Source organism: Balaenoptera musculus, chromosome X (genome assembly GCF_009873245.2).
Source record: "Balaenoptera musculus isolate JJ_BM4_2016_0621 chromosome X, mBalMus1.pri.v3, whole genome shotgun sequence".
NCBI classification, from domain to species: domain Eukaryota; kingdom Metazoa; phylum Chordata; class Mammalia; order Artiodactyla; family Balaenopteridae; genus Balaenoptera; species Balaenoptera musculus.
Genome location: NC_045806.1, coordinates 113,172,383 through 113,238,413, shown reverse-complemented (window position 1 = coordinate 113,238,413; position 66,031 = coordinate 113,172,383). Strand labels below are relative to the sequence as shown.

Genomic DNA, 66,031 nt, shown 5'->3' with positions numbered 1-66,031 from the left:
GGGCCAGCCAACCCACTGTACTTTTCTTTAATTCACATTTTTATGGTATCTCTGCACTATGGAGTTTCAACAAACCCACACGCGCATTTTTTTCCTTTCGGGTATATTGGCTGGTCGTGTGTATTTCTTTTTTCGTGAATTGCTCCATTGCCTCATTTTCCTTACCTTTCACTCCGTAGTGATTTCTAAGCACTCCTCTTAGTCTATCTTTGCCCTGGATACCGCACAAGGTCCTCTCGGGTATTCATCTGCTCTCACTCACTGCCTTTTTCTTGCTGTTGGGCTTTAAAGCCTTTTCGTGGTTTCATCTAATCTTTTTCTAAACCACATCCATTCCAAACTCCGTCACGTTTTCAAGACTATTGAAATGCGCATGCTTCATTATAGTCAGGACTTTTAAGAAGCTGTCTGCAAGAAGCTGATTCACGAAGACCTCACCCCAGTTTTCACAAGGAGGGCTGGCCTAAGTTAATACCTTAATAGTCCCTCTCAAAATGCCTGTTCACCATCACACTGAATATCTCTGTAGCCTCTGTATAAGTGTTGAAGGAACCCAGCAGATTCATATACACTGAGCAATTGTCCTACTTGCATGATCAAGGAAGAAAAGTAAGTTTGAGAGGCACTAGGTTATTGGATTGCGTCATGATTTTATCAACAATATAACCATGCATGGATATGAATGCATAAAAAACACCAGGGCAGATATATATCAAATTACAGAACATTGTTTACTCTGGTTAAGGCAGTAGGAAGGAGGATATACTTTTTATTCTCCATGTATATGTACATATATCCATATGTATATCTTTAAGTATTACTTGTATAATGCAATAAAAATTATTTGAAAAAGAAGGGGCACAGGAATATAGACTTAAGCTTTATAGAAACCCTTTGTTCCAGACTGGATCCAGCGTCATTCATTTGCAGAACCTGTTCCCTCCAATCATTTCTGAAACCTCTCCTTGGCCTCATCTCATTCATTTTTAACATTTTATTTTGAAATAATTATAGACTCACAGGAAGTTGCACAAATAGAACAAAAAAGACATTGTGCCTTTCATCCAGCTTCCCCAATGGTGGCATTTTCTATAGACACAGTATAATATCAAAACCAGGAAATTGACACTGATATATTACTCTTGACTAGACTACAGGCCTAATTCAGTTTTCACTATTTTTCTAACCTGCATTAATTTGTGTGTGTGTGTGTGTGTGTGCATGTATAGCTCTAGCAATTTTATCCCATGTCAGGATTCATGTAACCACTACTATAATCACGATACAAAAATATTCCATCACCACAAAAGAACTGCTTTGGGCTACCTCCTTGTACTTACTCAGCAACCCTGTAGATATTTTGTTAGAGTTACATCTATCTCATTTCCTTTAGAGTGGCTGTAAGTGGTACTGTGTGTTTAATTTTGGTTTCCACATGTTCATTGTTAGTATATAGAATTGCAATTGATTTTTAAATTAAACCCTTTCTTTTGAGTTAATTGTAGAATTACATACAGTTGCAAGAAAAAATAGAGAGATCCCATGTACATTTTACCCAGTTTTCCACAGTGGTAGCATCTTTCAAAACTGCAGTACTGTACAATATCAAAATCAGGATATTGACACAAATCTATCTATCTTGTTCAGATTTCCCCAATTTACTTTGTGTGTGTGTGTGTGTGTTTAGTTCTATGCAATTTTATCACGTGTGGATTCATGCATCCACCATCATACTCAAGATATAGAACAGTTTCATAACTGTCAGGATCCCTTGTGTTGCCAATTTTTGGCCACACCCACTTCCTTCCTGCTCTTCCTCCTTAATGCCTGGCAATCACTAATCTGTTATCTATTTCTATAATTTTGTCTTTTTGAGAATGTTATACAAATGGAATCATACAGTATGTAACCTTTTGGGATTGGCTTTTTCACTCAACATCATTCTTTGGAGAGTCATCCAATTTGCTGGGAATGTCAAGTGTCAATAGTTCACTGCTTTTATTGCTGAGTTAGTATTCCTTGGTATGGTTGTACCATAGTTTGTATACCACTTACCCAGGAAGCACACCAGGGTTTCCAGTTTTTGGCTATTAGGAATAAAGCTGCTGTGAATATTTGTTCACGGGTTACTGTGTGAACAAAAATTTCTATTTGTCTGGGATAAATGCCCAAGAGTGCAATTGCTGGGTTGTATGGTAAGTGTGTGTTTAGTTTCATAAGACTCAGCCAAACTTTTCCATCGTGGCTGTAATATTTTACATTCCCATCAACAATTTATGAATAGATCCGGTTTCTCTTCTTACTCATCAACATTTGGTATTATCACTATTTTTTATTCTTGACATTCTGATAGGTGTATAGTGATATCTCATTGTGGTTTTAATTTATATTTCTCTAATGGCTAATAATGGTGAAAATCATTTTATGTGCTTATTTTCTATCTGTATGTCTTCTTTAGTGAAATGTCTTTTGTCATGTTCTAATTGAACCACTTGTTTTTTGGTTTTTGGGTTTTTTTATATAAATTTATTTATTTATTTATTTTTGGCTGCGTTGGGTCTTCGTTGCTGCGCGCGGGCGTTTCTCTAGTTGCGGGGAGTAGGGGCTACTCTTCGTTGCGGTGCTCGGGCTTCTCATTACCATGGCTTCTCTTGTTGCAGGGCACGGGCTCTAGGCGCGTGGGCTTCAGTAGTTGTGGCTAGTGGGCTCAGTAGTTGTGGCACGCGGGCTCAGTAGTTGTGGCTCGTGGGCTCTAGAGCGCAGGCTCAGTAGCTGTAGGCTCACGGGCTTAGTTGCTCTGCGGCATGTGGACCAGGGCTCGAACCCGTGTCCCCTGCATTGGCAGGAGGATTCTTAACCACTGCGCCACCAGGGAAGTCCTGAATAATTGCCTTCTATCAGCATTCATCATCATGCTTGTGGTCAGACATATGATGAAACTTAAACTTATTCCAGTAGTCATCTTCATGCGTCTTTTTTTTTTATTGAAGTATAGTTAATTTACAATGTTTTGTGTTAATTTCTACTGTATAGCAAAGTGATTAAGTTATACATATATACATTATTTTTCATATTCTTTTCCATTATGGTTTATCACAAGATATGGAATATAGTTCCCTGAGCTATACAGTAGGACCTTGTTGTTTTTATGCTTCTTATCACACCTGAATGTTGCCCTTATTCCAACAGGCATCCTCTTGGTAGTTGTGTCACACTGAACCTTAACTTGTTCCATCAGTAATATTCTAGATTGTTGACACTCTTTAAATCTTAATCTTATTCCAGTGGCTATGCTAATGTTTGTTGGTGTCACATTGAACTTTAACTTTTCCACCACTCATCTTGTTTGTGTTGGCTTGGTGAACCTTAACTTTCTCCCAGCAGTCAACTGAATGCTTGATCACACATCATAGCAAGACATGAGTCTACCAGCCATCTTCACGCGTTTTGTCTCATACTGAATCTTAAGTTGGTTCCAGCAGTCATGTCATGCTTGCCATCCCACACTCAACCTTAACCTCATTCAAGCAATCATGTTTCTGACAATGTTTGACACTTAACCTTATGATACTTAACCTTAACCTTATATCAGTGGTCATCTTCAAGTTGGTTGACTCATACTGAACAATAACGGAATAGCAGTGGTCAGCTTCATGCTTGATGTTTCTCAATAAACCTTATCTGTATTCCAGTGGTCTTCCTCATAATTATAGTCTCACACTGAACTGACCTTTATTCCAGAGGCCATCTTCTTGCTTGTTGCCTCACACTGAAGCCTAATTATTTTTATAATCCATCCACTTGCTTATTGTTGCACACGGAACCTTAACCTTATTCCAGCAGCCATCTTCATACACACTGTCACCCTTTGAGTCTTAACCATATTTCCACAGTCATTTTCAGGTTGGTGGTCTCATCCTGAACCTTTATTGTAGCAGTCACCAACATGTTTGTCAGGTCACACTGAACCATATGTACCTTTATTCTAGCAGTCAGCAACAGGCCTGTTTTCTCCCATTGACTCTAAGTTTATTCCAGCACTCATCTTCTAGCTTTTTGTCCCACACTGAAGAATAACCTTCGTCCAGTGGTTATCTTCCTGATTGCATCTCACACTGGGCCTTAACCTTCTCCCAGAAGTCATCTTCACGCTCTTGTCTCACTCTGATCCTTAACCATAATCCATCATTTTCGTGGTGGTTGTGTCACACTGAACGTTATCCTATTGCTGCGGTGACCTTCCAGCTTGTTGTCATCCTCTAAGCCTTTACCTAATTCCAGCATCATGTTCAGGAACGCTGTGGCACACTGAGCTTTATACTTATTTCCCTGGTGATCTTCTTTCTTGTCGCACACCAAACTTACCTCATTCAGCAGTCAGCTGGGTGCTTTTTGTCTCACACTGAAGAATAAATTCTGCCATTCATTGTTATGCTTCCTGCACTAAACTGGAACGTGATCTTATTTGAGCAGTCATCTAATAGCTTGCGTTGCCCAGTGAACCTTGACCTCATTCCAGCAGAATGAAGATTGAAGATTCCAATCCAATCTTCAGGATTGTTTTTCACACTGAACCATAACCTTTTCCCAGTGAAAATTTCCTGTTTTTGTCTCACACTGAACAAATAGCTGTCTCTGTGCTTGTGGTTTCAGCCTGAATCTTAAACTTTATTCCAGCGGTCCCCTTTATGTGTGTTGTTTCATGCTGAACCATAGAAGATCTATATTCCTGTTATCAAATACTGAACCCTAACTTTACTCCAGGTGTCACTTATGCTTGTTGTCTCACTTTGAACCTTAATATAATTCATGTAAGTCATTGAAAAGTAAATGTGACTGTATCTGCTTGGTGCTTAACATTTAAAATAAAATGATCTGTCCAATTGCTATAGTTTTAGAAAGTAGATCATTTTTCCATTCTCTTTTAGGAAAAAACTGCAGCACAAAGTAACTCAGTAGAAAGTAGTGTAAACAGAATTACATTTAAAACATAATTTTGAAATCAAATGTGCTTATTTTAGGTTAGTAGGTATGATATGTATTTGTTGGTAACAAAACCAAGAATGAAATACAGACATTTACATCTTATCATGTTTGCATGCATCATAAAGACAACATAAAACATGTTTAAAACTTTCATGAGAGGTAGATATAACATATAAATAGGAAAAACTGTCCCTTGTTTATTTTTACCCCCAGTTTTCTTCTATATTCAGTAATAATTTTTTTTTTTTTTTTACTTTTCAAAAGTATATGACAGCTACCAGTGCAAATGTCTCACTTTAACATTCACTTTTAGTTTTATATACACAGGTTAGGTATTAATGATACCTAACCTAACACTGTATCTTACACACTGTATTGCGCTGGCTAGTCTGATATATGCTAGTTGGTACTGCCATGGTAGTCAGGTTAGGGGACATTCCTTGGTCCTCTGCATTTTATTCCTCAATCTTGGGAATACTAGGCACATCAGAGAAAAGTTCATTCAGTATTTTTCTATCCAGGGTCTTCGTGAAAGGATTTCTCTACGAGATTCAATCACACCTTCTGATTCTGCAGACTCATCTGTCTCTGCAATCGCTGCTGTCTGAACGGTTTGTATTCGTGGTGACTGAATAACCAATGGCTGTGGTGTCTCAATTATTATTCCCTGGGCATGTACAGTTTGGCCAGAAGGTGATAGCACTAGAGTGACAGCTGGGGAGCCTCTTCTGGTGCCTGATGCAGCTACAGAAACCTGAGCTAAACCAGGGATTGAATTTTGACCAGTCTGAGTCTGCATATGAGCAGATTCACTCTCTGCCACAGAATCTGTTACACCTGTTACAGAATCTGTCACACAGAATCTGTTCTATCCTGCTGGGATTCAACTGTTTCCACGGTCAGTTGTCTTCTATTTTTTTTTTCCTGCCACATTTGCTCATTATTAAGACATTTGCCATTTGCAATCAATGCTTTGCCCCCTCCCCGTTTCCTTCTTCATTTATCCTGCCGCGATGTGATTTCTGCAGTGGCCCTGGTCACTGATTACGGACGGGAGGGTGTGGAGATGAGGAGCCCACTGCCCCTTGGGAGGCGCAAATGTGAACTTAGGCCATGCTAGACCTCTTCCCAGCAACCCAGTGAAGGCGGCCCTTTGTCGGCCGCACTCAGCTCTCATGTGCAACCGCGCTTCCCCGCTGAGCCAGGACCCGGAGCAGTCATTTTTATGCTGTTGTCACACATGACATTAACATTATTCGAATCTTTGTCTTAATGTTTTTTGTCTCCTGACCAGTAACCGTTCCAGGTATTATCATCATTCTCGTTGTCTCCCAATAAACCTTAAAGTTACTCCACTGAACATCCTTATACGTATCTCATTTTTAACTTGAACTTATCCCAAGGCCAGCTTCATGCTGTCTTACTGTGAACCTTACCCTTTTTCAGGATGGTCGACTTTGAGTCCTAATGGGCATTTGTAGATGAAACTGGATGCCTGGCTCTCTCCCAGATCAGGTCTCCAGACTGGCTGCTAAACCCCTACTATTCCTCAGTGCCTAAGAGGGCACATACCCCTGGGCTGCCTCAAAGGCAGGAAAAGGTTAGGTTACAAAGATGGCACAGGCAACTATACTCCAATTAAAGAAAAACAAAACAAAACAAAGATGGCACAGGCTTGGGATCAGGACAAGTACTAAACCCCTGAATCACGTGGAGCTCCCATCAAATATAATTATCCCAGGAACCATAAGCTATGACTCAGAAGCAGACCACCTCTGTACAAGTTTATTTGATGTAGTTTCAAATCAAAAGAAAGACACTCAAATCCTACAAGTCCACTTTAAAGCACATATTGTTTACTCCTTAGGGGAGCAACGTCATCACACTATAAGGTGCGGAGAAGGGGAAACCCTGCAATTCATTTTGTAGAGTGGAATGCAGACTGGTAAACAAGGCCCCTCTGAGGCAATGCTGGTGCCCCTCCAAGAAGGTCAAACTGACAACTGTGTTCAGACGACCAACAGCCAATGGCTTTTAGCAGAGAAGAAAGGAGAGTGAGCCATTTTCTTGAGGGTAAATCAACTTCTCCATATTAAAGCTGTTAGGCAGCTAAATCTAGTAGCGACGTGCACCTCTACTATGAACAAATGACTTCTACTAAGAGGCTTCCTGGGGGGCTTCCCTGGTGGTGCAGTGGTTGAGAATCTGCCTGCCAATGCAGGGGACACGGGTTCGAGCCCTGGTCTGGGAAGATCCCACATGCCGCGGAGCAGCTGGGCCCGTGAGCCACAACTACTGAGCCTGCGCGTCTGGAGCCTGTGCTCCGCAACAAGAGAGGCCACGACAGTGAGAGGCCCGCGCACCGCGATGAAGAGTGGCCCCCGCTCGCCACCAACTAGAGACAGCTCTCGCACAGAAACGAAAACCCAACACAGCCAAAAACAAATTAATTAATTAATTAATTAAAAAAAAAAGAAGAGGCTTCCTGGCGTCGCATAGAAGAATTGAACTTTCAGTCCCACCTTTACCAATATGGGTGACCTCTCCCCTTGTATATGGGTCTTGGTACAGCTGCATATATTAATCCAAGGGCTAGTTGATGCTCTTAATCTTGGTGGCCTTTAGAGAGGTGAATCGGAATGTAGTGGTGTGGGAAAGTTAAGATAATGCTAAGTGGAAAACCAGACTCCAAAGCTTGGAAATTCTTTTCTTTTTCTTTTATTTTCCGGCCACACCCCACAGCTTGCGGGATCTTAGTCCCCCAACCAGGGATAGAACCTGTGACCCCTGCAGTGGAAGCGCTGAGTCCTAACCACCGGATTGCCAGGGAATTCCAGAAGCTTGGAGAGTCTATTGTTCAAAGCTCAGTGTGTGAAGAAAGACGTCTGAATGGAACCCGAAGCTTGCTGAGCTGGACATGGGAGCAGCTTGGCTTGACTTCATCGCTCTCAAAGAAGGTGCTGCACACACAACACAGGGAGATTTCTTTAACTTCTATAGCTTTTCAGCAGCTGGAGTAGTTGAAGGATAAGCGTGAAGTTGCATGAAGAAGGGTGGTCCGGCTTCTCTATTTCATGCTTTTGACTTCTCTAGGGGCGTCCAATCTGGGTCAGTGTATGTAGGAGTCAGAGCAGGGGCTTTGGTAAGACTGAGCCGAAAGGTATTGTGTTTTGAAAGAGAGTATGAAGAAGCAAGTGGTTTAAGGGATATAAAGTGTGGTGTGAAGTACAGAATATTATTCATCCTGCACAATCTTCCTGTAAGCAGCTCTTTTGCCCTTTTTCTGTTTGTCCATCTCTGTTTCCCTTAGTTATAAAAATGAGATCACTAGGTAACATTTAATCTAACTAACTCCTGACTTATGCTCTTCTGAATGTACACAATGCCTTCCCTAACGTGTTGAGTCATTTCCCAGATTCTAAGGAGTAAGAACGAAGAATTAAATAGTTGAAGAATGACTGACCCCCTACCCCTAGTTTCCCCATTAGCAAATTTGCAGGCGAACCATGTGGACAAGATAGCATCCAAAGGAAGATCACGAGTCAGCAGATCTGCACGCAACAGAAAAATGACGAAGAATCTGACCCTCTACCTTAATGATTAACTGAGATTATTTCCCCTTTTTCCCTTTAAAAACTTTCATGACTGAGCAGAACCTTTGGTTGTTGGTTTTGGGATTCCACCTTCTCCCTGGGTAGCCGGTTTCATGATTAAAGCAACTTTTCCTTTCCAACCAACTCTTGTCTCTTTACTATTGACTTTTCAAGTGGTGAACAGCCCAACCTGAGTTTGGTAACATTCCCTTTAGCACTAAGCACTTCAAAATGCAGGCCACAATGAAAGGTTAAGACACTAGGAGTATCCAGGAGAGGGAAGACCACAGACGAACTCATCATTGTTGTGTTGAAAGGAAACTCTGAGGGCAGCAGTAAGTGGTTGCATACAATCAACCTGGACTACTAACATTGCTTATTTCTAATAAATATCTAGAGGAATTCTTCAGTGACTCCGGAGTTATATATATTTTGAATGTAAACTGGTTCTCTAATATATGAATCAGGTTTCCAGGTAATCCTTGGAGATAAAATTTTGTTTTTGAAAATCAGTGTATCATGTTGGGGATTGTGATGGGCTTCACTCGCTCAGAGGAAAGATATGACATTTTAATATCTTCTGATCCTTAAAAAATGTGAACTTAGGCCATGCTAGACCTCTGAGAAGTCCTGTTTGACAATGCAAGCTGAAAAAGACTAGATAGTGACTAACTTACGCATCACTCTGGTGAGGAAAGGACTTAACCCCCTCGCCCCCAATCCCAGGAGTTAAATTTCCAGAAATGGGGGACTAAGCTGATTATTAATGCTGAAGAAAGACTGAGATGAGCTCTCTTCCCGTCTGTTCCATATCTGTTACAGAGGACTCGAAAAGAAGCAGGAGCTGCTCAAGGCTGAAGTGTAAGCTTTGGTTCTTTCTAAGAATGTTCAGTTTATACACTGGGCTAGAAATGAAAGAGGGTTGCAGAAAGAAAGAGCATGCAGTTTCCTGGAAGTGCCTAAGACTGTTTCTTTTCAGAATGTTACGGTGATGCAGGTGCAAGAGGGCAAAGCTTCATGTCTCTGTTCCCCCACCTGATGGTGAGCCAGTTGGGCACTGATCCACCTGTCTGTTCCCTAGACAACCTCGCCAGCACACTGGGAAGCAATCCCTGCTGACTCAGGAGGGCCACTGTCGCAGAAACCTCAAAGTGCCCATTGCAGGTCCTCGCTGCTTTCAGGACAGACCACTGTGGAATCCCGAGGGAGAGTTTTCTCAGTCTGGCTGGGAAAGAGTAAGTCTCTCCGAGGTCTCTTAGCCTCCTGCTTTTAGGGCCAGCCTTGATAGCTGGACAGCTGTTAGCAATCGCCATATAACATCCATAAAATGGACCCAATAAAACTCTTACCAAGGGAATGGGGAGTACAAAATTGCAGGGGGGCCAAATGGGGAGGAAGGCAATCTCCTCTAAGTTACTGCCTCTTCACAAACACCAAGGGCATTGCCAAAGACATTAAAGTAATTTAGAGGTCCAAGACTGTATTCTAAATTTGTGCCTTACAAATAGAATCCTGATTCTCTAGGGTTTTTAGGACACTTAGCAAATTTTGTCAAATATGTGTCTTTTTCAAAAACCTAAATGAACTTTAAATGTAGAAATAGAGTGAACCTCATTTTCTAATCACAGCGCAGGAGAACCAAAACTTAAGAGGAAAATGGCAATATTGTACAGTTCGTGGGTCAAAGAGGAATTATAATGAAAACTGTGATAATAAATAATTTTGAAGTCATCAATAATAACATTGTGACGGTTAATTTTATGTGCCAACTTGACTGGGCTAAAGGATTCCCAGATAGCTGGTAAAACATTATTTCTGGGCCTGTCTGTGAGAATGTTTTCAGAAGAGATGTGCATTCATTCAGTGACTGAGTAAAGAGTTCAGCCCTCACCAATGTGGGTAGGCATCACCCAATCTGTTGAGAGCCTGAATAGAAGAAAAAGGCAGAGGAAGGGCGAATTCCCTCGTTCTCTTCTTCAGCTGGGATGTCCATCTTTTCCTGCCCTTGAACACTGGAGCTCCTGGTTCTCTGGCTTTTATTTATTTTTTAAATTTTTATTGGAGTAGAGTTGCTTTACAATGTTGTTAGTTTCTGCTGTACAGCAAAGTGAATCAGTTATACATATACATATATGCCCTCTTTTTTGGATTTTCTTCCCATTTAGGTCACCACAGAGCCTTGAGTAGAGTTCCCTGTGCTATACAGTAGGTTCTCATTAGTTATCTATCTCTGGCTTTTAGACTCAGGGACCTACACCTGCAGCTCTCCCCCCACCCCCCATTCTCAGGCTTTTGGCCTTGGACTGGGAGTTAAACCATTGGCTCCCCTGGTTCTTACATCTTCGGACCTGGACTGAATTACACCACCAGCTTTCCTGGTCCTCCAGCTTGCAGACGGCAGATTATGGGATGTGTCAATCTTCATAACTGTATGAGTGAAGTTCTATAATAAATCTAATTTTATATATATATAAATACATACACATATGTATATGTATATGTGTATATATATAAATACATACACATATGTATATGTATGTGTGTGTATATATATATCCATCTACCCATCCTACCTGTTTCTCTGAGGATCCTGGCTAATAGAAGCATTATATATAAAAAGTATGGAATGTGACTAAAGACATATTTAGAGGAAAATCCATAGCCTTAAATGCTTTTATCACTAAACAACAAATACTTAAGATACGATATGCTGGATATTTATTGAAAGTGTACACTGTGCAGGGCCTGAAAAAAATATATTTCATTTAATCTTCATAGTACTTACGAGGTGGGTACTGTGTTTTGCCATTCGTAATACTTAGGAGGTACGTACTGTATTTTGCCCTTATCTTTTTGAAATGCTCAGAAGTATAATTAGGCACATCCACACAATGTTTTAACTATGATATGTTTCCAAGGACTATTTCACATAATTCTTGATTCAATGCCACAAATATTTATTAGTGCTTATTATATACAAGACACTATGACAAAGAAATGGATAATAGATGTTCTCTACCCTGTAAAATCCAGTCATGTGTGTTTATGATATAGATGATACAGCTCATATTATGATTGCAACTAACACTACTAGCTAAATTGATTGTATTAAATGCTGAAACTGATACATAAACCCAGCGCCATGGTTGCAGGGAGTAAAGTGATTCCAACTGAGGTTGGGGGCAGGAGTCCATCGTGGGGCTTGTTGCCACTGCTCAGGGAAGCATCTCTAAGTTGTTCAAACAATTAGTTAATGTGATTGAAGCAGGAAGGGCACATACATTTCCACTTTATTAAAATATTGCATAGATACAGAGCAGTTGGGCACATCCATTCTAAGGCACTGTCCTGGATTGAATGCAATTACACAAGAGAGAAAAGAGAAGCCATTACATTCGGTATTATTCACCTCTACATTCAGACTCCTCCCATGTTCCATGTTTATTGCTACTGGGATCTCAATTTTAACCCCAAACTTATAGCAGCATCATACTGGGACCTAGATGACAAAAATGAAAGACACATCCTGGCTCTAGCACTTGATATGATTTGGCACTTAACTACAAACTCTCTTGCATTGCTCTCCATTTGTTTCCCAACTCTTGTTTTACTAAAGATATTATAAACTCTTTATGAATTAATTTCTTTACTAGTTTTCATTAAGCCTAGAACAGGACTAGTTAGGCACATAGTAGATACCCCCAAAATGCTTATATTAAATATCACTTCCAAGAACTTCAATGGAATAGAAAAAAATATTCTTTCCGTAATTCTAGTTTAAGGAAAGGATGACTGGTATCCTCATAAAGGGGAAATACTTGAATGTCCTCTTTCTTGTATTTTACAACAAGGAACTAGGCTGAATGAATATTTTCATGTATTAACAGCTTTACCTGACAAAGAGAGTTCTTCCCTTGCTACAGGAACTTGAGTCATTACCACTATTATATGAGAACATTTATATAAGTAGCAATGTGTGTGTGTGTGAGATTATAAGTAAAATTCAAAGAGGCTGTGAATCACTGAGCAACGTATAAATATCTGAATTAGTGACCTTCACCTCCTTAAATAATGTGTGTGTGTGTTACATAAAAAACATATAAGTTTAAAGAGTTTTTCATAACACCCTTGAGACAACTGGAGATAACGAGGCTTGGGAACAATCAGACTATACAGATAGCTATAGAAATATCTGTTAAAGGCAGTGTGTTCCAAAGAATATTTGCAGAATACTAGCTCTGTGGGTCATTACTGGGTATACATGAAAAAGGGTTCTGGGCTCAAACAGGACTGTAAAACACTGAGCCAAAAGAGGTGCTTTTTCTGCCTTTACCAGAGGACCTCTCAGAATTCTTACATGCTGATGTGCGCTGTGAATCTACAAAGCAGAAACAGCAGGAAGTGATGCCCAAACTTATTTGCAGACTATCTTGTAGAACTAGGTGTTCTATGACACACACTTAGGGAGACACTGAATTAAAGGATGGGTAAAATTCAAAAGCACTGAGAGATACATAGTTGGATAGCAAAGGAGAGTGAAAAGCAATGGACACTGGTTCCTCAGTCAATCTAAATTAAATTAGATTCCACTTGTATAACTTCAACTGTCAAATGGGTTCTTCCACAAAGAGCTGACTTATTCTGGGAACAAAATAAATCATCAAATCAATACTCAGCTCTAAGCGGCATCACCCCAGGCTGCAACTAAGCAGACTAGCCAACTTTGAAAATTCAAAAGTAAAGATTAAAATTCTAATTTCCTCAAAAATAAAATTTTCAATGGAAAGAACCCAGTTCATACCAGGCAAATGAAATCGTCTTCATCCATGTGTTCCTAACACATTTTCATTATTTCATAAAATACACTGTTTCCTTTCTTGCCACTTGGGACACATATAAAGCTTTAAACTAATATAATCACCTTTAATAATGACAGCAGAATAATTATGGTGCTGCTATAATAGATATGTCAGATAAATATGATTATCCATTAGTTGACCCTACCCTGAAAAGGACTGCCATTATTTTTATGCTTACATCTATGATACAGTTGGCTTGGTTCACAAAATTTTTCAATGTAATAAAAAAATAAGAGTTGTAGAGACAGAATAAATCAAATCTAGGAAAACTGCAAGAGTAGATGGATACTCTAGAATTCATATGACTTGGAAGATGGGTTTTTAAAGTAGAAAAAAAAAGCTGTTCTTATAAGCTCAAACAAAAAAATTCTTCCAAGACAAACAGGATGCTGCAGGTTTAAGATTTTGTTTTTTGAGTTACTGTCAATCTCTGTAGGACTTGTTTCCTTTAACAATCCTTAAAGAAGACCTCTAAAGTGAGTGACTTGGTGCATAATAAGGCCTGCTCTCTGTCTGAAGCTTTTAGAACAATGACTACACTTGTATGGCTTCTCCCCTGTATGAATTCTTAAATGAATAACAAGGCTTGGTCTCTGTCTAAAGCTTTTCCCACAGTAATTACATTTAAATGGTCTCTCTTCAGTGTGAGTTCTCTGGTGCAAAGTAAGAGCTGTCAGCCTACTAAAACTTTTCCCACAATTATGACATCTATGAGGTTTCTCACCTGAATGAGTTTTCAGATGTCTTTTAAGACTTGATCCATGACAAAAGCTTTTCCCACACTCAAGGCATTTATATGTTTCTTCTTCAGAATGGGTTCTCTGGTGCCCTATAAGGTGTGACCGCCGAGTGAATCGCTTTTTACACACCGTGCATTCATAGGGTCTCTCCCCCGTATGAAGTCGTTGGTGTCTGTAAAGGTCTGAACTACGAAGGAATCTTTTTCCACATTCAGGGCACTTATGAGGTTCCTCTCCTGAATGAATTCTCTGGTGCCCTGTAAGCTGTGACTTCCGAGCAAAACATTTCCCACACTGAGAACATCGGTGAGGTTTGTCTCCTGGACTCTTTTTCTTATGGGGTCTAGGGTTGAGGGGTTCTTCCAAGTTGGAGCTCTCAGGTTTCTCTCCTGCTGAGGGGTTCTGATGCTCTACAAGTTTTGTTAAATCTCTCTGTAAATCCTCTGGGGGGGTTTCCCATTGATTTTCTAACTGTACATAGTCTTTTTGCAAGATGGGGCCATGAAGAGCATTCCCCTCTAAAGTAACAATAAATGGATACATATTCTCCATTTTCTTCTGTTTTTCTGAAGTAGCTTCTTCATTTTCTATCCCGATCTCAAAACCTGAGAGAAGAAACAGAATGCAGATGTCACTGTGTCCCACATTGAAAAGAACATGAGGGAAAATGAAGAGTTATATTAAACCACCAGTAGAAATAGAGACATTCTTAAGTACAATAGAATCCAAAACTCTTTACCTTGTTCAAAGTTGATTTTTTTTCTTTTCTTTCTTCTGTGTTACCAACGAATGATTACTTACCTAACTTGGAATCGAGTAATTGCTTAATTTCTTTGGAATCTTGTAGTTCCTTCACCCATGCCTCTTCTCTATGCTCCAATGGAAAGCTCACGTCGAGTTTTGGTATTGGATATCCTGGCCAGAAGAAAGATGAGAAGCATAATAGTTTAGGTCATCAAAGATTTTTCCAGAGTTCAGGCTGATATCTTGGACATATGGCCCTTAATATCTACTTCCTCCTCAACTACTATTATGTCATCTGGAATCTCTTGCAAGAGTCTTTTTTTTCTTTAAGATAAGAACAAAACAAGCCTATTCTCTTCTAACCTATGGAAAGGGAGTAAATCAATTCTGTGCAGAAATCAATACAATAAATTGCTACTGTATCTATTTTGATAATAGATTTATTTAGGTTAGAGCCAAAATATGAAGTAAATCTTCATAAAGTTTTGGCACATTAAAACTGAGAAATGCTGTTATTGAGTACTACGTAAAGAGAGAGAGGTAAAGCCAGAAGTTATACAACTGCTTACTGGAATAATTTCAGTTGAGATTTTCAAATTATAATGGAAACTGACTGGGTTAGCAACCAGAAAAGCAGTCTTTATGCTTGTTTCAGCTGAAGACTAGAAGTGGATCCTCTTGAAATTAACCCAAGTAACCATCAAAGAGTGTTTCTCACTGTCAAGCTAAGGACAACCAGAGAAGTTTCTACACTCAGTGCTCTGCTGTGTCCTACCACCCTCTCCTCACTGAGGAGAGCCACTCTGACTCCCATCCTCTCTCCACACCCCTTCCTCGCCTTCCTCTGCTCTGGCCAAGTTAACCGGTCTGCCATCAAGTTTGGGTTGGAAGTGGCTCATCTGAGATCGAAATGCAGCATGATGTTTAAATATTAGCATCATTAAAATAATGTCAGCAAGTTAATTTGATGAAACTTTAAAATTTAAAACATATCAAAACATAGGAAGTGGACTAAAATACCTTATTTTATATTTTCGTGGAAAAAAGGACCTTTTAAGATTAAGAAACAAAAATGCGTTGCAAATAAAATTCTGTTTAAATTCACTATATTGTTTTTGTTTGGGTTTCAAAGCTAAGAATAGGATGAGAGGGTAATGAGACCGAGGTCAAATAAAAATGGAGGTCATAGATCAAAGGAAAGCTGCGATTACATAAAAGTAGGAGCAAACTGAAACTTGAAATAAGCAGAGAGAGTAGCAAAGGCCTAGGTGTGAAACACTAATTTATAATCTAAATGCAGGGAGGGAGACAGACTTCCAACACGATACCATGAGGAGCTTTGCAGACCTATTTCCTAATGAAACTGGTGAAAATTACTAAAAATAACAAAGAAACATTCAAAGTCTAGAAAATTAGGAAACATCTATTGGGTTGGCCAAAAAGTTCATTTGGGTTTTCCATACGCTGTTACAGAAGAACCTGAATGAACTTCTTGGCCAGTCCAATATTTTAAAAACTCTGCTAAAATTTATAGAGAACAGCAAGAGTCTTACGTATTTAAACCAAAACTGTTCTCTTTAGTCCCTCTCCCAGCTCCACTGCAGATTGGCATAGCCAAGAGCCTGGGGCTCTCTTTCCCCCAGCTCCCATTCAGAGGGATATCTTCCTGGGAGGGGCAGGACCCCAGCATTTGTCACCCTACCCTTAGCTATCTACTGTTGAGTCTAAATTCCAGGCCACTGTGGCTGAGAGGTGAGGGCTCCTTTCATCTACCCAGTCTCCACTGGTGGGATAGAGGATCTATCTACCTTGGGTGTAGTATTGCTGAGAATACTAGGGCCCTGATTGCCCTTGCAAGGCAGTTGTGGTTTTGTAAGGCAACTGTGATTGTAAGGCAGTGGTTTCTTGCCTGGAGAGGCAAGTCAAGAAGACCTGAGGCTCAGACTTAGTGCTCAGCTCCTAAAGTGGCAATGTGACTCAGAGATAAGCACATTATTGTCCCCACCTCCAGCTCCAGAGCCACGCATCAGAGATTTGGCCTGGGAGGACAAGCAGGCCTTAAAAGAGGTAGCTCCTAAAGTCTTCTCAAAGAAACTGACTTCATTTCCAAGAGAGAGAGGAGATGTTCAAGCCTAAGGATACGCTCAAAAAGAGTGGAGGCTGTAATGAAAGGCAATTGGAAAGAGTGATAGATTTATTGCATATACACACTAAACTGTAGGCTGACTAGTTTGCAGAAGAGAACTGGGGAAAGAGACAGCTGGGAGGAGCCCTCCTGGGATCAGAACAAATCTCAAAAACTGACCTCAGGAACTAGCCCATCTAAGGTGTCTGAATTTGATTGAATTAGTCTACAGAGCAATTTATGCTCCAGGGCATTGTTGAATGCAATAGAGCAATTAGCTGGCAATTAGTAGCTGGGTCTGGTCAGGGCAAGAGACAGCCAAAGAAAGCCCTGCAAAAACTACTGTCATTCCAGGGTGACTATGTGCACACCCAAGGCTGTGCTCCATGAGGGCAATATCAAATGCTTAATATTGCAGGGTGAACTAGAGTTCACTAAAATAATCCAGCCACTCACCAAACAAATAAATAAACTCTGGAGAGTGAGAAGAAGGACACACAGTTGCTACAGTATGTAATCTAAAATGTCCAGTTTCCAACAAAAAACAAGACATGTATGTGGACAGGAAAGTATGACCCCTACACTGGAAAAAAAAAAAGAGCAGGCAACAGAATCTGCCTATGAAAGTGACTAGATATCTAATTTAACAGACTTCAAAGTAGCCATTATGAATATGTTTCAAGGACTAAAGGAAACCATGATTAAAGAAGTACAGTAAATTATGATGACATTACATCACATCAAATAGAGAATATTGATAAATAGGGACTTCCCTGGTGGCGCAGTAGTTAAGAATCCGCCTGCCAATGCAGCGGACACGGGTTCAAGCCCTGGTCCAGGAAGATCCCACATGCTGTGGAGCAACTAAGCCCGTGCGCCACAACTACTGAGCCTGTGCTCTAGAGCCCGTGAGCCACAACTACTGAGCCCGCATGCCACAACTACTGAAGCCCGTGCGCCTAGAGCCCGTGCTCCGCAACAAGAGAAGCCAGTGCAATGAGAAGCCTGCACACCGCAACAAAGAGTAGGCCCTGCTCACTACAACTAGAGAAAGCCTGTGCGCAGCAATGAAGACCCAATGCAGCCCAAAAATAAATAAATAATTAAATTTAAAAAATATCGATAAATAGATAGAAATTATTTTAAAAAATAATTGAAACAGAGTCCCCCTAAAACTGAGTTCCTCTGCTGAGTTTATGATTAACCTCTCTATCCCAAATTTTATTCCCTTTCTTGTCTGGCACCTGTTCCCCCTCAGGATTGAGGAGTATCAATGCAAAGGGGGGATTGAAACCAAGCAGGACTCTCTGTGTCCTCCATTTCTTGTTTGTAGAAAAAGGCTTTAGTCTCCTAGGCCTTCCCTGACTTCCAAAGAGCAAATTCAAGCAGTTACTAATTAGGGAAGTGAGGGAATGCAGAAACAAAGGAAAAGCAGTCAAGAAACAATAGTTCAGTAAACAGAGTCCTAGTTCCTCCTCAAGGGAGATATACATATGTGTGTGTGTGTGTGTGTGTGTGTGTGTGTGTGTGTGTGTGTATAAAATAATCTGATACATATCTTTGAGTTGTTCTGCAGGAGCTAAGGTTCCCCACCCAGGTGGAGGATGGTAACTACCTTCTGAGACCCCAGACTGGTCAGAAAGTTGATGACTGAGATTCCTGAAACATCACTCTGCTACCTCACTACCAACCAATCAGAAGAAAGTCATGCACCCTGCAGTCCTCACTCCAAATGCTGCCTTTAAAAACTCTTCCCTGAAACCCATCAGGGAGTTCAGGTCTTTTAGGTATGAGCCACCTGTTCTCCTTGCTTGGCCCTGCAATAAACCTTTCTTTGCTCCAAACTCCAACATTTCTGTTTGTTTGGCCTCACTGTGTGCCAGGCACAAAAACTTGGGTTTGACAACAGAATCAAGTGGTAATTCTGGAGCTGAAAAGTACAATGACTGAAACGAAAAATTCACTACAGTGGCTTAAGAGTACATCTGAACTGTCAGAAGAATTGCTGAACTCGAAGACAGATCAATAGAGGTTATGCTATGAAAAGAACAGAGGCAGAAAAGAATGAAGAAACATGAATGGAGTCTCAGAGAAAAGTGGGGCACCATTAAGTGCACCAACAGATATATAATGAGAGAACCAGAAGGAGAGGAGTGAGAGAAAGGAGCAGAAAAAATATTCGAAGAAATAATGGCCCCGAACTCCCCAAATGTATTTAAAAATGTCAATATACACATCTAGGAAGCTCAATAAATTCCATGTACAATAACTACAAAGAGATCTACAAACAGACATATCAGAGTAAAAATCCTAAAAGCCAAATAAGAAGAAAAAACCTTGAAAGACAGCAAATGAAAAATGACTTGCCACTTACAAGGGAACCCTAGCAAGATTAAAAGCTGAGTTCTCATCAGAAACAACAAAGGCCAGAAGACAGTGGGATAATATATTCAAAGTGTTCAAAGAAAAATAAAAACTGTCAACCAAGAATCTTATATCCAGAAATACTATCTTTCGAAAATGAATATGACATAATATTTCTGATAAACAAAAACTGATGAGAGTTCATTGGTAGCAGACTTGCCTAACATGAAACACTAAAGGAAGTTCCTTAGTCTGAAAGCAAGTGATCCCAAACAGTACCTGAATCCACATGGAAAAACAAAGGGCACAAGTAAGGGTAACTATTTAATTATAAAAGATAGTACAAATACAAATTTCTGTTTCTTGTCTTAAAAGATTTTAAAAGCAATTATATAAAACAGTATGTATGTAGTATATTGTTGGGCAAATAACATATAGAAATGTATTATATTTGCCAATAACAGCACAAATGAAGTGGGTAGGAGAAAGCTGTACTGGGCTAAAGAAATGACTCCAGTTAGTAACTTGAATCCACAGGAAGAATGAAGAAAATCAGAAATGATAAATAATGTTAATATAACAAAAGCTATAACATATAGTTGTTTTCCTTTCTTCTCCCAGCTCCTTTAAAAGTCTTAAAATTATATAAAGTAATAACTATAACAAGATATTGTTGAGTTTGTAACATTTTTGATATAATATGTATGATAGTAACACCCCAAAAGGGGAAAAAGGGAATAGAGTTACATAGGAGAAATATTTCTATAGCTCACTGACATTGTTAGTATAAATCCAAAGCTGATTATGATAAGTTAAGGTATACATAATAAATCCTAGAGTAACCACTAAGGAAATAACTTTAAAAATAGTGAAAATTCATTAAAGTACATAAGTGTTAGATTCAAAATATTAGTGTCAAAGAAAGCAGTAAGTGAGGGATAGAGGAGCAAAAAAGATATGAGACACATACAAAAACAAAAAGTAAAATAGCAGATATAAATCCAACCATATCAAAAATAAGATTAAATGGTATGAATTAAACAACTCGATCAAAAGGCAGAGATTGTCAGACTGGATTTTTAAAAGTCCAACTATATGCTGTCTAAGGAGACACACTTCAGATTCAAAGATACAAATAGATTGAATGTAAAAGAATGGAAAAAGATATATCATGCAAGTAGTAACCACAAGACAGCTAGAATGACTATATTAATATCAGACAAAATAGACATTAAAACAAAAAAGTTATTAGAGATAAAGAGAATCATTTTATAATGATAAAAGAATCAATCCATCAGGAAGATGTAACAATTATAATCATACGTGCACTTAATAACAGAATACCAAAATACATGAAGAAAAAATGGACAGAAATAGTAAAAGAAATAGGCAATTGAATAGTAATAGTTGGAGACTTCAATATCTCCTTGCACTATTGGATAGGAAATTTAGGCAGAAGATCAACAACAGAAGACTTAAAAATTACCATAAACCAACTAAACATCACAGACATTTATAGAACACTCCAACCAACAACAACAGCAGAATATACATGCTTCTCAAATGCACAGAGAAAATTCTACAGGACAGTTGAGATACTATACCATAAAACAAATGTTCAAAAATGTTAAAGGGGACTTCTCTGGTGGTGCAGTGGTTAAGAATCCGCCTGCCAATGCAGGGGACACAGGTTCAAGCCCTGGTCCGGGTAGACCGCACATGCCGCGGAGCAACTAAGCCTGTGCACCACAACTACTGAGCCTGCGCTCTAGAGCCTGCATGCCACAACTACTGAAGCCCACGTGCCACAACTACTGAAGCCCATGCACCTAGAGCCCGTGCTCCCCAACAAGAGAAGCCACCGCAATAAGTCCGCACACCGCAATGAAGAGTTGCCCCCGCTTGCCGCAACTAGAAAAAGCCCACGCGCAGCAAAGACCCAATGCAGCCCAAAAATAAAAATAAATAAATGAATAAAAATTTATAAAAAATGTTAAAGGATCACAATTACAAAGTATATTCTCCCACCAAAATGGAATGAAATTATAAATAAATAACAGAAAGAAAACTGGGAACTTCACAAATATTTCAAAATTGAACAACATACTCCTAAGTAACCAATTAGTCAAAGAAGAAATCAAAAGGGAAATCAGAAGTATTTTGAGGTAAATGGAAACGAAATGAAAATGAAAACTTAGGACTGTAAAACCAGTGCTTAGAGGGAAATTTATAGCTATGAATGCCTATATTAGAAAGGAAGAAAAATCTCAATAACCTAACTTTGCACCTTACACCATCTCTGGATACAGAGAACATGTGCTCATACTTGAGCTTCTTCTTGGATGAACTTCTTAATTATCTACCAACCTTGCCCCCCACTCACCTTGTCGTCCTACATCCTACATAACATGCAGATCCTTGTGCCTCTGGTGCACTCAGCCTCCACTTCCTGGACTCTCAGAGCCCTGCTCCTGACACTATAACCAGTTTGCATTTCCCAACCTATGCTCACGACCCATGTCAGTGGAGGCCACTGACCATTCCTTGACCCATCTTCCACCCTTCTGACGTTAGTTCCTATCCTCTACTCTTACACACTCCATAGCATACCATCACAGATGCTGAATGAATTGGACGCTTATTGAAAAGGTTTTCACAGATATCAGCCCTCCTTCTATCTGCTAACATGGTGATAACAGTTATGACTTTTATACAGCAAAGATCAAACACTTTGATGATACAGAATAAGTGAAGGCAAGGAGAATTTGGCACTCTCATATGCTGTGGTGGGAGAATAAATTGGTACAACAATTTTGGAGGACAATTTGACAATATCTATTAAAGTTTTAAATACCCATTAACCAATCAACCCCACTTCTAGAAATTTATCCTATCGACACCTGCATATACACAAGGATGCTCACTGTATATTTTATAGCTTGGCTCCAGGGCTTTGAATCAATGTTGAATGGCAGTCAGAAAGCAGGCTCTAATTTCTACTTCTGTCAGGGGGCTCTTCTCTTCACCCTCAATGCAGACTAGTCTGTGTAGCTACTATTACCATTGGATGAGTGGTTTTACAGCAATAGAAGAAACATCAATTGCTAGTCAGTTGGTATAAAATAAGAGGGTCCTACAAATAGAAACCAAAGCCTATTACCTTAAATTCAACCATTGCTTCCGTCTTTTATAGTCTAGAACCTTAGTTTCCAAGTGATGATAATGTGTTGTCCAGGATGCTAAACTCACCTCATGGTTATAGCCAAGAGACTCATCATGGGTATATTTTATTTGACCTAATTAACTGAAGAAATTTACTCAAGAAAAATTGACTGCAGAAAAAGAAAAAAAAAGATACAAGGATATAATGTACAGCACAGGGAATATAGCCAATATTTTATAATAACTTTAAATGGAGTATAGTCTATAAAAATACTGAATCACTAGGTTGTACACCTGAAACTAATACAATATTGTAAGTCAACTATACTTCAATTTAAAAACTACTTTCTGACCTAAAAAAACTGAAGTATAAAGTAAAAGGTTAGTAGGGACAGGGAAGCATAGGTGCACAGTAGTTTTAAAATATAGCTCCAAATTCTTTGATATTTTTCCCTTCAAGTGGTGGAATTTAATTTTCTTCCCCTTAAGTGTGGGTTGGATTTAGTGACTCTCTTCTAATGAACAGAATATGGTAGAAGTGATGGTGTGTGACTAGTTCATCAAAAACATTGTGGCATCCCCCTTGCTTTCTCTTGATTCGTTTGTTCTGGGGGAAATCTGCTGCCCTGTTGTGAGGACACTCAGGCAGCCTATGGAGAAGACTACTTAGCAGGGAACTGAGGTCTCCTGCCAGCCCCTGCTGACATCTTGACAGCAACTACATGAGCAGCTCTGAGCCAGAAACACCCTGTCAACCACTCCCAAATTCCTGACTCTCAGAAACTGTGAAGTGATAAGTGCTTTTTCTTTTAAGCTACTAAATTTTGGGGGGGTAATTTGTTATTCAGCAAAAGCTATCTAATACAAAGAGGGAAAAAGCAACTTGAGGTTAACAAAGAAGGTGCTTGATTGATGAATGTTCCCCCCATCCCAGGCTCAGGGAATGACTTCATTAAGCCCCATTATCAAACACTGTGTCACAAAGTCTCCACTGTACCAAGAAATATCATTACTATTGTTAGGGCTGGATATTAGCTAATGATACATCATTTAGTATAATAGAATAATCTGAAGAAATTTAAGTTACAAGACTCTTTTGTTGCTTTGCGGACAGCATTTTTTGCCCTAATTTTACTTTAAATTTTCATCTCTCATATCCTGCATCACCAAAAAGATGTGACCTTTGACATTTTGCATACAATTTCCCAGTGTAAGCTCATGCAGTTAAATTTTAAAAACCCGAGGCTTTGGCAAATGAAAATTGTTCCAAATTTGGTGTACTAATTTTGAACTCCAGACTTTCAAAGATAAGCATGGTATACTTTATATTTTTAGGACCAGCACATCTTTTCTTTCTTATTGCAGACATTCTAATATTTTTGCCTATCTCTAACATCTGGTGTGTCTGGCTTGAATTCAAATAAGGGATTTTTTAAAGCTTATGTATTTCTTAGATCTCTTTATATTTTCTACTTAAGTTCTTCCCTCTTTCTCTCTTATTCTCTCTTCCCATGCCCCTCTGTATTCACATTGAATGAATATCATTAGGTGAATATATGCATGTATATACATATATTTTTTTCCATTTTATATATACCCAACAACTTAATGTTTTGCTAACAGGGAATACATTCCAAACTTTAATATAAAATCAACTGACCTCTTCCATTACTTTAAAAGTTCTTCTATTCTGCCAGCATCCTGTGCTTTTCACTCAGCCTACAATATGATGTGCTTCATGTAATATACCGAAGATGTTTTCATTTAAAAAAAAACCAGTAAAAGTATAAGCAACCTTTAAATTATGGAACAATAAGTCTTGCATCATTTTGCAAAGCATAATATATCACTTCAACAGTGATGAAAAAGGGGTAGTTTCCTCTCCTCCAAACTGGTATATTTTACTTGTTTAATTCATTCTATCTCTTCCTTGTTGAATACACTGGACATTTCCGTGCTTTAAAGAGTAAAGTATTACAATCAAGAGCAACATTGCTGTTTGGCATCATCTGTGATCTTTGTACCTGGGACTGTTGCTAAGAGGAGCAAATTAACATGGGGAATGAGAGTGCATGTGCAAAAACATTTATCATTAAATATTTCTAGCTAAGTTTTACTACTTGTTGCTGGCATAAATACAAAATTACAGATTTTTTAGAACTTTTAAACAGACTATAAACTATAGGTAATGTAAAGATTGGAAGGTAAATGACAATATTATATAGTTCTGCTTTGACCATAATATACATACATATGTAGTTGTCGGTTTTTCTTTGTTGTCACCTTTATTTTAAAATATTATAGAGACCCACAAACACCTCAGACTCCACATGGTCAACATGGTCAAATCTAAACTCACGTTGACCCACCAAATCTGATCCTCTTCTTCTGTTCTCTGTGTCAGTGAATAATATTATCTATCTTCCCAGTTCACTGGCCAGAATCCTGGATACCATCCTTAACCTCTTTTTCTTCCTCATCCAACACCCAGTCAATCACCAAGTCCCATAATTTCTATTTCCTACCTATCTTTCAAATTGGTCTTTTTCTCTCTACCACCACCGACACAATCTTAGTCCAGAAAATCATCCTCTCTAAGGTGGATGATTGCAGGATAGCTGTTTCTAGTCTTCCCTCTCTTATTGTAGCCAGAGTGACCTTCTAAATGCAAATCTGTGTATATCCCTGCCTTACTTAAGAACATCCAGTGGTTCCCCACTGCCCTGGTAATAAAGCATATCTTCTCAACAAGGCTGACAAAGTTCTTCAAGATCCAGGACCCTGCTTCTCTCTCCAGCCTCTTCAATGCAACTCTGGCTCCTCTGCTTCTCCTCTGCGCCCTCACACTGCAGCAGGAAGTCTTCAAATATGCCATGCTCTCTACCCCTCTGAGCCTTTGCATAAGCTGCCCATTCTGTCCAAAGCCCTCTCCCCTCCCCACTTCCACCACTCAGCAGGCTTACTCCAATCCATCTTGTAGGTGTCTACCCAGATCCCCCTTCCTCAAGGATGCCTTCCCTCTCTGCCAAAGCTGGTTAGGTGGCAATCCTACGAGCTCCCATAGCATCCTACTCCCTCCAATACATCATTTTACAGTCCTATTTTCATATCTGAATCATCCATAGGAGCTGAAGCTCCAAGGTGCCTGGGACTGATTTTCTGTCTTGTGTACTAGAGACCCCAGGATGGCAACCCACTGAATGGGGAAAATATTTGCAAATCATATACCTGATAAAGGATGGATATCCAGCATATAGAGAGAACTCTAAAATTCAACAACACCAAAAAAAGAATCAAAAATGTGCAAAGGACCTGATTAGACATTCTCCAAGGAAGATTTACAAATGGTAAATAAGCACATGAAAAGATGTTCAACATCACTAATCATTTGGGAAATGCAAATCAAAACTACAATGAGATACCACCTCAAACGCATTAGGAATGCTACTATCAAAAAAAAAATAACAGGTGTTGGTGAAGATGTGGAGAAATTGGAAACCTTGTGCACAGTTGGTGGGAACGTAAAACGGTACAGTCTCTGTGGAAAACAGAATGGAAGTGCCTCAAAAAATTAAAACTAGAAATGCCGTATGATCCAGCAATTTCACTTCTGGTTATATACCCAAAAGAACTAAAAGCAGGGTCTCAAACAGATATTTTTACACCCATGTTCACAGAAGCATTATTCACAATAGCTAAGATGTAGAAGCAACCCAAGTATACGTTTATGGAAAATGGATAAGCTAAATGTGATATATACATACAAAGGATTATTATTCAGCTATTAAAAGGATGGAAATTCTGAACCCTGAGGACATTATGCTAAGTGAAATAAGCCAGTCACAAAACGATAAATACTGTATGATTTCATTTATATGAGGTACACAGAGTAGTCAAATTCATTGAAACAGAAAGGTGAATGGTGGTTGCCGGGGGCGGGGGGCGGTGGTGGAATGTAAAAATGGGGAGTTATTGTTTAAATGGGTATAGAGTTTCAGTTTTACAAGATGGAAATAGTTATGGAGATGGATATTGGTAATGTCTCCACAAAATTATAAATGTATTCAATACCACTGAACTGTACACATAAAAATGGTTAAGGTGGCAAATCTTAGGTCGTGGGTATTTTACCACAATAAAAAAAAATTGAAAAGAGAAAAATTGGCTTCCTGAGCAGGGTCATTAGCTTAAGGGGTTTTCAATCCCATTCGATCGAAGGTGCTTTGTGCCCAGCTATTCCCAGAGAGATACTTCCTCCTTCAACTCTTTTTTTTTGATTTTTTTGATGTGGACCATTTTTAAAGTCTTTACTGAATTTGTTACAATGTTGCTTCTGTTTTATGTTTTGGTTTTTTTGTCCGCGGGGCCGGTGGGATCTTAGCTCCCTGACCAGGGATCGAACCCATACTCCCTGCATTTGGAAGGCAAAGTCTTAACCACTGGACCGCCAGGGAAGTCCCTCCTCCTTCTACTCTTGATCAGAGTGGCCTGTTTCCATCAGGTAATCGGTATTCTAAGCAACCTCAACCCTGGAGAGCTCTTGAGCTCTCAAAATGGAAACCAAAGAAAGGAAATAAAACCCTTGCCTTACCAGGGTCCAGAAAGGGCTGGCCTTCCCCAGCAGCACCGAAGCTCAGCTCCTGCGGCCCTGCCTGTGGGATCCACGCCTCTGCCACTGGGACCTCCGGGGCAGGTCCCATTACTTGGAGTGGGGGTGACTCCAGGTGGATGTTTGGCGGTATGTGTGCCATTCCCACTGGTGCCAGTTCTTCCAAGAGCATTTCCTGCCTATCGAGCTGGGGGAAATGCCAGAACCGTCACTGAAGTCCAGACCAGCCCTGCCCAGTAGCAATATAATGCAAGCCACCCATGTCCTTTTAAATGTACCGGAAGCCATATGAACCAAAAAATGAAATGGGTAAAGTTGATCTTAATAACACACAGTATTTAACCCAATATATCTAAAATATCATAATTTCAGAATGTAATCAATATAAACAATTGTTACGAGATATTACACCGACTTTTGTTTCATACTAAGTTTTTGGAACGTGCTGTGCATGTTATACTTACAGCACATCTCGATTTGGACTAGCCACGTTGCAAGTGCTTAAGAGCTACACCTGGCTAGTGGCTACCGTTCTGGGTGGTGCACGACTAGACCATACAAAGATAAAATATATTTGGTAAGCTAAACCAAGAAGATGGAGAAAGGAAGGGAAACCATAAATTCATTCTATCCTAGGGGGACAGGGAACCTTGGATGACTCCAAGGAGAGTTGACCCCATCAACACACCAGGCAGAAGTGCCCCTAATGCCCACCAACAAACACTTTCTTCTCCCAAAGATTCTGCCCGTGCTCAGCTATGGGTTTCACTCGATGGTTCTGAACAGAGACCAGCGCCACTGCCCACATGGGGCATTTTGCCTATGATGGCAGGTGGTGGCTATCAGAATGTAACGAGCCAGAGGTGGGAGTCTATATATCCGGCTGGCCAAAATGTTCGTTCGGGTTTTGCTGTAACATGGAAAAACCAGAACGAACTTTTTGGCCAACCCAATAATTCACAGGGCAGAATTGTTCCACCCCCCAAACAATTTAGGAATGTTCCCTCAAACATTCATGTAGATAAAAAGAACCTGTCAAGGACCTCACCCTGTTGGTTGTATAAACACAAAATATTTTTGCATATTTTAGCATGACTTGAATGCTCTAGGAAAGCATTACTTTGGAAATCAAATGAAGACTATACTACTTATTGTTTGGACTGACCAAGAGTTGTCTGCCACTCTGAGAAATCATATGACCAACAGCAACACCGCTCACAGTGTTTGAGCTGTATCACATCAGTCAGAAGTTCTGCCTGTCGCCTTCCCAGTGTATCTGTGCATAGATTCAAGCAAATGACAACCTCCTGAAGTTTTGGTGCAGTCAGGCCCAAATATGTGCACGCTCACATGCTTATTAGTTCATAAGAAATCACATTCCTTTTCCTTTATATTCCTTCTAGACTCTACTTGACTCAGGGTTGGCAAAATTTTCTTGTAAAGAGACAGACAGTAAATATTCTAGGCTTTGTGGGTAGTATTGGTCTGTTGTCTCTTCTTTTTTTTTAAACCACTCTTCAAAAAGGTAATAACCATTACTAGCTCATGGGTTGTATAAAAACAGGCTTTGTCCAATATTTGGCCCATAGAGCACTTATTATATTGATTTTTTTTCTAATTCGGTGTATGTAAGGAGGTTACATTATCTATAAATTTCATTTTAGCACAGTAAAGGGGACATTACCAAATATCTGTTATAGAAGTGGAGTTGGGTTTAATAGTTGAGAATCACTGAAACATATGACAATTCCAGCAGAAGGAAAAAATGGAAAGCCCTGCAGGGAAATCCTGAGGCACCAGACAGAATGTCTGATCCAGTCCCAACTGCCTCTGCTACTTCTTTTGGTCTAATTCCCAAGATCCCAACCTCTTTTCTCACCTGCTGCTCTGGTATCTCAAGTTCTCTCTGTAAGTCTTCTATCAGTGACACAACTCTTTCTCTGTTCTCTGGGCAATGTTCCCTCACCCAGGTCTCTATCTCTGTGGGCAGAATCGTTAGGAATTGCTCCAACACCAGCAGCTCCAAGATTTGCTCCTTAGAACGCATCTTTGGCTTCAGCCATTGACAGCAGAGCTCCCAGAGTTTGTTGAAAGCTTCATGAGGCCCAGCTGCTTCTTTGTACTGGAACTGCCGGAAGCGCTGGCGGAAGACCTCACAGTCGGTATCATACTCTTGAAATACCGAGCCCTGATTCAAGGAGGCCTGGATTGCACAACCCAGGGCCACAGCCATCGCCACCTTCCAGCACTGTACAATTTATCTGGGTCCCGAAGCGGCAGATTCCAATTTCTTTCTTTGTGTTATCCTCCGGGCAGAGCCACCTACAAGCTGAGGATGGGACAAAATGAGATAGGAGAAACAGCAGTGGTTACCATAGGGCAGACTTACCTCCCTTAACTTGCTTACTTTTCTCCAAAGCCCTAAAGAAGCAGATCATAATCTTTTGGGCGGTTTTGAGAATCTGATGAAAGTCATGGACAATTTCTAGAAAGATACATATCACAGCAAATTCTGCATTCAATTTCAAAAAGTTTACAAAATCTTCAAGACCATCCACGGATTCTCTAGAACTGTGCTATCCAATACGGTATTCAATAGTCCCATGTGGGTCGGGGGAGAGATAAATTAGGAGTTTGGGATTAACAGATACACATTACTATACATAAAATAAGTAAACAACAAGGACCTACTGTACAGCACAGGGAACTATACTCAATATCTTATAATAACCTACAATGGAAAAAGAATCTGAAAAAGAACATATATATATATATATATATATATACACATATGTGTATGTGTGTGTGTATATATATATATATATATATATACACATACATATATGTACATATTGGGTTGGCCAAAAAGTTCGTTTGGTTAGTGAATACGTTGTTCCATAAGGTTTCTCGTGAAAATGAAAAATGTGTCTTTTATTTTCACTTAAAACCGAACAAACTTTTTGGCCGACCAAATACATATGTATCTGAACCACTTTGCTGTATATTTGAAACTGATACAACATTGTAAATTAACTACACCTCAGTAAAAACAAAATAGTCCCATGTGGAAGTTTAAATTAATTAAAACTAAAAATTCAATTTCTCATTCATACTAGCCACATTTCAAGTGCTCAAGAGACATCTTTGTGTGGTACATATATACAATGGAATATTACTCAGCTATTAAAAAAAGGATGAAATAATGCCATTTGCAGCAACACTGATGGACCTAGAGGTTGTCATACTTAGTGAAGTAAGTCAGACAAACACAAATATATGGTATCGCTTATATGTGGAATCTAAAAAAAGGTTACAAATGAACTTATGGACAAAACAGAAATATAGTTACAGATGTAGAAAATAAACTTATGGCTACCGGGGGGTAAGGGGTGGGGGAGGGATAAACTGGAAGATTGGGATTGACACATACACACTACTATATATAAAATAGATAACTAATACTGAGTACAGCACAGAGAACTCTACTCAGTACTCTGTAATGACCTATGTGGGAAAAGAATCTAAAGAAAGAGTGGATATATGTATATGTATAACAGATTCACTTTGCTGTACACATGAAACTAACACAACATGGTTAATCGACTATACCCCAATAAAAATTTTAAAAAAGAGACATCTTTGCAGAAAGTTCTATTGGACAGCTCTGCTCTAGAATTCCATGGACCCAATGAACCCCTACAGATTTAGTGGCCTTTAAACCCACTCCCAGCCTAATTTCAAATGTCTTGTGTTTCTGAATGTAGCTAGGCCACAGAAGAAATGGAGGAGCAATGCTTACAATGGTGAAGAACCATGAAAGTCCATCTACCTTTGAGTAACCTTTAGTCACCTTCAACCATGGGCATCTTAGCTAGGGCCATGCCTTGCAAAGACAGCAAACCACCAATCAGTCCCTCATTCCTCTCCACTGGAGGTTCTGCGTAGTTCAGGCAACATCACCGTGACCCTCATCCTGAAACAGCATTCTAAGTGACTTTCTCATGAGCAAAACACATGGCAACAGGGCAGGCCAGCAGGAATCGGGTCTACATTAATAACCAAGAACATCTGTCACATTCATCACGCCTCGTGCCAGCTACTGTTCTAAGCCTCCCACATGTATTGGTTCATTTAGCCCTCACCCAACGTTAGGAGGTGGGCTCTGGTACTGTGCCCTGAATACAGACGAGGGGACTGAGCTGAGGCTGAGGGGGACTGCATAACTTTGTCCCAAGTCACACAGTAAACGCCAGAGGGAAGTGGGGAGGAGGTTGGAATCTACAGACTCCTGCACTGCTCACGTCCCAAACATCCACATGTTCTCTGAGTGCAGCCTCTGAGGTCACAGAGGCCGTCACGTACATGTCCCCACAGGTCTCAACACCGGTGCCCGCTCCCCCCACCGCCCCGTGTGCTGTGGCTCCTCTCTGTCTGCATTTGCCAGGACGCCTCACGTACCTGTCCTCTTCCTTGGAGTGGTGGGACAAGGAAAAATATGCTCATGATCCCACCCAGTCATCCCAGATGGACACTGCCCCCATAGCACTGTTATCTTGATGGCAGCCTGGGCTTCAGCGGCAGACCCATCTCGTGATAACATGCTAGCTCTGAGGCCCTGACGCCCAGGGCTTCTGTCGCTAACACGAGATAATCACAGCATCTCTTTCACAGAAGTTCCTGAGGCGGATCCCAGCGCAGGGAAAGGAACAGCAGTGTGCCTGGCACAGAGGAAGCGCTCAGAAAGCTCATTTCCTAGGAAGCTTCTATTTCCTCCCACCCCACCCCGCCAAGGCACCTAACCGTCGCTGGAGGGCATCCAGGGACCGTGCTGGTTTGGGCTACGGACCCGCCTTGAGTGCGCTCCAGCCTCACAGCTGGGCAGCCCTCCGCGGACGGTCCCCAACCTTCCACCACGCCGACCAGGGACTTGACCCTCTGGCTTTCTCCCCGTCGGCCCTTCCGGAGGAAAACTTCACTCCACCCCGGGGCTGATGGCTTCTCCTCAAAGCCTCCTGAATGAAGCCGGCCCACAGGGCCCGTGGATGAAGAAGGGTGTAAAGAGAGGGCACTCGGGGAAAGGATAGGGGGACAAGCCTAAAAGCCGGATCAAAATCGGGTGGCCGCGGCGCGGCCCGAGCGTGCTCCCCGGGGAGAATGTCCCGCCGCCCGGAGGGGCGCTCCCCGCCCCGGAGAAGCCCGGGAAGGCCCGGCCGGGTCGCAGGGAGCGGCGGCGGGGACCCGGGCCGGACAGGGGCCCGCCGCCCGTCGCTCCTTCCCGTGCCCGCACCCGCATCGGGGCTGGAAGCGGCCGGTTAGCGCAGCCCGAGCGGGAAGGGAGCCCCGCTCCCCGCGCCCGCGCCCCAGGGACGGCCACGCCCTCTGACCGCTCCGGGACTCACCGCCTCAGCGCCCACGGCTCTCCCAGGCTCACCGGGTGCAGCTGCCCAGGGCGCAGGCGCGCGGCCGCGCTGCGGACTACAACCCCCGGCAGGCTACACGCCACTCGCCTAAAGATCGCGGCCCCTAAGGATGCTGACGCGGGAGAGGCTGGGAGTTTCCTTGGTCTCCCCTCGGCCTGAGGCCGCTTTTGGAAGCCATCCCATTTCCGGTCTTAAGCGACTCTAGATTCCCGGGGACTGGGTGGGGCGTGCTTCAGTTCTAGATCCTAGCGAGGGCTTCTCTCCCGTCAGCCCTAGAGTAACCGGAGCGACTGGGGACATCCTTAAATCTGTTATGACTGTATCAGTGATTCTCAAACCTCTCTTTTTAGGAAGAATGTTTTTGCGAGAATCTTAAAAATTCAGATTTCTGCGCTCTACCCCGACACCCGTACTCATTGGATCTCGCATGAACTCGAGAATTTGCATTTTAATAAACTTTTCTGGGTATAATGACTCTGATCTTCCGCTCCCGGGTCACAGTGGCCTAGCTACCTTTGTATTTTCTTCTCGTAAAGAACCGAGCTTCGACGAAACTACCCGGTGCATTCCTCTCTGCTTTCGGCCGCCACCAGAGGGCTCTTGGGTCTTTAGGTTAGCCCAAATGGCCCCGCCTCTTGTCTTCCAATTGGTTGTCCGCAGGTCCCGCCCCCGGAGTCAAATTTTCCCTTCTGGGTGGTCAGCCGTGAGTTGTGTCCAGGCCAGAGGCGATGATGTCATTCTGCAGATGTAGTCCTCACATTCGTCCCGAGCTAGTTTGTGAGTGTGTGTGTCTTTGGACGCCAAAGTTTAGTGTTGGTCCAAGACAGAGAAGAAAGAGCTGCCTGCGATTGTGCCTCCCAGAGGCTCTGGTGGAAGCGAAACCTGGGGCAGGCGCCCCACTGTCGCGAGCCTATAGAGGCCAAGGCACTTGAATCTGCTCCGCCTGGGCTGGAGTTGGGCTCATGGACGGGGTGGCCCCAGGGGTACGCCGACTCCTGCGGATTCTGTGTATCGTTGGAGGAGGCGCCAGGCGCCTTCGCCAGCTGTCGCAGCTGGTTTCTGGGCCAAGGTGGTCTGCGTTTGACCCCAACTCCCAGGAGCAAAAAGTAGTCCTCATTGTGATAGCAGAGTAGTTTCTGCGCCTGGAGCCATGCGAGGCCCAGCTTGGAAGCATGTCATCTGCGCTTCTATGTGTTCTGCCGCTGGTCCCCCAGAAACCCTCAGGCGGCTTCTGGAGCTTTGCCACGGCTGGGTGGCTTTGGCTTGAGATGCGCACCATGGAGCAGGTCCTGGCGCTGCTGGTGTTGGAGCAGCTGCCGACCATCCCGTCCCAGGAGATCCACAACAGCGTGCAGAAGCTGCACCCGCACAGCTTGCCAAGAAGCTGTGAGTCTTTTAAAATACATGCAGACAGAGGTTGCGAGACTGAGGGAATAGGTGAGTGAGTGAGACAGAGATGTTTTATGTGCGGTTTGGTGGCCGCGACTGGGACATCACGGTGTCGGACTTCCCCACCCGGAGTCTCTTGATTGCCCTGAGTAGACCTACACGGGCAAGTGACTTTGTAGTTTAGTCTGGAACTTCCATCCTCCAGATTTCCCCCCAAGCGCACAGAGGGAACAGTGAAGAGTGCCTGTTTCCACAGGGAGGCAGGTCACTGCTGCAATAGCCAGTGTCAGCTTGGATCGAAGGGGTTTGAATCTTGGCTCTGCCCTCTGCCCACTGGCTCCGTGCCTTGGGACAAGTTACTTTCCTCTTTGTGCCTCAGTTTCCCCTTTGGTAAAATGGCTTCTGGTATTGTTTTGAGGATTAAAGGGAGAGCAGCGCGTACATTTTGATCACACTGCTGGCACGTAGTCAGTGCTTAGAACTGTGAGCTGGCCGGGCACGGTGGCACACGCTAGCGGTCCCAGCTACTCCGGTGGTTGAGGCGGGAGAACCGCTTGAGCCCTGGACTTCCGGGCTGTAGGGCGCTCTGTGATCGCGTGTCTGCACTAAGTTCAGCTTCAATCTGGGAACCTCCCGGAAGTGGGGGACCACCAGCTTTCCTATGGAGAGGTGAACAGGCCCAGGTGTGAAATGGAGCAGGTCAAACCTGCCCTGCTGATCAGTACCACATGGCGCCTGTGACCAGCCACTGCCCTCCAGCCTGGGCAACAGAGCAAGACCCCCGCCCTGGCAAACAAACAAAACTCTTAGGCGTAGAATTCCCTGGCAGTCCAGTGGTTAGGACTCTGCGCTCTCACTGCCGAGGGCCCGGCTTCGGTCCCTGGTCAGGGAACCAAAATCCCACAAGCTGCATGGCCAAATCTGTTAGCTGTATATTAGGGTGAGCAGTCAGGGCTGTGGAATGACCTCGCTGACACCGAGAGGGTGGAGCGTGGATACTAACAAGAAAGAGTTTCTGAAGTCAAGGTTCCTCAGTGTGGAGTGAAAGACCTCAGAAAGGGTGGTTTGGGGTTTTTCTGGAAGGGGGCTGGGGAATATCTCTTAGTAGAGTCCCTCTTTTAAATTAAGCTTTTAATCTTGACATGATTGTAGAGTGGCAGGCAGTTGAAAGAAATAGAGAGGTCTCCTTTCCCCTCTCCCTCCTTTCCCCAGTGGTAGGTAACATCTTGCAAAACTATAGCACAAGGTACAACCAGGATATTGACATGAATCCAGTCTGGGTACAGAACAGTTCATCACTGCAAGGGGCCCTCCGGCTGCTCCTTTGTAGACTCACCCACACCTTGTCCTTCCCATCCACCCCTCTCCTGCCCATTCCCAGACCCCTCTCCCCTGGCAACCACGAATCTGTTCTCCTTTGCTAGAAGTTTGTCATTTCAAGAATGTTTTGTAAATGGAATCATATAGTCTGTAACCTTTTGAGATTGGCTTTTTTTTTCTTCCCCCACTCAGCATAATTCACTGGAGATTTATCCACGTCCTTCTGTGTAACAATTATTTGTTCCTTTTTATTGCTGGGCAGCATCCCATGGTATGGACGTAGCACCGTTTGTTGAACCAGTCACGCACTGAAGGACCTGGGGGTGGTTTCCAGCTTTTGGCTATTAGAAGTAAGCCCGTGTGAACATTTAATTGTTTGCTGAATTATTATGATCGATGCTTTACAATCATGGTCAGATAATTCTGACACCTAATTCATTTTGGAGTTAGTGTCACTTGATTGTCTTTTCTCACTCAGGTTGTGAATTTCCTGGTTCTTTGTATGAAGGATGATTTTCCATTGTGTCCTGGACATTTTGGTGTCGTGTTAGGAGACACTGGCTTCTGTTGCAGCTGGGTACTGTAGCACAGGGGTCCCCAAACCCCGGGACGAGGACCGATGCTGGTCGGAGGCCTGTTGGGAACCGGGCCGCGCAGCAGGAGGTGAGGGGCGGGCGAGTGAGCGAAGCTTTGTCTGCTGCTACCCATCGCTCACGTTACCGCCTGGACCACCCCCGCCCCCACCCCCGTCCGTGGGAAAATTGTCTTCCATGGAAACCGGACCCTGGTGCCAAGAAGGTTGGGGACCGCTGCTCTAGCTTGCAGTCCCCCTGTTGAGGTTTGGCGAGCAGGCCCTGGCCGCCTGCCGTGGGCTGTGCTTGGGAGGACAGCATGATTTTCCAAGCGTCTGCGGTGCTGTTCTGGTTTGCTTGGTTTACCGCAGGCTGCTGGGGATGCTGCCTGGGGAAATGGAAGGCACTTCCCCAGGCCGGGCCACCTTGGGATTCTAGGCGGGGGATGGGATTCCACCTGCTGCCTCCGAGAAAGGGATGCTTGCTGTGTGGGGGGCTTCTGGAGGCAGGAGCCCCTGCCAGTGCGCAACGGGGAATGTTTCCTGGGCCTGGGCTCTTTGTGGCCGGTGCCTCCCAGCAGTAGAGTGTCTCTCGGGGGCGGGGAGGGCAGTTTCAGGGCCAGCAGAGAAGCAGTGTGCTTGCTTGGCAGTGGATGTCTTTCCAAAACGCCTAGGGGACAGGAGACTTGGGTCCTTGAGTGACCTAGAACTACATAACTATTCCAATTTTTTTTCAGATTAAAGATGGAAGAAATCTGACATGCAGTGTGATCTCACCATCTCCGCTGTGTCTGAGAGCCCCTGCATAGACTGTTAGGATGAATAGAATCCCCTCTCCAGTGTAACCCAGGAAAACTGTTTTGACATACAAACATATCAAATGAAAAGGAGAGAGAGGCACCTTTTATTTTAACAGGTGAAACAAGGGAGGAGTTTGTTATTCTACAATTATTTATTTATTTATTGGCTGTGTTGGGTCTTCGTTGCTGCACACGGCTTTCTCTAGTTGCGGCGAGCGGGGGCTACTCTTCATTGCGGTGCGCGGGCTTCTCATTGCGGTGGCTTCTCTTGTTGCAGAGCACGGGCTTCAGTAGTTGTGGCACGTGGGCTCAGCAGTTGTGGCTTGCGGGCTCTAGAGCTCAGGCTCAGTAGTTGTGGTGCACGGGCTTAGTTGCTCCACAGTATGTGGGATCTTCCTGGACCAGGGCTCGAACCCGTGTCCCCTGCATCGGCAGGCGGATTCTCAACCACTGCGCCACCAGGGAAGTCGTCTACATTTTTTTTCATTTTCCAAAATTACAGATAGGCATAAGCAGGTAGGTTATATGACTTTTTGGCAATGGCCAACTCCACCCTGGTGCAGCTCGTGTCAGCATCCATAGCCATTTGGACAAATCCACATCATTTCTGTGCCTCCCCAGTTGCCTACTGAGTAAAAAACTCATTATGTTTTTGGAGGCCAGGGAGGGTTTTAGGTATTCATCTGCCATCCTTCTGACGATGAGTGGGGCTTCCTGGGACTGACTTCAGAGGCTCCTTTATCCATGACTGGTTGACGCCAGAGGCGGCTTCGGGAAGAGAGCACGACCGAGGTGGCCTGAAAGAGATGATGAAACCCACTTAATCCAGTGGACCCTGGGGCCTCTTGCCCCGCCCCCCGGCCACCTCCCCACCACACACGCTTGTTTCCAGCAGTGGTCATAAGACCTTGCTTTGGGGCATAGTCTGATTTGAAGTGTCAACCTTATCATTTCCTTCATTCTGTCATATACATGGGTCTGTGTCGAGAATCTCTGTTCTGTTCCATTGACAAATATTTGATTCCTGTTTTAATTGCTAAATCTATAAGGTAGATTGTCATATCTTGAAACAGCTCACTATCATGGCTGTTTCCACATAGAGTCTCTTCAGTCGGCTCATTTCATGGCAAAATCCTGTTGAGATTCATGACTATGTTTACACTGAATTCACAGATGTATTTTAGGAAGAATTGATAGGATGACAATAATTAGTTTTCCTATCCTGCAAGAAATGGTATTTTTAGTCTCAAAACAGGAAACATAAAAATGTTTCAAGCATATTTCCCTCTAGTTTTAAAAATGATATTCACATGTGTTTTGTGGCCAGTGTGAAATGGACATATCATTTCTGTTATTTCATATTTTATTCTTCGAGTATATAATATCTTCTGTGTTTAACTTGTATCCAATCTTACTTTTTTGTAAAATATCTGGTTGAATGACTTGTTATTCTAAAGAGACACTCACTTAAGAAGACAAAGGCAATTTTTTCAATTTCCTTATGTAAATAAATTATAGTATATCAATAATATGATATAAATTACAGCTACTGAAAATGATAAAGGGGTCCTCTACGTACTGACCTGGAAAGATCTCCAAGAAATGGTAGTTGAAGAAAGAAACTCGAAAAACAATGTGTCTTATCATCCCATTTGTCTTTCTTCAGAGTCGTCTATATCAATAAAAGTAAATGCAAAGAATAGGATCTGAAAATTTTACAGCAAACTGCTAATGGCAGTTCTTCTGGTGTAGGTGTGTAAGATGGGGGAATATAAGAAAGGAGTGGGGAGATGGATTCTTAGTTGATCTCTATAAATGTAATTCTTACTTGTATTTTCTATAGGAATGTAAAAATATAAGTCAATTCTGTAAAATTATTTAAATAAAACAAGATTCCTCAGAAGCATACATTTGAGACGCAGACAGGTGCAAACACCAAGGCAGACTGACCCAGATTCAGCCTGTTTTCTCCATGGGAAGGGCACTGGGGCTCAGAAGAAAGACATCAAAACCCCCAAACAAACAGTGAACCAACCTGTAACTGGAGTTGAAGGCAAGAGCACAGACTTAGCCAGGGAAGACTCTCTACCTGTCTGTGGCTTTAAGAGGTTCTCATTCAGGAGGGAAAGTGGAGGTGATGACACCCATTCTCCAGCCTCTTAGGCTTCCTAGTCCCCCCCCCGCATTTTACCAGGAATACATTCATGATAAGAATAGCAACACCAGCAGCAGCAGACATCTGCTCAGGAAGTCTGCCTGCCAGGCACTTCTCCAAAGGGCTTAACATACACTGGCTCATTTCATGTCTTAACAGGTTTGGTGAGTGCCACTGTCATGCCCATTTACCCAGAGCAGGGCACTGAGGTACGGGAAAGGCATGTAATTGGCCCAAGGTCATATAGCTAGTGCGTGGCAGAACCAGGGTGTAAACCCAATTTGTTTGGCTTCAGAGCCCCAGCCTTCCACCCCTTCAGTGTGCCTCCTCTTGATCCGTGTGGAAGACAAGGAAATGATTCCCATCCTTCTATTCGTTTTGAACACTGAAAAGAGTATCTTAGTGCCTTTACATGGTTCTACGTGGGTGAGAAGAAACCTGGATGACTAAGCCTTCCCTGCACTCTAGGAAGGGGGTGTGTGACCTGGATCCCTCTTCCACATATGCGTCTCAATTTCCTCAGTTGTTATGTGAGACTGAGTAGGACAGCCAATATGGGGGCAAGGCGCATTTCGTCATCATAGTCATTTTAGTGCCTTAAACAGCAGCACTGTAAGAAACACAAAGCCCTGTCCTCACTGTTAGTAAAAAACATCCTGTAAAAATCCATGTCCTACTTCTAGACAATATCCACGTGGGTCACGCACTTTAATGTTAACTATATACTTGTTCTATATCAGACACTCACAGGGTAATATGGCGTGAGAAGTCTGACCACTCACAACCATATTTTCTACAATTAAACACCCCATTTATGTGAATCGGTATTTAACAAAAAAGCAGTCATTTGAGAGTCATTGCCAAGGCTGGATCCAGAGATCAAGGAAGTGTAGAGAATCCTACCTGGGACTGAATTGCCTTGCAGCTTTCACTGGGTAATTGGATCTTGAGACCACAATCGCTGACATTACCCAGTGGACCTGGTGAAATGCAATGAACACTGTTAGGACACTTTTTGTAATTCCTCCCATGGGAGAAGTTTTAATGGAGAGATTTTGCTCAGGTCAAGGAAAAGCCTGAGAGAAGAGAGTTGAGTGTCCAGGCAACAGATACACAGGTGGTACCCAAACATAGGTAATGTCTGCCCTGCCCTTCCAGCACCTCTAATTCAGTGTATTCAGCCCTGAACATGGAGTAACTCAGGTGGTGGCAGCCACTGTCAGATCTTGCCATTGCATGTGGCCACAGTGTTCGGAGCCATTGTGCGTCACCATGACTCCTCTTGGTGCCTAACGAATCAGGTCCTGGGACTTAGAGAAAGGTAGTGGGAGAAGGGGAAAAAGAATTTTTCTCCCCTTGTTTGCTCTCTCTTCCAGACCAATTGTTACTGCTGTGAGAAATGTGGCTTATCAGAACAACCCCTGGGATAAAACACTCAGATACATCTAGCTAACGTAGCATCTTTATCTGCCACCACAAAATGAATTGGCTTGCTAAACTCCAGTCCCGGTTCTGTGGGATCTCGGGCAAGTCCCTTAAACTCTCTGATCCACAAGTTCCCCCTCTGTAAAAGGGAGAGGACAACAACACTTCCTTCCTTAAGAGTTTGTGAGGATTGAATGAGATGATACTACTAAGGTGCTCAGAACAGCGTCTAGCATGCAGGGAGTGCTCAGATGACCTTAGCATTCATCATTGTGGTCATCTCAGCCAACCTCTTTGATTTGGCTCAGTCTTGGTTGGATCTACTGTATATTCAATCCCTTCAAAGTTCACTTCCCCAGTGGCACTGTTCCCCTCCTCTCCATCCCATTTCCAAAGAAGAGGTCTTGGGGTGAGGCAAAGCTCATGCTCCTCACAGTATCAGAAGGGGTGGGGCTCCTGAGTCTTGAGCTGGTCTCCACAACACGCTGATGGTCAGGTCCTTGGCTATGCAATTAGTTGTATTCTCTCAAGAGAGAACATTCCATTTGTATCCCTGAAAGTTCTGCTAGCATCTGCTGTTGAGAAGCATTGCTGGAATAACTCGGCATGTGCCATATTCCCAGAGAGCTAGGACAGCTACTCTTGCAGCCATGCGTGAGCTCAATTCCAGTTCTCACTGGGGCTGGGGATCCCGAGGTCTGCCTGTGACCCAGATGGGTGCCAGTCTGGGCATCTAGGCCGGAAGCACTGCTGCTGGTGATACTAATGGTGCTCAGGGAGTCATTGCCCCAAGTCAGGCACAAGACTGTGAAGTTCCACAGCCTACAGACACACCAACCTACAGCCTCTGTCTACAGCATTGCTGGTGGCAGAGAGGGACATGTGTGTCCTCAGGCCAGAACATTTTCATTAATGCAGTACAAGGCACTGATGTAAAGGTGAACTTCATGTCCAACTGGAATAAGGATTCATATACCAGCAGTAACATCCTGAAATTTAAAGGGTAATTGTACACTGTACATAATTGGTGCAACATTTGTCATTAAGTTACAGGAATCCAGACATAATAAGGACACTCTGCTCACTTGCTTTGGAAATCAACTTGTTGTTAGTGCAAATGTTCCCCACTTTACCTTATTTCAGTTAAAGACACAAGCACTGACTGATGTAAAATAAGTGTGTGTTCAAATCCCATCACTGTGAGAATATGATTTATCTAAGCCACATTTCTTCATCTGTAAAGTGAAGGTCATAATTGCTCCTACCCCAGAGTTTGTCAAGGAGACGCCTGTAGTAACGTGTTTTACTTTGGTTTTAATGTTTGCTGAGAGATTTTAAGCCCTACTACTACCCCTTCCCCTTCTCCCCTACGTGTGGGCAAGCTGATAAGAAAGCCTGAGTATTCCCTCCTCTTTTTATATGTCTCTGTTTTTTCTTAGTTTTTATTTAGCATTTTGTGTACATGGATTATGCATTCATTGTGGAATACATTTCCCAATTTCTCCCTCTTATTACAACTTTTTCTTTACATGTATCTATTCTTTTTCAAATTCTTTTCCCACTTAGGTTGTTACATAATATTGAGCAGAGTTTCCTGTGCTATACAGCAGGTCCTTGTTGGTTATCTATTTTAAATATAGCAGTGTGTACATCCCAAACTCCCAGCCTATCCCTCCCCCCACCCTTTCCCCCTGGTAACCATAAGTTCAGTTCTCTAAGTCTATGAGTCTGTTTCTGTTTTGTAAGTAAGTTCATTTGTATCATTTTTTTTAGATTCCACATATAAGTGGTATCATACGATATTTGTCTTTCTCTGTCTGACTTACTTCACTCAGTATGACAATCTCTAGGTCCATCCACGTTGCTGCAAATGGCATTATTTCATTCTTTTTAATGGCTGAGTAATATTCCATTGTATATACGGACCACATCATTTTAAAGAAGATGTGGTACATATATTCCCTCCTTTGATGCAAGCCAGAAGTTCAAACCATGCCAGCCCCACCCAGTGGAAGCAAAATCCCTCACCCCAGCTCCATCTCCTAAGCACAATAAAGCCCCAAAGTCTATTTCCTTTCCCTGTTCACTCAAGCCATTTTCAGACCTACTTGGGGAGGCTGCCCTGGTCTCCCAAGAAAGCCTCAATATGTGAGTAGTAATCCTGTTACTAGTGCTTTAATGCATGTGAGGCATAACCTGTCTTGATATCTAAACCAAATTTGGGGTTAAGCAGAACAGAGAGGACCCTGGAAGTATCCAGCAACTATTCAAAAAGCAAAACATTGGATGGTGAGGGGGACAAAAAACTAAAATAGAGGTTCATAGTTTTACCCAATTGGAAATCCAAAATTTACTAAAAGAATTTATGCAACAAAAGATTAAGTTATGCTAATTGGCTTTTGTACTTCTACAAGAGAGGTTCTGAATTACTTTAGCATCTGGTGATATGCACCAATTGGCAAAGCTTCATAGCCTTAATCAGCATCAGACTTAGGAAACGAATACAGTTATACCTGGAGATCTTCACTAAATCTTAAAAAGGTACCAATTATACTTTTAGGAGAGAGTTATCAAACACAAAATAAAGGACAAAAATATGCCTCACCCTAACCATCAGAACTGTTGCCTTGCATAAATTCCCCCATAGTCAAATGCCCATTACCCAAAAATATGCTCTGATTCAATGAAAGATAAAGTCTTTGGCACAATTGGTTTTACAAAATGGAAGCCCTTGGACCTTCAATCCCACATAAAATAGTTAATTCAGCCCAATATAAATTAAAACAGGGTGTTATGGGTTGAATTCCCCCCCCCAGATATGTGGAAGTACTAACCCACTGTGTCTGTGTTTTTCTGCCAGCTGAGTATAGTCAGGTGCAAATTATAAGTCAACTGTACAAGGACGTAAGTGTACCTTGCCCTGGAATCATCCTCACACACAATTACCAGCCATGAGACATTATGCAGACCCAGAGGTTCTGGAACACCAGGGCAGCCTGAGGAAAGGACCTCCTGTAGCTCTTGTGAGGCCTCCTACTGGTCTTCCCCCAAATTCCCCTGAACGCATTGACTCCGGCAACCGTGCAATGAAAAGGAGGACAGAAGCAAAAGTTTCAGAGACTGATTGGATACTAGGTAGTAGGTATGAATCAACAGTGATGGCTGGAATTAATCTTTCTTTCTTTTTTTTTTTGCAGCGTGGCATGAGGAATCATAGTTCCCCGACCGCGGATAGAACCCGCGTCCCCTGCAGTGGAAGTGTGGAGTCTTAACCACTGGACCTCCAGGGAAGTCCCGGGAGTTAATCATTTTGATCACATTAATTCCTTTTTAGGTAAAAGACTAAATCCATATTTAACACAAAGGGAAAAAATTAACGTTCCTCAAACGTATGGACACTGAGAGGGGAAAGCGGCGGGGGGGGGTGGGGTGGTGGTGGGATGAATTGGGAGATTGGGATTGACATGTATACGCTAATATGTATAAAATGGATGACTAATGAGAACCTGCTGTATAAAAAAATAAAATTCAAAAAAAAATTATAAAAAAAAATTAATGTTCCTCTGGTAAGTATAATCAAGTATAATATTTAAAAAACATTACTTATACCTTAAAATTTTAGAACAGGCTTATCTTATTTAGTATTGGAGATATGCTCTTGCAAATGAAAGCACTAACCAAATCACTATTATTCAGTCATTACAGAATAAATCGTTTGGAGGTGCTTTCCAGGCATAGTAAATATTACATATGATCAACATGTAATTAATATGCAATTAGAAGTTTATTACCTAATGTCTTTTTCTTCTCTGCCTTTTTTACAATTTGTCTAATAGTGGATTTTGCCAGACTTGGAATATGGCCCACCCAGATCTACCTGATGTTTACCTACTTAAAATCTGCATTTTTAAACAGCCTTTAATCATCAAGGTAATTCCTTCTTTGACTATGCAAACTATTTGCTGTGAAGCAGAATATGATAATGAGAAAATAAAATATTAGTGGCCAAAAGACCTTCACAGAGTAAACAAAACAAACTTATTATGGACTGAATGTTTGCGTTCCTCCTCTTCCCAATTCAGATGTTGAAATCCTAACCCCCAGTGTGATGGTATTTAGAGGTGAGGCCTTTGGGATGTGACTGGGTCATGAGGATAGAGCCCTCATGAATGGGATTAGTGCCCATATAAGGAGCTGAAGAGACCAGAGTTCTCTTCTGCCATGTGAGGACACTGCAAGAAGACCTCTGTGTAAGAATCAGGAAGTGAGCATTCACCAGACACCTAATCTGTCAGCATCTTGATCTTGGACTTCCCAACCTCCAGAACTATGAGAAATAAATTTCTGTTGTTTATAAGACACCCAGTTTATGATATTCTGTTAGAGCAGCCTGAACAGACTAAAACAAAACCTATTGGCAAGTGCCTGTCAAACTGGGCAAAGTGACCCCGTTTCTGCTGGTTTGCATTCACAGAGACTTGTTTCTATCTGTGCCTACGTGTTTTTGCACTCCTGCTGTCCATTGTGTTTAAAATATATCTGTAAGAATAATTTGAGACCTAGAATGCTAGCAGCTTACTCCAGAGAGGATCTTCATTTGCTTCTGCCACATGCCTGGGGTCATTCTAGATGGGGTCCAAGAAAACCAAGTGCAAAACTTGAGGCCCCTACACAAACCAGGTTATTTGAAACTAGTCTATAATTCCACCCAATATTAAGTCCACTTCCTGTTCTTACCAGCCGTTAGATCATAGCAACTTGGGGGCCCAGATCATTTCTGGCAGAGTTAGAATTCCCATGTTGTGTGCCTCTGGTTTCTTTCACCTTGTCAGTTAAGGATGTCAAACCTCACCAGGCTGACAATTCCCTTAGGGAAATAGTCACTTCCATGCTCCTCCACATGATTAGATTCCTATTTTCCTTTTGATTTTTAAATTCAAAATTATATGTAAAAGTTTAAATATACAGAGAAATTGAAAGAATAGCACCATGAACACCCAAATGTTCACCATCTAAACTCAACTATCATTAACATTCTTGCCATGAACACTGTGCACATAGGAGAGCAAAATTTGCCCCTCCAAAATGTCTCTTAGGCCCAAAAGACTCAAGAAGAAACTTTGACTTTCCCCCTAGCCACCTAAAGAATTTAGATACAGGGCTTGTTCTCAGAATAGAACTATCACCAGAGACATCTGTAAGAATATGGGCTGGGTCTTGGGGGGGGCAACTCTCAGACATCAGACTCCACCCCGTGTCCCATTGTCTCTGCAGGGCCCAGCAAACATCTGTTTACCAAACATTTGCTTTTCCATCTTCATGTGAAATGCCTTCCTCCCCTTTTACGTTCCAAACCCCTACCCCCAACATCCTTTTCTATCTTTAGCTGAAGTTGGTATTTAAGATGAAGGTTTTGTCCATTTGGGGGAGTTACTCAGTTCTCCTGGGGTCTCTCCCATGTATACATATTACTAAACTTTTGTGTGATTTTCTCCTGTTAATCAGTCTCATGTCAATTTAAGTCTTATTACTTCTGAAACTAACACAACATTGTAAATCAACTATACTCCAATAAAATTAAAATTTTAAGAAGTTTAATTCTTAGACCAGCCAGAAAAAGCTAGAAGGGTAGAGGAAAATCTCTTCCTCCCCAACATGCTGAACTTTTTCAAAGACATTTTCTAACCTCATGACACCTCATTCCTAAATTTTTTTAGCATGTATCTCCTAAAAACCAGAACATTCTCGGACATAAAAATAAAACCAGGTTTCCTGCCCAGCAAGTAAGGAGCTTGGAAGTCATGACTCTCATCCTCATAACAAGAAAAAAGATGAACAAATTGAAAATCAACAACTCTTTTCAGATACATCAGATGTTAAAGGAAAACCACTGCCCCTAAAGTTGGAGCGAGAAGCAAATACACCGACTCACAGCTTACAAGGACCAGAAAGCCAGGGAAAGATGTTAGCACACACTCCCGACCTCCTCCTGATCTGTCAACCAGCCCCTCTCCCCGGGGTCTTTACCACTCTCTTGGGGAGTGTTTCCGGAATGAAGGGGGAAGGAGTAGAAGGATGGGTGTCTCCAGGCTCTGGCCGCTGAGCGTGACCCTGTGCTCATGGGCACCAATGATGGAACCAGACTGCTCAGGCCCACATCCCACTTCCCCCTGGCTGGCACCCTCAGGCAAGTTGTTCCACTTCCTTTAGCCTCAGGACCCTCATCTGTAAAGTGGGGATAATAATAATAACACCTACCATGAAAAACTTTGCGGATGAAATCAGTTGCTGCACATCAAGTGCTCAGCGCAGTACCAGCACAGAGCACACACTCTAAAGGCTCAACCATGACTAGTGCGTTCAGGAAAAACCTTGCCTTCATTCTTCCCCCTCTCTCTCATTTTTTTTCATGCTGACACTTGCTGAAAGGACAGACCACACTCTCTCTTCTCCCCTTGTGACTTGTTGCTGCCCAAATCCATCCCACAACCACTGGTGATCACCTAAGCCCAGCAGACATTTTTAGCCCCCTGCACTCAACACCCATGTCCCCCACTCCCTACAGACCTCCCCTTGTTGTCCCAACACTGCTCTCACCTGGTTCTCGGGCCTCTCCCTTTCCTTCTCCTCCATCAGATGATCCTCTTTGCGGCTCTTCTGCCGTTTCCCTCCGCAGGGCATGAAGGGCACACAGTTCCAGTCACAGTGCCCAGGCATGAAGCAGTACCTTTCTAACTGGCCTTCCTGCTTCACTCTTCAGCCCATTATAACCTGTTCACAGTCAAGCAGCCACAGGCATCCTTCCAAAACATAAGACAGAATCCTCTCTAAGGATCCAAACCCTCCAGGGACTTCAGATCTCATGTGCAGTAGAAGCCTGAATCCTTATTCTCTTTCCGATCACATTTCCTACTATTCTATCTCTCACTTACTCTGCTCCAAGCACTTGGCTTTTCCTGGAACACATCAGGCACACTCTGGCCTCAGAAGCTTGGCACAGGCTGCTCCTGCATCTGGATAGCTCCAGAGAGTGGCCACAGGAGCCCGCCAGCTGCACCCTCATTGGCTGGACGGCCACAGGGGTGGGCCTTGCATGTGATGAACCCACAGACTGGAGCATGGGGCCCGTGTCACCTCCTAGGGTGGCAGCAGGGTCCCTTGGGGGCACCGAGGCTGAGGACAGACAGCAGGAGGCTCAGGCCCTGAGAGGTCACTGTGACCAGAGGCCCTGAGAGGTCGCTGTGACCAGAGGGCATCCGCGAGGCAGCGGCGTCAGCCTCGTGCATCATCTCGTGTGGCGCGTGCCCAGGCCGCGGTGACCACGCTCAGGCCTCTGACCAGGGCGGTGCCCGTCTCCCGGAGGAGGGGGACCCCGCGGAGGGGGAGTGCCCCGGGCAGCCAGGGCTCCCACCAGGTACCCTCTCAGTCCCCTTGTCCCCCACACAGCACCCTCGCAGAGAAGGCCCACAGGGGCGCTTCCCGGCCCTGCATTTCCCCAGCTGCTCCTGCAGCAGATGCCTTTCCAGATTTCCCCTACGGTGCATCGGCCCGATCTGAGGGTGACTCTGATTTTACTTCACAAACGCGCGCGTATTTGAAGCCACGTGGAGGAATCATATATCTGTCCCCGGTCGGAGGGCAGGGGCCGTGTTTAACTTGCTCACCTTTGTGCCCTAGAAACCTGCCCCAGAGTCTGGCACTGAAGGCATGACTCGGGGGACACTGAGGAGGCGTCATTTTCTTGGTGGGCATCCGTTAAATTGAGGTTTGCTGGGGAGGGTGGCGTCCGTGCTCTGGTTGCATTGATTCCGTGGGTGCTGAGCGACGTCTGTGCCAACCACTGGGCTCAGGGCCCGAGAGGCGTCCGCGTCCTTTAACCCTCAAGCAACTCCCGGAGACAAGTCGCAGTGTTTCCGAGTCCATCTGACGGCGGGTCGGGGAGACGCAGGCAGGGAAGGGCAGGCACAGGCCAGTCTCACGCGGCCCCGAAGCCCCGCGGCCACTTCCTGACCTCTGCGCTCCGCCCCGGGCGCCTGCTGCGCGGGAGTCCGTGCGCTGTGCGTTCGCTCGGGATGGCAGTTTGCCAGAGACGGCTTTTGCGCAGCATTATTCCCTCAGCAGCGCCCCGGCTTCCAGGTGCCAGAATCTCCCTGCAGCTCCTCTGCCAGCAGAGCTCGAGGAGTCTGAGCCCCGCAGAGGTGGCTGGGTCTTAGTGAAGTTTGCGACGCGAGGCTGCTGCGGAGCTGTGAGCTGCCATCTCTCACTGCAGCGTCCACGAATTGCCACCCTCCCTGCTACCAACGGAGCGACACAGGAGAGTCTTTGACAATTTGGAGGTAGGTCTGTGCTCTGTTTACTTCCATATAGGCTCAAAGTCACTTATTTGACTTTGAGACGCAGTTGCATCCTAGTTTGAAAACTTCACAAATTTGTTTCTCAGTGGGCACTGTCTGCTTTTCACAATCACTTTCTGAATCCTCTGCATCCCAGTGCAACAAATATCTCAGTTAATGAGATTTTAACAAGTTAAGGCTATATGAGCTACAGAGAAAAACTTCAAAGGTCCCCTCTGACATTTAGCTGGCTATATTTTTTGGTTTACACTGAATATATGTATATTCATGGGCTATGTTTAGCATGACATAAAACTTTCAGTAGCTCTGAAAAATATCAAACGTGTAGCGAACACAGAGTGAAAAGTACAAGCTGAACCCCACCCCCTCCAATTCTACTCTCTAGAGGGGCCCTTTTTATATCTTGGGTATCTATCCAGATATTTCAACATAAAAATATTTTTCCAGTATAACAAAAATGGTATTATTTTATGTATATTGTCTTCCAAACTTGCTTTCTCATTCATTAATATATATGGCCATCTTTGCACATTAGTGCACAGAAATCCATCACATTGTTTTCAGTGTCTTCAGCATAGTCTGTGGAATGGATTCACTCTGGTTTATTCAGGCAGGCCTCTGTCAATATTCATTTAAGTGTTTCCGATTTGTAACACATTGGCCAGTGCGGTGGGCAGCTGCATGCTCTAGCAGGATGAGTGATCTGAGAGAAATAGCGCCAGTGAGACTGCCATTAGGCCATTGAAAACGTGCAGGTGAACACAATCTTTTTTTTTAACAGAAGAAAGTAAAGAGAGAAAATATCTTGCTGCGTAGGAGTTTCACAAATGGAATGTTGGAACTATAAGTAGAGACGGACCATCTAGGTGGGTATTTCTAAACTACTTTTTGGATGGGTAAAGGCTGCAGTTCACTTGGGTCAAAGAAATCTCTCTTGAAGGTATAGTATATGAAGACAGTTAAAAAGCAGAGGCCCCAGGGCTTCCCTGGTGGCGCAGTGGTTGGGAGTCTGCCTGCCGGTGCAGGGGTCGCGGGTTTGGGCCCTGGTCTGGGAGGATCCCACGTGCCGCGGAGCAGCTGGGCCCGTGAGCCACAATTACTGAGCCTGCGCGTCTGGAGCCTGTGCTCCGCAACAAGAGAGGCCGCAACAGTGAGAGGCCCACACACCGCGATGAAGAGTGGCCCCTGCTCGCCACAACTAGAGAAAAGCCCTCGCACAGAAACGAAGACCCAACACAGCCACAAATAAAAATAAATAATTAAAAAAAAAAAAAGCAGAGGCCCCTAACGATTCCCCCACAAAACAGTTATAACAAATAACTGAGTTCACCAAGTTGCAGGATACAAAACCAAAAGTCTATTGTGTTTCTATACACTAACAATGGACAGTCCAGAAAGGAAATCAGGAAAACAGCTCCATTTACAACATCATCAGAAAGAATAAAATACTTAGGAATAAACTGAACCAAGAAGGCAAAAGACTTGTACACAGAAAGCTATAAAACATTGCTGAAATTAAAGAAATAACTGGAAAGACATTCCATGTAAATGGGCTGGATGACTTAATATTGTTCAGATGTCAATACTCCCCAAAGTGATCTATACGTTCAAGGCATTCCCTATCAAAACCCTAAATACATTTTTTTTTTGGCAGAAATAGAAAAAGTCATCCTAAGATTCCTATAGAATCTCAAGGGACCCTGAATAGCCAAAACAATCTTGAAAAGAAGAAAAGTTGGAGGGCTCACACTTTCTGATTTCAGAACTTACTATGAAGCTACAGTAATCAAAACAGTGTGGTTCTACCTCCAAGGTAAATATAAACACACAGATTAAGAACAGGCATTAAGTTAATGTAGCCACAGACTCTTTAATTGAGGCACAAAATATCTCCACTGTATACCTAGTGAAAAATAAAATGGACACTCCATGGTCTTACATGACCTCACCTTGGAATTCATAACACATCACTTCTGCTGTGCTCTGAGGGTCTGTTCATTTTTCTTCACCCTTTCTTCTTTCCATTCCTCAAACCGGATAGTCTCCATTAGGCTGTCTTCACACTTGCTGATTCTCTCTTCAGCCTGCAAAAATCTGCTTTTGAGATTCTCTAGGGACTTTTCATTTCCAATATTGTATTGTTCAACTTCAGAATTTTCACTCGGTTCATTTTTTTTTAATAATTTCCCCGTCTTTATTAATATTCTCTGTTTGGTGAGACATTGTTCTCCTACTTTCCTTTCATTTTTAAGCATGTTTTCCTTTATACCTTTGGACACGTTCAATACAGCTCTTGAAAGGCTTTATCTAGTAAGGCAACATCTGGGCCTTGTCAGGGACAGTTCCCACGAACTGCTTTGTTCCCCTCTGTATTGGTTATACATTTCTGCTTCTTTGCACGCCTCGATCATTTTGTTTAAATTATACATCTCAAATACTATAATGTGCCAACTCTGGAAGTCACATTTTCCCCTTCTTCCAGGTTTGTTGTTGTTGGGAGTTTGTTTGTTTGTTTTTTAGTTTTTGTTGTTGCTGTTTGTTTAGTGACTTTCCTGAATGAATTTTTACTGTTTGTATTCTTTGTCACTTGCGGTCACTGAAGTTTCTGCTCAGTTACCTTTGTGGTGAACCGACGACTGGAAATAGATTTTATTAAACATCTTGAATCAATAAGTCTCCCAACTTTTGTTAAGGGGTTTTGTGTTCATGTTAGGTCATACCTTCAATGCACATGTAGACAGTTTACAAGTCTACTTTAGTCTCAATTCTTGCTTACACAGAAACTCAAGATCAGCCAGAGCAAAAGCATCAGCCTTCTCAAGTGTACCATAGCTTCAGGCAGCCATAAAATTAGCCAGTTGCCAGTAACTTTCTTTTCGACAAATGGCCTCAGGAAAGGCTTTTCACCCTGGGTTAACTCCAAGTCAGGACAAATAAAATCAGGTTTGCAAATGGAACCTTCCAGGGAACATCCCAGTCTCGTCAAATAATAATGCTATGAATACTAGACCCTTGCCTCTATTAATAGATATATGATTTGCAAATATATTCTCTCATTCTGTGGGTTGCTCTTTCACTTTCTTGATAATGCCCTTTATTCATTCACGTTTACCTCAAATATTTATTGAAAGTCTCCTATGTACCCCTCACACTGCCAGTTGTACGTTCCATGAGTTTAACAGTGAACATGATAGGCAAGACCCCTGCTCCAGTGAGCTTAACACACAGGCTAGGGGGAGGGGGGCCACACACCATACATAAAGAAACAGTAATTTCCAATTACAGCAAGAGCTATGAACGAAATAAGCCATTCAACCCAAATGCAAGCATTATTAGCCTTCTAATTTATAAATGGGTAGAGATTTGGACTAGAGTATTGGTTTTCAAAATATGCCCCTTGAACCCCTAGAGAACAGATCCTTAAACTTTAGCGTATCAGTGTTCCTTGTTAAAATCAAATGAAAATTATGGGCCATGGGGATTATGGATTTCCTTAGTGAAAAAGCACATGAACCAATAACTTCCTATCTCTCTCTTAGGTTTCATAGATTACCTGAAGTCTATCTGCAGGAAGCTGGTAGGGGTGGCTCTAAGCTTAGTCCATCCTTCTGCCAGAGCAGCTCCTATTGTCAACTATTTTTGCATATTGGACCTTCAAGAAAGATTTTATTTGATCCAAGTGTGTTGTGGGCCCCACTCTCCCAGAAAATAGTTTAGAAACACCAAGTTAGAGGATCTCTCTGTGTTATCTCTTTCAACAAAACATTAGTAAGAATTCTACCCTTCGAGACGCTTTTTCCTTGTTTACTTTCTTCAATGAAAAAACTAGACTGTGTTCACTTTCTCTTTTTTCATTCCTGCCATCCTCCTGGAACCTGCCTGTCCCTCTTGCCAGCGAGTTATAAATTGCGATTAATACAATGTCTCTCGATAGGGGCCTGTCTGAATGAGCCACAGTGAGTTCATTCCATGGACTACACTGCAGCCATTGAAAACAAGGTGGTTGATTTCTGTGCACTAATATGCACAGTCTGATTTCTTAGACTGAAAGCATGGAGTTCTGATTAAGATAAGGTCCACTACATTAATCTAGACAGAAAATAGAGTGAAAGCCTGAATTAAAATAGTGCTACAGCAGATGAAGAGGGAAAAGAGATAAGGAAAAAATAAGGAAGCAGAATCCATAGGATCTGGTGATTGATAACATAATACTTCGCTTCTCCCCACATAATGACACCACAGTAACAGGCTCTAGAATAATAACAGGGGATTATTATACTGTTACACTGCAGTGGAAAAGGCTGCAAGGTCCAGACTCTAAGAAGGAGTTTTTAGGGACAACCAAACCAACAAGGGAGATAAAAATAAGGATGCTAGAGGAAATTGATGCGTCTGACACTTACAGCTAGAGCAAGCACTAAACAAAGCCCAACTCCTAGGCAGATTAACATAAAACCTCACTCTAAAGGCCTATTTACCTTAGTTCCTGTTATCTAATATATCATTACAGCTTTCAACAAAGAATTACAATCCATGTTAGAAGGAAATAATATTCAGAGTCTGAAGAGACAAAGCAAACATCAGAACAACATTCAGATATGGCACAGAGTTTAGAATGGTCAAACAGGGAATTAAAAATGGCTATGATTAATACGTTAAGGGCTATAATGGAAAAAAAAATAGATAACAGGCAAGAATAGATAGGTAGAATACAGAGGAGTGACATCAACAAAAGTAGTAGAGTAAGGAATTTGGAGGGCCTGTCCTTCCACAGAAACACCAAAATGAGCAAAAACTGTCAGAACTAACTTGGTCAGACTCTAGGAAATAAAGGTTTGAAGCAACCAAATGAATGCTGAATCAACAAAAAGAAGCCTTCGACAGGAGGGCTTTGTGGTGTTTTAACTGAGCCTTGCCCCCTTCCCCTCCCCTCCACGGTGATAGTCTTGAAGACAGTAGCCCTCATTCCTGATGTAGGTATCTTGTTCTGGAGGAACAGAGTAGACCTTGTTCCCAAGGAATTGTATTTGTCTATTTTGACCTGTCTAGGGTTTCCCTGAGGACAGATACAAGGTGCAAACTTTTTTTCACCCAACTCAGAACTCTCTCACGGTGACACAGTGGCTGTAAAAAGACAAAGATAAAGAGAGAATCTTGAAAGCAGCAAGAAAGAAGTGACTCAAGTAAAAGGAATCTTCAATAAGATTAGCAGTCAATTTCTCAGAAGAAACCATGGAGGCCAGAAGGTAATGGGATAACATATTTAAAGTGCTGACAGAAAAAAAAAATCTGTCAATCTCTCAACCAAGAATTCTATATCTGGCAAAACTATGCTTCAAAATGGAAAGAGAAATTAAGACATCCCCATATTTTAAAAAAGCTGAGAAAAGTCATCGCTAGTAGACCTGCCCTAGAAGAAATGCTAAAGTTAATTCTTCCAGCTGAAATGAAAGGATACTAGGCAGTAAATGTAAGTCATATGAAGAAATAAAGAACAGTGGTAAAGATAACAATACAGGTAAATATAAAAGCCACTTTTATCATATTTACAGTTTGTAATACCTCTGTTTCTTCTACATTATTTAAGATGCAAACACGTAAAACAATACTTACAAATCTATGTTAATGGAAACAATAAATAGAAACTTGTAATAATAACTACAAGAGTGGGGACTGAGCTGTATAGGAGCAAAGCTTTTGTATACTATTGAGACTAGGTTGTTATTAATTCAAACTAGATTGTTAAAAGTTTAATATGTCAAGTGTAGTCCCCAGGGTAAACACTTAGAAAATAACTTTAAAAAATACAGGGCTTCCCTGGTGGCTCAGTGGTTAAGAATCCGCCTGCCAATGCAGGGGACACAGGTTCGAGCCCTGGTCCGGGAAGATCCCACATGCCACAGAGCAACTAAGCCCATGCATCACAACTACTGGGCCCACGCACGACAACTACTGAAGGCCGCGCACCTAGAGCCTGTGCTCCTCAACAAGAGAAGCCACCACAATGAGAAGCCCGCGCACTGCAACGAAGAGTAGCCCTTGCTCGCTGCAACTAGAGAAAGCCCATGCACAGCAACGAAGACCCAGTGCAGCCAAAAATAAATAAATAAAAATAAATAGATTTATAAAAAAAATAAATAAAGCGCAGATTAAGATCACATTTAACCCTAGAGTGGTCAGGCCCATATGTTCAGGGAGTTTCGATTGCTATGCAGCCCTGGGCCAGCCTCTGATAGAGTTACTAAGCTTCTAAGACAACCTCTGCCCTCAGGAGAAAGTACATGAGACAGGTTCTAAGGCAGAGGTTCTCAAAGTGGGGTTGCTGGCACATCAGCATTACGGGGGAACTTGCTGGAAATGCCAGTTTTCTGGCCCTACCCCTGGCTACCTGGAGTATAAACTCTGGGGGTGAGGCCCAGCAATCAGTGTTTTAGCAAAATCTGGGTTTTAAATACTGTTCTAGTAGAAAGGACAGTCAGTATGGAGTGAGTTTGGGGCGGGGGTAGAAGGAGGAAGGGGAGGATGCGATGTCGAAAGAAGGATTTGGACAGGCCCGGAGGCAACACTGGGGGCTAAACACAAAGAATAATTGAAGACAAACAGCCTGGTTCGGCAGCAACAGTCTGTGAGCTGGGAGAGAGGAGAGAGGGCTGGCGATCATGTGGAGCCACGTGATCTATTGAGCCAAAGCAGGGAGCGGGACTTAAATGATATGGGAGCTGTTGAAAATTGAGTGGAAGAGTGACTTGGTGACCACGGTGCTGGAGGACAATTAATGAATATGTAGCACAGAAACGAGGAGATGGGGGACTTCCCTGGCGGTCCAGTGGTTAATACTCCACACTTCCATTGCAGGGGGCACGGGTTCGATCCCTGGTCGGGGAGCTAAGATCCCACATGCCGCGTGGCACAGCCAAAAAAAAAAAAAACAAGAAATGAGGAGGGGGTATTTGGAGGAGAGTCTGCCTCTCCAGGGACATGCCCCTCTTGTCCAGCTTTTCCTGTGACTCTCCCACAAGTCCCAGACCCCTTTGGGCGTAAGAATGGGGATGATTATCTGGTCACAGTCTGTGTACAGGGACAAGGAGTACTTTTGAAGGACACAGTATCCCGTTCACAGGGAAGCCCTTTCTTACAGAGCTCAGGAGTGGAATCCCTGCCTGAGTGGTTATCCTGAAAGAAGAATAGAGTTTGGAGCCCTCCTAGAACAGAACAGACCATCGCTAAAAAGGAATTCCTAGCCCCTGGGAGACAGCCAAGAGATCACAATTTGAGAGTGATAACATTTCCTGAGATGCCACTGCCAGGAGGTGAAGGTATTGTGATGTGTAGAAAGAGGGACCTTAGTCTCCAGGCCTGGGGCTTGGGAGACTCTATTCCAGTACCCCTCTGCCTCAAGGTCCTGGAAAGGAAACCCCCTAAGCTCCAGTTGCCTCTTCTGTAAAACCAGGGGCATGGTCTCCACGGCTTCTCCAAGGGCTCTTTCAGCCCTAATGCACTACAAGACTTGAGGGAGTCGGGGATACAGCTTTAAGTAATTGCAGCTGTAATTGTGCCTAAGTGCTTGGGGGTCACGAAGACTTTTGATAACCCCAAAAAGGTACGGGCTAGCTTCTTGGACAATTGCCCACATACTCAAAACTTTGAAGGCCCTTTGAAGTCATCCATGGGCCCCCAGATGAGGAAGCCTTGCTTCCCAGGTTTGTCAAAGACCATTGAAGGAAAGATATTGATATATTGGGTTGGCCAAAAAGTTCGTTCGGGTTTTCCATAGGATGTGAGGAAAAACCCGAACGAACTTTTTGGCCGATCCAATGTTTTTTTGTGTGCTGATCTATCCCGTGGGTATGCCCAGCTCCCAGAGGGGCCCTTGCCAGCAAAACGGGTGGAAAGGCTTTGGATCCCTTTGGCAGGGGAGGGGGAGAGTCTTTGCACAAGGACCATTAGGAGCCTGGTCCTGGGTAGGCCTATGTCCACTGAGCCTGAAGACTTGAGAATTTTCTCCATTCTTGAGAATTTTCAGGAAGGTTTCACCCACTGTGTCAGGATCTGTGGGAGTGGGGACTGGACAAAGCAGAGTATAATCCATAGAGACTGCCCTATGCTGCTGTATTTTTCTCAGCTCACATTCCCGCTTACCTGTTGTAGCAAGGATTTTAAAAGCAAACGATGTATAGAGTTGAGATGATTATTTTTCAATCTTGGCAGGGGGTTACATTTATCCCTTTAGGTTTATTTCTCTCACACACAAAAATCTGCAGACAGCTTACGCCCATACTACCTCTACTCTATGTGAGATCCTGCACCAGCTCCAACAGGGGGAATGCCCAAAAAATAAGGTGCTGACACTCCAGTGAATGGGGCACGAGGTGAAGAAGAAAACCCAGAATAACACCCTTTAGGGAAGCTGAGAGCCTCCCCAAGGGAGGCCTGGGGATGGCAGATATATGGGTACCACCTGAAGAGAGAACGCTCTCAGCCATGAGATTTTCTGCTACCAAACTCGAGTTCCTCTGAGGTGTCTGCAGCCCTTGGGTCGGAGTCAGTTCCTTCTTGTCACCCCAAGTCGCACACGGCCATACCAGAGCCTAAGGAGGGACGAGGGAAATGTTTCTTGGTGTTTCCTGGCTCTTCCTCTCTACTTCCCCCCTAAATCCCAACCCTGGAGCAGAGCTCCCTCCTGAAGCTGGCCTGGCCACCTCCCTCCCTCCTTCCCCCGGGTTGTCCAGATCTGAGGGTGACGGGGTGCTCACCACCACTCCTCTCACCTCGCCTCCCGCCCTCTCCCCCTCATACGCTCATGATCTTTGATCCTCGGGAGGGCTTCCCTGACTCCCTGTCACTTTGTCCACAGCTGCGTCCCTTGCCTGGCGCCACGATGGTAGTAAGGAGCAGGGGGCACAGAGGGAGGGAAGAAAGGCAAAGACGGTCACGGGAGTGGAAGGGCTTAGAAGCGACTGTGTCTGGCTGCCGAGCCTGGGACAGACTTTGGCAGGGAGTCCCTTCCTTTACGTGACCGACAACCTAATATTTAATGATTTTCAAAGCACAGAGAGAGAAGGTAGCAAGGAGAGCATTTATATCTCCTGACAAAGATGAGACCATGATTCCTTTTTTCTTCTTCTCTCCCCGGCCCTGCCTGCCCGTTCTCAGTCACCGTGGCCGTTCCTCTGGGAACAGTGGGACAGTTTACACTCACTATTGGCAGTGGCCATGGCCAAGAGAGCCAGGCAGTGAAGGAGGACGAAGCCTGGGGTGGGGGAAGGGCTGGAAGGGACCCCCCCCCCCCACAGGCTCTTGAGTAGCAGTCACCTCGCTGTTTTCTGGGAGAAGCTGAAGAGCCAGGCCCTGCACGCGGCTGGACAGATCCGGCCTGGACACGCGGACACGCCCTGGCGTCTCGGCCACAGCGGGCAGCAGCCCCTGCTCCCCGACCCCTGACTGCCAACCTCGGGCATCACAATGCAGACCGATCAGAGTGCAAGAGGACCGCTGGCCTCTGCTCTCCCGGCTCCTTTCTCATCCTCTTTGCTCAGCCCATCTTTTCCCTGATGTCCCTCACTTGCTGAGGGCCGGAGCACAGGGGTGGGGATAGGCGCCCACACCCCTCGCACCTGGCTCAGGTCAGCTTTCGCCTCCTCAGTGCCGTCTCCGCCTGTGGGATCTGAAGTTGGAGTGTTCTGCCTCTCCATTCTGTCCCCTGAGTGAATATCCAGCCTGTGTCTCCAGCCCCTGGGCTTTTGTGTGATGTCTTCCTGTTGTGTCCTCAGAAAAGCATCAGAGTTCTCGTCTTTCAGTCACCCGCTGGGGAGGTGGCGGGTGAGTGTGAAGCAGAATGACATCTCCCCTCCATTCCCTCCTGCCATTTCTTTCCTTAGTGCCCACGCCTCTCCTTTGTCTCAGACGATGAGGGCTGATGTGAGTGGTCAGGATGCATGAGCAAGGAGCCCCTGCGAGGCTGTGGCAGAAGAGGTACTAATGAGTCAGCTAGGACCCCCAACTTCTACATCCTGTTCCACAACAGCTGGGACAAGAATGTCCATTCTTCCTGGAGCCCCTGTGTTCAAAGGGCGGTGGAGTATCTGAACTTGGAACCAGGAATCCTCGATTCTTTTCCTGTTTCTGCCCATTCACATCTAAAGGTCTTCCTGCCACTTGCCTTAAAAAAAATTTCTCTCTAAAACAGGACCCATGTTCCCTGCTTCTGACCTCTCCTGGGAAGGTCAGCATAGACAAGGACCTGGAAGATGAGCTCTGAAGCTAAAAGGTGTTGTAACTGGGGATGGCAGCTTTGGGAAAACAGAGTGCCCTTTTGCTGACCCGTTTTCAGGAACTTTGCTGAATCTCATGAAGGGGCAGTAACTGCGGGCTCCATCCACGCAGTACTTCCTTCAACTTTTGAGTCCATCTCTTCTTTCTAAATGCTAAACAGGGAATTCCCTGGCGGTCCAGTTGTTAGGACTCCGTGCTTCCACTGCAGGGGGGCGCAGGTTAGATCCCTGGTCAGGGAATTAAGATCCCGCAAGCCACGTGTCGCGGCTAAAAAAAAAAAAAAAGCTACACAAATAAATGTCCTTTGCATGGCAGCATGATAGCAGCTATCTAGGGTGCTACCAAACATGGATTCACACGGAGAGTGTCCTCTGCAGGAAGCTGAATTTCCCCTTAGTTCCAAGGGCACAATCCCAGAGAGATCTGGAAGGGATGGCAGGGCAGTCCTTCTCCAAGCCTTTTGCAGTATAATGGGCTCCTTTCCTTCCAGGTCACTTCCTCCTGTGAGATTAGCTCTTTCATTCTTTTTAGTGGCCGCTCTACAGTCACCTCTCATTGAGTTTGAGGATACACTTAATAGTGTAAATACTGTCCACAAAAATTCTACCCCTAGCCATCACTTGCCCTCCTTTTTCAAGCATCTCAAGTTGAAGGAATCTAAAATATTGTGGTTGTTACTCATTAGCAGTGTATCTAGCTGAATGGGGACATTAGCTTATTGTTTACCACTGACTAGAGAGGAGCATCTCTAGAAAGGAATGTCACACCAGAAGGCTACCCTTCTGACCACCATGAGCCAGCTTTAAAAACAGCTGGAAATGATGGAAAACTCAGTAAGGATGCTTAAAAGCTGAATAAGTAGACAGAGTTGATTTTTTAAAACAACTAGATGAAAGATGAAGGAAGAATGTTCCAAATGTTTATGGACCATCTCCTGTAACCAGTCAGTGTTAGGCATGCTCACCAGTCTCTTTTAATTCTCACAGCAGCCCTGATAGGAAGGAAACACTATCTCCATTTTATAAACATGTAAACAAGCTTAGAAAGGAGACTTCATGGAAAAATTATCTGGGGAATTCCCTGGTGGTCCAGTGGTTAAGACTCCGCGCTCTCACTGCCGGGGCCCGGGTTCCACCCCTGGTTGGGGAGCTAAGATCCCGCGTGCCGCGCGGTGTGGCCAAAAAAAAAAGAAGAAAAAAAAAGAAAAATTATCTGAAGACACCTATTCTAAAAAAGTGAACGTTGGTCATCTCTGGGTAACATGGAAACAATGGAATTTTGTCTGATGTTTAAATCTCATATGAAACAACATGCCGTTTTCATTTAAAAAGTAAAATTTTATGAAATAATAAGTATATAAATGGCTTGACCAACATCCTAAACTAGGATCTGACACAGGTATAAACCCATGTCTTCCAACTTCCCTGCCCTTCCCTTGACATCACATTGTCTTCTCAGGAGATACAGTTGTCTCTCCCGCAGGGGATTGGTTCTAGGACCCCCTGCAGCTACCAAAATCTGAGGATGCTTAAGTCCCTTACGTAAAATGGCGCAGTATTTACATATAACCTACACACATCTTCCCATATACTTTAAATCACCTCGAGATTACTTACAATACCTAGTACAATGTAAATGCTATGTAAATAGTTGCCAGCATGCAGCAAGTTCATGTTTTACCTTTCCTAAGTTTCTGGAATTTTTCTGATCCGTGGTTGGTTGAATCTGTGCATGTGGAACCTGTGGATAGAGGGCCAACTGCGCTCCCTGAGGCCAATGGAGAAGGAAGAGGAACCACCAACATGACCAAATCAGTTTCTGTCTGACCTGGCTCTCACTGAGCCATCACTCTAAGTCACAGGCCTCACCCTGCTCTGACTGGACACTCCCTCCTCACATCCAATGTTCACCGAGGCTACGAGGCCATGAGGCCACGTGGCTCTCCTTACCACTCTAGTAAATCAGTTTGCAGTATCTCCAGACCTTCCTGCAAAGCATCCATGTGTACGGGGCTACGGCTGAAATCGGCCTCCTGTTAGGTCCTGGGCAGGGTGGCATCAACTTGAAAGCCTTGCAGTCCACACAGTGAGAGTCAAAAGAAGGCCATTCACCACCGCCCTCTGCCTTCTAGATACCTGGATGAGGGCCCTGACCACCTCCCTTATCATTTCATTCTAAATACCTCAGTGCTGAGAGGATCAGCAGGAAGAAAGATATCAAGTGCTTCCAGGGTCCCTAGGTCTGTGCTGGCATTCAGGCCTCTGCTTGCTGCTTGGAATTCCTTGACAGAAAACACTGCAGTAGTGGGTGCTCAGGAGAGAGGCAACTAGAATGGGGGTACTTCTCCCAGGGCAAACACTGAACCCTCTCTTCCTGTTCCAGAATGAAGTTCCCTGAACCCTGGCTTGGTTGTTCATGTAGACAGAATGGTAGCCACAGAAACTGCCTCGAACTTAGTAATTCTCTCTGAGCTCCCTTCAGAGGACCTGAATACTCTTATTTTCCGTCTCTCCTGAGAAAGAATGGGAGTAGGACTCATGGCCATCACGTATTTGCTGAGCACCTGATACCTGAAGAATTTAGATCACGGAGGGTGGGGAAGCTGAGTAACCAGACAGATACAGATAGAAATAGACAGACAGGCAACTTTAGATATATGAGAACTATTTCACTCTTTTATTTATAAAGAAGTCATTATGCATCAGTCTTGTGCCAGACACTGAGGATACAATGCTGAATAAAACAGACTTTAGATTCCTTTTTGTGAAACATGACATATGCCCCTCCCAAATTTTGCTGATGATAGATTCCTATCACTGGGTGCCTCATCATTTTGTATTCTTTCATCACCTCTAGTGTCAAGCTCTAGCTGCTTTCTTCAGACTGGAGACACTGGACACGACTCCCTTCTCCTGTGGAGTTTCTGGTGTCTAAGAAGGCTTGACCGCCTGCTAAAATTTCTCCTGCATATGCTACAAGTATAAGGCTGCTCACCTGTGTGGGTTCTCTGGTGTTTAATAAGGTGGGAGTTCTGAATGAACCTTTTCCCACATTCATAACATTTAAAGGGTTTTTCTCCTGTGTGAATTCTTAGGTGGGTGTGTAGATTTGTGTTATGACTGAAGCTTTTCCCACACCATGAGCATCTATATGGTTTTATTCCTTGGTGTGCCAGTAAGTGCTTATTAAGATCTGAACTCCACCTAAACCTCTTATCACACTGTTGACATTTATAGGGTTTCTCTTCAGTGTGAATTCTCTGGTGCTTAATTAGGTCAGAGCTAACTCTGAAGCTTTTCCCACATTCCTGACATTTAAAAGGCTTCTCTCCTGCATGGCCTTTCCCATGAAGATCCATACGTTTTGGAAGCTCTTGTCTGCAAGTTGTAAGTTTCTTTCTTTTCTTCCCTGGAAAAGCTCGATGCCGTTTCCGTACCCTGTGTGTACCACCATGATTTTCTTTGCCCGTTGTTTTCTGGGCAACTTTCATTCTGGCCTTTCTTAATACTTTGCGTCCTGATGCTTGTATTTCTAATGTAGAAAGAGATACACGTTGCTCACTTCCAGTGTCATTTTTGAGCTTTAACCCTGTTGGAATAAACAGAAGAATCAGACATCTGATCCCAGAACAAGAAAACTGTAGGAATGAAAAGAAAAATCAATGATGACAGCTTTTAAAAAATACAAGAACAAGTGATTTCTGGTCCAATCTGGACAAAACGGCATAGGCCCATTTCTCCCTGATCCTCCTTGCTAGGCACAACAACAAACCCATTCAAGAATGCAAGACACAATGATCAGAGAATTCTAAAAAGTGGTAAAAAGAAGGCAAAATGGTTTGGGACCCCAGAACTACAAGAGTAACACAGCAGGTGTCTTACATCTCCACACCCAAAAAAGAAGGCAAACCAGATCTAGTGTTTTCCAAACCTCAACCTAGCAACAGAAGGCTACCTGGATGGGCTTATTCCTTCCCAAATCTGAATGGGAAACCTTCTGACAACACTAGAACCCCAGTGAGGAGACACCAAATTAAGCATGCAGAACTAGCAAGAGGGACCTAGCCACAAGTGGCCAGGCCCAGGAAGCCTCTTCATCCCTATATGTCAGAGATTCCCACTGAGAGACACTCTGGCCTAGGTAAATATCTTCCTCACCATCAGGCAGCACCAGTGGGGACGGAAGGGAACCCTAGTAGTACCATATAAACCAAGGAAACCAAAATAACACTATAAAGGCTCTGAAAATTAAACTGTCACTAGACACATACTCCACAAAAGTAGGAAAGAACCTGTGTGCTAAATTAAAACAGAGTGACTGCCCATTAAAATAAAATATTTAAATAGGACCCAGACTCTCCTAACATAATGGACAAAATGATCAGGATGCAATAAAAAAAATAACACATCACACCTAGAACCAAAAAAAAAAATCACAGCTTGAGTGAGAAAAGGCAATCTGACAAAAATGGAATCAGACTAGAAATCAAAACCAGAAAGACAACAGAAAAATCTAAAAATATATGGAAATGAAACAGTATACTGCTAAATAATCCATGATTCAAAGAGAAAGTCTCAAGGGAAATTTAAAAATACATAGTTAAATGAAAATGAAATTAAAATATATCAAAATATGTGGAATGCAGCTAAGGGAATGCTCAGAGGAAAATGTATAGCCCTAAATGCTTACAATAAAAAAGAGGAAAGGTCTCAAATAAATAATCTAAGTTCCTAACTCAAGAAACTAGAAAAAAAGAAAAATAAAATTAAAACAAGTTGAAGAAAGGAATAATAAAGATCACAGAAGAAATCACAATCAAACAAAAAGCTTATTCTTAAAGAAAATAAAATTGATAAACCTATATCAACACTGACAAAAATAATAGAGAAGATACAAACCATCAGTGTCAAGAAGGAAACTGGGTATATCTCTACACATTCTGCAGCAGTTAAAAAGATAATAAGGGAATACTATAAACAACTTATGTTCATGAATTTTAAAAGTTTGGAAAAATGGGCCAATTTCTCAAAATCCACAAACTACCAGAATTCAACCAATATGAAATAGATACTCTGAATAGCACTCTGACCATTAGAGAAATTGAATTCATAATTTAAAAGCTGCTAAAAAAGACATCTCCAGGTTCATATAGTGTTACTGGAGAATTCTACCAAATATTTATAGAATTAACACCACTTTTATATAATCTCTTCCAGAAAAGAGAAGAAGAAGAAATACTACCCAAATCATTTTATAAGGCCAGTAATTACCCTGACAGCAAAATCATACAAAGACAGTACTAAAAAAGAAAACTACAGACTAACATCTCCCATGAACTTAAATACAACAATCCTCAACAAAATACTGGCAAACTGAATGCAACAATAAGTAAGAATTATATACCATGATCAAGTAGGATTTACTGCAGGTATGCAAAGCTGGTTCAACATTTGAAATCAATCAACATAACCGGGGCTTCCCTGGTGGCGCAGTGGTTGAGAATCTGCCTGCTAATGCAGGGGACACGGGTTTGAGCCCTGGTCTGGGAAGATCCCACATGCCATGGAGCAACTAGGCCCGTGAGCCACAACTACTGAGTCTGCGCGTCTGGAGCCTGTGCTCCGCAACAAGAGAGGCCGCGACAGTGAGAGGCCCGCACACCGCGATGAAGAGTGGCCCCCGCTTGCCGCAACTGGAGAAAGCCCTCGCACAGAAACGAAGACCCAACACAGCCAAAAATAAATAAATTAAATTAAAAAAAAATCAACATAACCTACCATATCAACAAGCTTCGAAAGATCATAATCCCATTAACTGACACAGAAAAGTATTTGACAAATCCCACATCCATTCACGATAAAAAACACTCAGAAAATAAGGAATTATATCGACTTGATAAGAGTATCAACAAAAAAACCTGTACTAACATCATAGGTAATAGTGAAAGGCTTAAACTTTTTATGATAAAGTTGGGAATAAGGCAAGAAGTCGGCTCTCACCACTCTTATTCAACAAAGTACCAGAAGTTGGCGCTACTGCAACAAGGTAAGACAAAGACTGTCTTATGTGTAAAAATCTATGTGTAAAAATCCCAAGAAATCTACCAAAAAAACTTCTTAGAACTAATAAGTGAGTTCAGTAGGGTCACAGGATAAAAGAACAAAACAAAATTAGTGGCACGCCTATACAAAAACAACGAACATGCAGAAACCAAATTTAAAATAATACCATTTACAATTTCTCCAATGAAAATTAGCTTCTACATACACGTAACAAACATGCAGAAGATCCGTACACTGAAAATTACAAAAAGCTGATGAAAGAAGTCAAAGAAGACCCGAATAAATAGACATACTGTGTTCACTGATTAGAAAGATCAACATAGTAAAGATATCAATCCCCCTCAAATTAATATATAGGTTTAATGTAATTTCTAGCAAAATTCCAACAAAGTTTATTTTAGACATAGATGAGCTTATTCTAAAATTTACATGGAAAGCAACAGGCCCTAGAATAGCTAAAATAAAATTTTATCTTGACAAAAGAATAAAGTGGGAAGAATCACTCTACCTGATAGATATTAAGGCTTCCTAAATTGTATAGCTACAGTAATCAAGACAGTGCAATACTGGCAGAGGGATAGACACATAGCTCGATGGAACAAAATAGATGTACACAAATATGCCCAACTGATCTTTGACAAAAGTGCAAAAGCAATTCAGTGGAGGAAGGCCAGTCTTTTCAACAAACGAGGCTGAAGCAACTGGACCTCCATAGGCGAAAAAATGAACTTCAACCTAAACTTCATACCTTATATAATAATCAACTCAATAAGAATCATGGACTTAAATGTAAAATTATAAAACTTTTAGGAAAAACATAGGAAATTTTCGGGATCTATAGCTAGTCAGACTGCTAGCCTTGATAACAAGAATACAATCTGTAAAAGGAAAAAATAAAAAATTGGTTATCACAATTCAAAACTTTTACTCTGTGGAAGCCCATGGGAAGAGGATAAAAAGAAAAATACACAGCCTTGGGGAAACTCCTTGCAAACCACATATCCAAGAAAGCACTGGAATCTACAGTCTATAAAGAACTCTCAAAACTCAACAGTTAAAAAACAACTTAATTAAAATATGG

At 42.9% G+C, this 66,031-nt stretch overlaps 2 protein-coding genes and 1 pseudogene across 10 annotated transcripts in view; all 3 read right to left on the bottom strand.

Annotated features, from left to right (window-relative positions):
• Positions 1-5,336: 5,336 nt before the first annotated feature.
• LOC118888367 lies at positions 5,337-5,919 on the bottom strand (annotated as a pseudogene).
• Positions 5,920-11,517: 5,598 nt separating this feature from the next.
• Positions 11,518-32,655, bottom strand: ZNF449 (zinc finger protein 449). 4 transcript variants are annotated; one of them, XM_036841129.1, is made up of 6 exons: positions 32,582-32,655; positions 29,062-29,511; positions 27,165-27,369; positions 14,980-15,093; positions 14,163-14,783; positions 11,532-11,927 (listed from the first exon to the last, which is right to left on the bottom strand). In XM_036841129.1, the coding sequence occupies exons 2-6, from the start codon at positions 29,413-29,415 to the stop codon at positions 11,830-11,832; spliced, it is 1,392 nt and encodes a 463-aa protein (XP_036697024.1). In that variant the 5' UTR covers positions 29,416-29,511; positions 32,582-32,655; the 3' UTR covers positions 11,532-11,829. The 4 variants fall into 4 exon arrangements, with proteins under 4 accessions (XP_036697021.1, XP_036697024.1, XP_036697023.1 ...); XM_036841126.1 differs by having other exon boundaries at positions 11,518-14,783; XM_036841128.1 differs by lacking the exon at positions 32,582-32,655 and adding an exon at positions 32,029-32,514 and having other exon boundaries at positions 11,804-14,783.
• Positions 32,656-61,538: 28,883 nt separating this feature from the next.
• The window catches only part of ZNF75D (zinc finger protein 75D), an 11,490-nt gene continuing 6,997 nt past the window's right edge, over positions 61,539-66,031 (bottom strand). For 5 of the 6 annotated variants that reach the window (XM_036840396.1, XM_036840398.1, XM_036840399.1 and 2 more), the window contains one exon: positions 61,542-62,476. In XM_036840396.1, the coding sequence (XP_036696291.1) occupies positions 61,767-62,476 (710 nt within the window). In that variant the 3' untranslated portion in view covers positions 61,542-61,766. Of the gene's footprint in view, positions 62,477-66,031 lie in introns of all 6 variants that reach the window. The other variant, XM_036840395.1, reaches the window with a different exon arrangement.

Coding starts and splice junctions, on each gene's coding strand:
- ZNF449 (XM_036841126.1), bottom strand. CDS start 29,415: ATGGCTGTGGCCCTGGGTTGTGCAATCCAGGCCTCCTTGAATCAGGGC. Junction 27,370..29,061: donor TTGAGATACCAGAGCAGCAG/GTGAGAAAAGAG, acceptor CATTTCCCCCAG/CTCGATAGGCAGGAAATGCT. Junction 15,094..27,164: donor CCAGCCCTTTCTGGACCCTG/GTAAGGCAAGGG, acceptor TCTTCTGGCCAG/GATATCCAATACCAAAACTC.